Source organism: Zea mays, chromosome 1, assembly GCF_902167145.1.
Source record: "Zea mays cultivar B73 chromosome 1, Zm-B73-REFERENCE-NAM-5.0, whole genome shotgun sequence".
In the NCBI taxonomy this organism is placed as follows: domain Eukaryota; kingdom Viridiplantae; phylum Streptophyta; class Magnoliopsida; order Poales; family Poaceae; genus Zea; species Zea mays.
In genome coordinates this window covers 68,959,531-69,029,697 of record NC_050096.1, presented here as the reverse complement: position 1 = coordinate 69,029,697, position 70,167 = coordinate 68,959,531, and the positions used below count along the sequence as shown (strand labels likewise).

The window sequence follows — 70,167 nt, the reverse complement described above, 5'->3', positions numbered from 1 at the left end:
TTTCCTCATTTCCGAGCGCTAAGTCTCGCCTGTTGATTATCTGAACCGCTTCACCAAGCATGAGTCGCCCTGTGTCAAGGTGACGAGTGAGGTATCCGTATCCCGGAGGCGTAGGAATCCCTCGGCTCGATCGGCCTTGTTGTCTGAGGCTCCTCTAGCTTAGTTAAAGAGACCCCTTGGCCGCTCTTCGACGAGCCGAGGCCAGGGGTAGCGATATCAGCACGAACAGAGGCGGAGTTGGCTCGAAAATGAAAACCTGGTTGGCCGGAGCCTAGCCGGGTTGTCCGTTAGCGGGACCGACGCCGGAGTTGATCAGCCGAGGCCTCGGATTGGGCTGGCGCCCTTGGAAGATGGTTGGCCGAGGCCCCAGGGGTAACCGGCCGAGCCGCCTGCTCGGGCCGGATTCCCGGAGAAGTCCCTGGACCGCGTCACCGTCCGAGGCTGGGTCGGACCTCGCTGAAGACTCGATGCCGAGGGTGCTACAGCCCCCTTCCAGCGTGAAGACTCGAGCCTGCAGGATCAGATTGTCTTGTAGCGTGTGCCTTCTGCGGCCGCCGAGGCCAGAACACACACCCTCGCTGCGTTGTAAAGTTGCGTCTCTTTTCCTCTTGTTTCGAGTATCTGGACTTTTTTGTCGGTAACAGGGATGTTTGTGCGAGCGAGAGTTGCTTCTCGCGGAAGGTGATGAGTGAGGTATCCGTATCCCGGAGGCGTGGGAGTCCCTCGGCTCGGTCGGCCTTGCCGCTTACGCGTACTTTCACCCGTCCATGAGGCCCTGTCACCGACTCAGTCGAGAAGGCTCGAAGGATCGCTTCGGCAGAAGAGCTTCCGAACGTAAAGACTTGTTCGGTCCGCGGAATCACTTTATCCGAACGCGAGTTACTTATCGCAGAAGGTGATGAGTGAGGTATCCGTATCCCGGAGGCGTAGGAGTCCCTCGGCTCGGTCAGCCTTGGCTGCTTACGTGTACTCCGTCGTTTTCAGGATCCACTTTTCGAAGTAGTCAAAAAGCGCGAAAGATATTCTAGTAAAAGAGATATTTTTTCGAGGAAAATTTCGACGCAGAGGGGGTTCCCCCCCTTTTAGCCCCCGAGGGAGGGTCGGGCTTTGCCGAGGCGAGGCCGACCCTTCCTTGATGACTAAACTTTGCGTGGGTGCGAGGTATATGAACAACTTGAAAACATCTTAAGGGTAGAAGCGACGTAGCTGTTGGATGTTCCAAGCGTTGCCGTAGACCTCGCCTTGACTGTTGGCCAGCTTGTACGTTCCGGGCTTCAGAACTTTGGCGATGACGAATGGCCCCTCCCAGGGGGGCGTGAGCTTGTGCCTCCCTCGGGCGTCTTGCCGCAGCCGAAGCACCAGGTCGCCCACCTGGAGGTCTCGGGGCCGGACCCCTCGGGCGTGGTAGCGTCGCAGGGACTGCTGGTACCGCGCCGAGTGTAGTAAGGCCTTGTCCCGAGCCTCTTCCAGTTGGTCCAGCGAGTCTTCTCGACTAACTTGGTTGCTTTGATCGCTGTAGGCCCTCGTCCTCGGGGAGCCGTATTCCAGGTCAGTGGGCAAGACGGCCTCGGCCCCATAGACCAGGAAGAACGGCGTGAAACCCGTGGCTCGGCTTGGCGTTGTCCTCAGGCTCCAGACCACCGAGGGGAGTTCCTTCATCCATCGCCTACCGAACTTGTTGAGGTCGTTGTAAATCCGAGGCTTGAGCCCTTGTAGAATCATGCCGTTGGCACGCTCTACTTGCCCATTCGACATGGGATGAGCCACGGTGGCCCAGTCCACCCGGATGTGGTGATCCTCGCAGAAGTCCAAGAATTTTCTGCCGATGAACTGGGTACCGTTGTCGGTGATGATGGAGTTTAGGATCCCGAAGTGATGGATGATGTTGGTGAAGAACGCCACCGCCTGCTCGGACCTGATGCTGTTCAGAGGTCGGACCTCGATCCACTTGGAGAATTTGTCGATGGCGACCAGCAGGTGCGTGTAGCCCCCGGGCGCCTTCTGCAAGGGACCGACGAGGTCCAGATCCCACACAGCAAAGGGCCAGGTGATGGGTATCGTCTGCAGAGCCTGAGCGGGCAGGTGGGTCTGCTTCGCATAGAATTGGCACCCTTCGCAGGTGCGGACAATTCTAGTGGCGTCAGCCACCGCCGTTGGCCAGTAGAAGCCTTGCCGGAAAGCATTCCCGACTAGGGCTCGAGGCGCTGCGTGATGGCCGCAAGCCCCCGAGTGTATCTCTTGCAGAAGTTCCTGACCTTCGGCGATGGAGATGCATCGCTGGAGGATGCCCGAGGGGCTGCGGTGGTAGAGCTCCTTCTCATCGCCCAGCAAGACGAACGACTTGGCGCGTCGCGCTACCCGCCGAGCCTCGGCTTGGTCGAGGGGTAGCTCTCCTTGGCGGAGATATTGCAGGTACGGGGTCTGCCAATCTCGATCAGGCGTGGCCCCGTTCTGCTCCTCCTCGACGTGCAGTGCCTCGCCCTCGGGGGCCGAGGGTACCTCGGGCTGAACCGAGGGCGCCTCGGGCCGAGCTGAGGGTGCCTCGGGCTGAGCCGAGGGTACCTCGGGCTGGACCGAGGGTGCCTCGGGCTAGACCGAGGGTGCCTCGGGCTCGGGCGTGTCGTCGATCTTGACGGAGGGTTGATGCAGATCCCGGGAGAAGACGTTCGGGGGAACCGTCGTTCGCCCCGAGGCTATTTTTGCCAGCTCGTCCGCAGTCTCGTTGTAGCGCCGAGCGATGTGGTTAAGCTCGAGCCCGTAGAACTTGTCTTCCAGGCGCCGAACCTCAGCGCAGTAGGCCTCCATCTTCGGGTCGCGGCAGTGGGAGTTCTTCATGACTTGGTCGATAACGAGCTGTGAGTCACCGCGGGCGTCGAGGCGTCTGACCCCTAGCTCGATGGCGATCCACAACCCGTTGACCAGAGCCTCGTACTCAGCCACATTGTTGGACGCCGGGAAATGGAGGCGTAGCACGTAGCATAGGTGTTTCTCGAGGGGCGAGATGAAGAGCAGGCCCGCGCCGGCTCCCGTCTTCATCAGCGACCCGTCGAAAAACATGGTCCAGAGCTCCGGTTGGATCGGAGCCGTCGGCAGCTGGGTGTCGACCCATTCGGCTACGAAGTCCGCCAACGCCTGGGACTTGATGGCCTTCCGAGGGGCGAACGAGATTGTCTCGCCCATGATTTCCACCGCCCACTTTGCAATCCTGCCCGAGGCCTCTCGGCACTGGATGATCTCCCCCAGGGGGAAGGATGACACCACAGTTACCGGATGAGACTCGAAGTAGTGTCGCAACTTCCGCCTCGTCAGGATCACTGCATACAGCAGCTTCTGAACTTGTGGGTAGCGAATCTTGGTCTCGGAGAGTACCTCGCTGACGAAGTAGACTGGCCTCTGAACGGGCAATGCATGCCCCTCTTCTTGCCTCTCGACCACAATCGCGGCGCTAACCACCTGGGTGGTCGCGGCGACGTAGACCAAGAGGGCTTCTCCATCAGCTGGGGGCACCAAGATAGGCGCCTTTGTGAGGAGTGCCTTCAGGTTCCCGAGAGCTTCCTCGGCCTCAGGGGTCCAAGCGAAACCCTCGGCCTTCCTCAAGAGGCGGTACAGAGGCAGACCTCTTTCGCTGAGGTGTGAGATGAAGCGGCTCAGGGCCGCGAGACATCCCATGACCCTCTGTACGCCTTTTAAGTCCTTGATGGGCCCCATGCTGGTGATAGCTGCGATCTTCTCCGGGTTGGCTTCGATGCCCCGCTCGGAGACGATGAACCCCAAGAGCATGCCCCGGGGCACCCCGAAGACACACTTCTCGGGATTGAGCTTGACGCCTTTCGCTTTGAGACATCAGAATGTCACTTCAAGGTCGGAGAGGAGGTCGGAAGCCTTCCTTGTCTTGACTACGATGTCATCGACGTAGGCCTCGACTGTGCGACCGATGTGTTCGCCGAACACATGGTTCATGCACCGCTGGTACGTCGCACCAGCATTCCTCAAACCGAACGGCATGGTGACATAGCAGTACATGCCGAAGGGCGTGATGAAAGAAGTCGCGAGCTGGTCAGACTCTTTCATCCTGATTTGGTGATACCCTGAGTAGGCATCGAGGAAGGACAGGGTTTCACACCCAGCAGTGGAATCCACGATTTGATCGATGCGAGGCAGAGAGTAGGGAACCTTCGGACATGCTTTGTTGAGACCAGTGTAGTCTACACACATCCGCCATTTCCCCCCTTTTTTCTCACAAGCACAGGGTTGGCAAGCCATTCGGGATGGAATACCTCTTTGATGAACCCTGCTGCCATTAGCTTGTAGATCTCCTCGCCTATCACCCTGCGCTTCTCCTCGTCGAATCGGCGCAGAGGCTGCCTGACAGGTCGGGCTCCGGCCCGAATATCCAGCGAGTGCTCGGCGACATCCCTCGGTATGCCGGGCATGTCCGAGGGACTCCACGCAAAGACGTCGGCGTTTGCGCGGAGAAAGTCGACGAGCACTGCTTCCTATTTGGGGTCGAGCCCGGAACCGATCCGGATCTGCTTGGAGGTGTCGCCACTGGGGTCGAGGGGGACGGCCTTAACCGTCTCCGCTGGCTCAAAGTTGTCGGCATGACGCTTCACGTCTGGCACCTCTTTAGAGAGGCTTTCCAGGTCGGCGATGAGGGCCTCGGACTCCGCGAGGGCCTCGGCGTACTCCACGCACTCCACGTCGCATTCGAACGCGTGTTTGTACGTGGGGCCGACGGTGATGACCCCGTTGGGGCCCGGCATCTTGAGCTATGGTAGGTGTAGTTGGGGACGGCCATGAACTTCGCGTAGCATGGCCTCCCCAGTACCGCGTGGTAGGTTCCTCGGAACCCGACCACCTCGAACGTCAAAGTCTCCCTTCGGAAGTTGGAGGGCGTTCCGAAGCAAACGGGAAGGTCGAGTCGTCCGAGGGGCTGGACGCGCTTCCCGGGAATGATCCCGTGGAAGGGCGCAGCGCCTGCTCGGACGGAGGACAGATCGACGTGCAGGAGCCTGAGGGTCTCGACGTAGATGATGTTGAGGCAGCTGCCCCCGTCCATCAGGACCTTGGTGAGCCTGACGTCACCGACGATGGGGTCGACGACGAGCGGGTATTTCCCCGGGCTCGGCACGTGGTCGGGGTGGTCAGCTTGGTCGAAGGTGATGGGCTTGTCGGACCAGTCTAGGTAGACTGGCGCCGCCACCTTCACCGAGCAGACCTCCCGGCGCTCTTGCTTGCGATGCCGAGCCGAGGCATTCGCCACATGCCCACCGTAGATCATGAAGCAGTCGCGGACCTCGGGGAACTCTCCTGCTTGGTGATCTTCCTTCTTGTCGTCGTCGCGGGCCCTGCCACCCTCTGCAGGTGGCCCGACCCTGTGGAAGTGGCGCCGAAGCATGACGCACTCCTCGAGGGTGTGCTTGACGGGCCCCTGATGATAGGGGCACGGCTCCTTGAGCATCTTGTCGAAGAGGTTAGCACCTCCGGGGGGCTTCCGAGGGTTCTTGTACTCGGCGGCGGCGACAAGGTCCACGTCGGCGGCGTCGCGTTTCGCTTGCGACTTCTTCTTGCCTTTCTTCTTGGCGCCGCGCGGAGTAGACGCCTCGAGAGCATCTTCCGATGGGCGGCCCTGGGGCTGCTTGTCCTTTCGGAAGATCGCCTCGACCGCCTCCTGGCCAGAGGCGAACTTGGTGGCGATGTCCATCAGCTCGCTCGCCCTGGTGGGGGTCTTGCGACCCAACTTACTCACCAGGTCGCGGCAGGTGGTGCCGGCAAGGAATGCGCCGATGACATCCGAGTCGGTGATGTTGGGCAGCTCGGTGCGCTGCTTCGAGAATCGCCGGATGTAGTCCAGGAGAGACTCTCCCGGCTGCTGCCGGCAGCTTCGGAGGTCCCAGGAATTCCCGGGGCGCACGTACGTGCCCTGGAAATTGCCAGCGAAGGCTTGGACCAAGTCATCCCAGTTGGAGATCTGCCCCGGAGGCAGGTGCTCCAACCAGGCGCGAGCAGTGTCGGAGAGGAATAGGGGGAGGTTGCGGATGATGAGGTTGTTGTCGTCCGTTCCACCCAGTTGGCAGGCCAGGCGGTAGTCCGCGAGCCACAGTTCCGGTCTCGTTTCCCCCGAGTACTTTGTGATAGTAGTCGGGGGTCGGAACCGGGTCGGGAACGGCGCCTGTCGGATGGCCCGACTGAAGGCCTGCGGACCGGGTGGTTCGGGCGAGGGACTCCGATCCTCCCCGCTGTCGTAGCGTCCCCCACGCCTGGGGTGGTAGCCTCGGCGCACCCTTTCGTCGAGGTGGGCCCGACAGTCGCGACGATGGTGCTCGTTGCCGAGGTGGCCCGGGGCCGCAGGCGCAGTGTTGCGCGTGCGCCCGGTGTAGACCGAGGCTTCCCGCATGAATCGGGAAGTCGCGGCATGAGGTTCCGAGGGGTATCCCTGCCTTCGGGAGGCAGAGCTCTCGGCCCGTCGGACCGCAGTGCCTTCCAGGAGATTCTTGAGCTCTCCCTGGATTCGCCGACCCTCGGTGGTTGATGGCTCCGGCATCGCGCGGAGGAGCATCGCTGCGGCTGCCAGGTTCTGACCGACTCCACTGGATGCGGGTGGCAGCCTGACCCTGACGTCATTGGCGACGCGGTGCTGGAAACCCTGGGGCAGGTGACGTATTTCTCCGGCCGGGGGTTGGCCCGCCCATACCTGCCCGACGTCCCGGCGGATCGGCTCAAGCGCTCCTGCTCCCTCGTCGAGCCTGGCCTGCGCCCCGCTGACTTGCTCGAGCTGTGGGTCGTGACCCCCCGCCGGAACGGGGACCACAGGTAGCTCCCGCGGGATGTCAGCGCGAGGCACCGGCCTAGGGAGATCACCGTCCTCCGGCATGCCGAGATGGTCGCCTTTGGAGGGATCCCCTAGCTCGACGTGGAAACATTCGCAGCTTGGGCCGCAGTCCTCGTCGTCGAGGCTGCGGCTACCGTCGGAACAGTCGGAGAGGCAGTAGTCACATGCGGTCATAAAGTCCCGCATGGCACTGGGGTTGCCAAATCCAGAGAAATCCCAACAGATGTTGGGATCGTCATCTTCCTCGGACCCAGAGGGCCCGTAGGTCGAGACGTCCGTCAATCGGTCCCAAGGCGACCGCATACGAAACCCCAGAGGGGTTGCACTCGCCTCAATGAGAGCGCCCGCCAAAGCGAGGTCGCTAGGCGGGTTGAGGCTGAGTCAAAATGACGTAGGATGGGAATCGGTCGGTACCTTTTGGTCGACGAGCAGCGACATAGTCACGTCGGGGACTGATTGCACCGTCGTCTCAGGTACGAGGGCGACGTCCTGTAAGCTCTCCGCGAGCGCGCTGGCGTCGTCCACTTGCTCAGGATTGGCGTGTCGCGGGGGGACGGCGCTCGCCTTCGTCTCAAACGCGAGGTCGACGCCCGGCGCGCCCCCCGTTGGGGCGCTGGGGACGTCGATTCGCTCGACAGCCGACGAAGCGCGGCCTCCCGCTTGGCCTTGGTTGCCCCGCCTCCTCCTCCGTTGGCGGGGGAGAGGACGGGGCGAGCTCGAATGTCGTTCTTCCACCACGCGGGGAAGATGTCGTCGATTCCGCCGCCGGCGGACGGGTTGTCGGCCGCCATTGTCGTTGTCGCGCGGCGGTGGAAGGAGTATCATGTCGTAGCTGCCGTCGAAGGACATGAACTCAAGACTCCCGAAACGGAGCACCGTCCCGGGCCGGAGAGGTTGCGGGAGACTGCCCATCTGGAGCTTGACGGGAAGCTGTTCGTCAACACGCAGCAGGCCCCTACCTAGCGCGCCAACTGTCGGCGTTTCGAGACCGGGGGGTCCCTAAGCCGACGAGTGAATGTGCCGCGTGCCCTAGCCCAGATGGGTCGAGCGCGTGGGCGAGCGCGAAGGGGGGAAGCGAGGTGGCCGGAGACGGGCGTGAGAGAGGTGGAAATCCCGCGGCCTTCGTGTTCGTCCCGCGCCCAGGTCGGGTGCGCTTGCAGTAGGGGGTTACAAGCGTCCACGCGGGTGAGGGAAGCGAGCGGCCCCAAGAGAGCGCCTGTCTCGTCCTCGTCCCCGCGCGGCCAACCTTCTCTAAGAGGGCCTTGGTCCTTCCTTTTATAGGCGTAAGGAGAGGATCCAGGTGTACAATGGGGGTGTAGCGGAGTGCTACGTGTCTAGCGGAGGAGAGCTAGCGCCCTAAGTACATGCCAATGTGGCAGCCGGAGAGATCTTGGCACCCAGCTGGTGTGGTGTCGTGGCTGTCGGAGGAGCGGCGGTGCCTGGCGGAGGGACAGCTGTCGGAGCGGTTGAGTCCTTGCTGACGTCTTCCTGCTTCCGTAAGAGAGCTGAGAGCCGCCGTCGTCACCGAGCTTGCGGGGCGCCATCATTGCCTATCTGGCAGAGCTAGCCAGATGGGACATCAGTCTTGTTCTCTGTGGCCCGAGTCGACTCGGGGTAGAGTGATGATGGCGCTTCCTGCCGACGTGGCTGGCCTGCGCCCTAGGTTGGGTGTCGTGGAGGCTCCTCCGAAGCCGGGGTCGAGTCTGTCTTCCGTGGCCGAGGCCGAGTCCGAGCCCCTGGGTCGGGCGAGGCGGAGGTCGTTCGGCAGAGGCCAGGGCGGAGTCCGAGCCCTGGGGTCGGGTGAAGCGGAGTTCGTCGTCTTCTGGAGCTGAGCCCGAGTCCGAGCCCTGGATAGGGCGGAGCGGAGTTCGCCGTCTTCCGGGACTTAGCCCGAGTCCGAGCCCTGGGTCGGGCGGAGCGGAGTTCGCCGTCTTCCGGGACTTAGCCCGAGTCCGAGCCCTGGGGTCGGGCGGAGCGGAGTTCGCCGTCTTCCGGGGCTTAGCCCGAGTCCGAGCCCTGGGTCGGGCGGAGCGGAGTTCGCCGTCTTCCGAGGCTTAGCCCGAGTCCGAGCCCTGGGTCGGGCGGAGCGGAGTTCGCCGTCTTCCGGGGCTTAGCCCGAGTCCGAGCCCTGGGTCGGGCGGAGCGGAGCTTCCTATGGTGCCTTTGGCAGGGCCTGACTGCCTGTCAGTCTCACTCTGTCAAGTGGCACTGCAGTCGGAGTGGCGTAGGCGGCGCTGTCCTTCTGTCAGACCGGTCAGTGGAGCGGCGAAGTGACAGCGGTCACTTCGGCTCTGCCGGGGGGCGCGCGTCAGGATAAAGGTGTCAGACCACCTTTGCGTTAAATGCTCCTGCGACTCGGTCGGTCGGCGCGGCGATTTAGTCAGGGTTGCTTCCTAGCGAAGGCAAGGCCTCGGGCGAGCCGAAGATGTGTCCGCCGTTGGAGGGGGGCCTCGGGCGAGACGGAAATCCCTCGGGGTCGGCTGCCCTTGTCCGAGGCTAGGCTCGGGCGAGGCGTGATCGAGTCGCTCGTATGGACTGATCCCTGACTTAATCGTACCCATCAGGCCTTTGCAGCTTTATGCTGATGGGGGTTACCAGCTGAGAATTAGGCGTCTTGAGGGTACCCCTAATTATGGTCCCCGACACATATGGATCCAGAATTATAGTCATATATGTTCTGAGGCCGCCGTAATCATTGTTTCCTTACCGAGACATTTCCTGTCTTTTCTACCCACGGTGTCGTGTCACCCTATTTTGGCCCAATGGGTCGTGTATCGAGTTGGGTCTATTAGGGACACATCCTAGGGTTGCAGCACGACCCCAATACCCTTGTGGTCATCCTCCCATGTTTATAAACCCTCTAGCCGCCACCAAAAACAACGGGTTTTTGTTTAGATCAAGTTTAGCTCTCGCTACTTGCTTGTAAGCGTGCGTGCTGGTTCAGTCGCATGTCTTCTTGTCTTCGAAACCCCACCATATTGGAGTTTGATTTTGAAACCTACATTTACATCTAGTAATTCAGTACTTGTTCTACTTGTTCTTGCTAGTTCTTCGATTGCTTGCAGGACGAGTGCCCTAGTGGCCAGGGTGTCACGCTCCACAAGATCGTGACAACCATAAGAGGTGGTGTATCGGTTGCTAAGGCACATCGTCTTTGGAAGGCTGTAGTCAGGCCGTGAACATCGTCTCCTACACCAATCGAGTTGTTCCACACCCTCTCATCGAAAGATCGGACATTCACCCAATGAGTGCACATCATTGAGAGCCGCACCTCCTTCCTAGCACCACGACCTGCACCACCCGGAAACTATCAGCCTCCTCGGCGGGCGCGTTCGGGCGCACGATGCAGTGCTCCACCTCGAGCACGGGCGCGGGCCCCTGGGCCACGCGACGATGTACGACCCCATGGCGACGTACACAAACGCGGCGTGGCGCTGGTGGGAGGTGTACACGGTAGCGGCGTTGGTCTTGCACCCCATGGAACCAAGCGAAGTTGGCGGCAAAGCGCTTCCGGCGACGTCGCGGAGGGGGAGGTGGCGGATCTGGATAGGAGAGAAGTAGGCCACCGTGAGAGAGACAGAGATAAAGTGGAATGGACGCACCTGGATCCATCCTTATCGCGGAGGCGGGCGTACGGCGCGGAGACGTGTGCGACAGTCACAGAGGCGGTTGGCGAGGAAGCGGCCGACCTGGAAGGGAGAGAAGCAACACGGGGAGGGGGCGGAATAGAGATGGCAATGGGGACCCGATCCCCGATTCCCCGCGGGGAATTTCTCTATTAGGGGATGGGGATGTGGAAGTTTCTTCCCCCACGGGGATGTAAACGGGGGAAAAATCTCTCCCGACGGGTAAACAAGGACAGGGATGGAGAAGCATTCCTCATCTCCGTTCCCCACGGGGACCCGTTAAACTTACATGTGACAATGTTTTTATGTAATAGTTAATGATAAAAATAAAAAATATCTTGTCAAAAGATTACCCATTATACAAATACATTGATTTTAATGTGCACATAATGATTTTTACATCTAACATTGTGTATAAGTGACAATGTTTTACATTAATAATAAATGAAGTACGATTTAATTATAATTTAAGCGGAGATGGGGATCTCCGTCGGGGATTTATCCCCGCGGGGAATGGGGATGAGGAAGAAATATCCCCCGCAAATGTTCGTGGGGATTCTCGCAGGGAAATTTTTTCGTCGTGGAGACAGATTTGGGGAGCTAAAACCTGACGGGGAATTCCCGTTGCCATCTCTAAAGCGGAAGAAGCGGGATGGCCGGATGGGAGGCGATCATTGGATGAGGGTCGTGACGCATGAAGGCGGCTGCGTGCACGAAATGGGCGTGTGAAGCGAGCGGAGGAGCATGGCGGCGGGCGATTGGACAAAAAGAGTCTCTGCATTCATGACCGTGCGATCGAGATAAAAGATTAATCTAACAGTAGCGCTGAAAAAACTTCTGCGTTCATGCATCAATTGGTGAGCGTACGATTGAAATCAAACATCTAATCTAACGGTATCCGTGGCTAAAAGGAAACTGGTTCTTTTATAGTATAGATATTTATGATATGTGTTATTTTCAATTTTATGTTTAGGCTATGCAGTTTTTATTTATGTTTTATGAATTATGCAATTTTTATTTACTTAATTATGTAATCAATACATTTTTATTCGCAACTAAAAGTTTGTAAAAAAAGTTGATGAGACGCTGAGGTAATTGTAGGACGAGGATAAAAGTTGTGTACTAAAATGCTAGAGTAGATAAGTGTTAACGAAAACCAATAGTAGAATTATGGGCTGTTCGCTTTGAATTAAGGCCCTGTTTGATTTTATTAGTCCTAAGACGAAAGTTTAGTTAAGGGACTAATCTTTAGTCCCTACCCTGTTCGGTTCTAGAGATTAAACACGAGCTAAACACAGTTAAAGCAATATACAAATACCAAAATGCCCTCACGCTTGCCCCTGCTGCTTATACAAACACCTGTACGTGCTTATACAAACAAACCGAGCACTATACAAACACCTCTGTGTGCTTATACAAACAAACCGAGCACGTGCTTATACAAACACCTGTACGTGCTTATATTTCAAATGAGCAAATGAGTTTCAAATATTCTAAATGAGTATACAAATAAGAAGCAGCCACAAATATATTTCAAATATTCCAAATGCAGCTGGAGGGCATGAGAGAAAATTTTGTTGTTTAGTCCCGTTTAAGAGCTCTTGGAGGGACTAGAGACTAAACTGGTTTAGTCCCTCTATTAGTTCTTGTGTTTGGAGAATTAGGGACTAAACATGCCTAAAGTCGATTGTTTGGACTACTGCAGAATTAATCGACAAAAGCGCGAGGCTTTATTTACAAAAGCGAGCCACGTAGCCTAATCCAGCTTATCGCTAATCCCGAGCTGCGGTGCGCTGAGGCCTCGGCCCCTCCCCCGGGCCCCGGCCCGGGGACGAGTGCGCGGTGACGTGAGCATAAGAGACAACAAAGCTTTGACACGCAAAAGCACACGCGCACACAGCACGGCACTACGGCAGAAGGAAAAAAAGAGGCAGGCGGACGACACAGAGAGAGGCTCGGAACAAGGAAAGAGTCGCCGGCGGCGGAGACCCCAACCGAAGGCCCCCGGTCGCTTCGCCGGGCAAGGCGTGTCCGTGCCCCTCGGACACCGGGTAAAGCTCACTCCTTTCTGCTGTAGTTTTGCCAGCTTAATTTGGTTTTGACACAGTGATTTTGTCGTCGAGGCTGGTTTCGGTGAATTTGGTTGACGGGTTCTCGGTGCTGCCGTCGCATGGATGCGTTCGGCTCCGCGGCCCGGAGGCTTTTGCTGGTGCCGTGGGAGATCTTGGTCGGGGTTTGGAGCTTTCCTGGTTTTGGCTGTGGTTCCTGTTTAGCGTCGCCTAACGCAAGGATTGGTTTCTGTCGTTTGGTAGATATATAAATATTCGGTTAAGAGGATTTGGTTTGAGCTCGTCTGCTATACGAGCTGGAACTGGAATTAGGAGGTGACACGCCTTTCCTGGTTATAGCTTCGATGCTAAGATAAGCTCGAGTGCTTGAGGCCCAGCGGCTGCGATCCATGGATTAGAGGCGACGGTAGAACAGCAACAACTCTGAGCTAGCTGACCCAATCTCAGCATCATCTTGTTTGATCATGACGTTCTTGCTTTGTTTGCTTTGGATTTTATCAAAAGTAGAAAACTGTTGCCTTTTTATGTGTTGTTGGAAAGACCATTTGGCTACACGAACGGAACGGAAAGAGGTTTGGTGGAAGTGTGGAACAGTTGCCGAGCAGTAATTGCTGAGCTGGTTCGTGACTCCGTGTCGGTGAGTGCCCATGGTTCATGCTTATAGCACCGGATCACACTTCTCCTGTGCTGCCCGCTGTCATCTTTACTGCACACAAGAGTGTCTGTGGATGGTTCCATGGTATATGCACATGAAACGGGGTGATTCATAAATTGCTGAAGTTTTTTTAGTTTTCCATACTGTATGAATGGTAGTGATAATAATAAAACTATCTCCGACTACAAGGAGGTGTACGGTATGAGCTCATTCTGCTTAGTTTACCCGTAATAATATATGTGCAGTTTATTTTCTGTAAGGTGACATTTTTTCCTGAACTTCTGTTTATAGGAGTAAAAAACAGTGAACGCTAAGCTTTGGGAATGGAGTTGACAGTTTCTGCTGAATAACAGAAAAAAAATTACTCGCCTTTTCCTGAATCCATGGAACTTCTTGATACTAATGGTCATGGGAAAACAAGAGCACAGAATGCTGAAAATATGGCACCAGTTTCTGTTAAGAGTCCAGATACATCACTGGAAATCAAAGAGAAGTCGCCCCACAATTTGACAGAGCACCAGGAAGAACTGGGGCCCCCTGTAGGCCATGACGGGAGTTTGTCACCGAAAATTCTCTCCCACATACAACCAACTCAGGCATCGGATGATTCGTCAAAAGATGAGGGAGACCATGCTGCTGTAACAAATAAGGATGGAGTTGAAACCATATCCGAAAATGGTTTTACTGGTTCGAATATTAGGCCAACAGTTGAAAAGAAATCTGAAGAAGACAATGTGTATAGTCATGAGACCGTTGCTGCCACCCCCAAAAAGAAAGTAGAACCAGTAAAGGGATCTGAAGGCTCATACACAGGACTTGTTGACACTAGTGCACCATTCGAGTCTGTTAAAGAGGCTGTCACCAAGTTTGGAGGAATTGTTGATTGGAAAGCCTACAGGGCTCAGTCATTAGAGGTATTGTCTCTTTGTTTCACACCAAATATGGATCATTATCAGACACATGATTATCTTGTTTTATGTTCATTTCCATCGCCATACACATAGAGTTATTAATCTTTGAGGAACACGAGTATACCTCGTTGAAACTATTGTCTTATAGTATCTTACAAAGTAAATTTTTGTTTATATGCAGAGACGCAGGGTTGTGCACCTTGAACTTGAAAAGGTTCAGCAGGAGATTCCACAATTCAAAGAAGACTGGGAAACCGCTGAGGTGGCTAAGTCAGACGTCATTGAGGAGCTAGAGAGAACTAATAGACTTGTCGACGAGCTGAAGCATAAGCTGGAGAGGGCACAGCTTGAAGTGGACCAAGCAAAGCAAGATTCTGAGCTTGCCCTGCTTAGGGCACAAGAGATGGAGCAGGGGATTGATGATGACGCTAGTGTAATAGCCCAAACACAGTTGGCAGTTGCCAAAGAAAGACATGAAAAGGCTGTTGAGGAGCTCAAATTGCTGAAAGAGGAGCTAAGATCAACACATGAACAATATGCTGTATTAGCCACTGAAAGGGATGCAGCCATTAAACGGGCCGAGGAAGTTGTTTGTGCTGCCAAGGATACTGAGAAGCAAGTAGAGGAGCTCACTTTAGAACTTATTGCATCCAAAGAGTCTCTCGAGTTAGCCCATGCTTCACACCATGAAGCTGAAGAGCACAGACTTGGGGCAGCTATGGCCAAAGAGCAGGATTTCCTGGCTTGGGAGAAAGAGCTAGAAGAGGCACAAGCAGAGCTAAACCAGCTCAACGAACAAATTGCATCCAAAAGGAATGTGGAGTCCAAAGCTCATGAAAACGAGTGCAAACTACTTGGCCTGAAAAGTGAGCTAGCTGCCTATGTGGAAAACAAATTGAATGAAGAGGCTGGAATGGTTCAGGAGCAAGGTTCCGACGAAGCAAAAGAAATTAGTAGGTCAATCAAGCAGGCTCTAGCTTCAAAGAGGAAGGAGCTTGCTGAATTTAAAGGGAAATTAGAAAACGCAAGAATTGAAGCCAATTTAGTAAGAGTTGTTGTAGAATCACTCAGCTCAGAGCTTGATAGGGAGAAAGCTTCACTTGCTACATTGCAGCAGACTGAGGGTATGGCATGCATCACAGTTGCTTCTCTAGAAGCTGAGCTCGACAGGACAGAGCAAGAGATAGAATTGGTACATAAGAAAGAAGCAGAAACTCGGGAAATGATGGCGGAGCTTCCAAGGATGTTGCAGCAAGCAGCCCAGGAGGCAGACGATGCCAAGATGGCAGCTCATTTGGCACAAGAAGAACTGAGAAAGGCCAAGGAAGAAGCTGAGCGAACTAAGGCTTCTGCGACAACTGCAGATACCAGGTTGCGTGCAGTTCTGAAAGAAATAGAGGCGTCTAAAGCATCCAAGGGGCTAGCCATAGCGGCAGTTCAAGCGATGCAAGAGAGCAATGACGCAGGAAGCGCTGGTGCTTCTCCTCGAGGAGTAACGCTTCCTATAAGCGAGTACCATGCTCTTAGCAAGAGGGTTCACGAAGCCGAGGAACTTGCGAGCGAGAGGGTGGCAGCCGCGTTTGCACAAATAGAGTTGGCAAAAGAGTCCGAATCAAGGAACCTAGAGAGGCTGCAAGAAGCATCCAAGGAGATGGATGAAAAGAAGAGTGATCTCCAAATCGCGCTGGAGAGGGCTGAGAGTGCAAACGAGGGGAAGCTCGGTGCTGAGCAGGAGCTGAGAAGATGGAGAGCTGAACATGTGCAGCGCCGGAAAGCCCACGAGGCTACACAACATCCAGTCAGTCCTGTGAGAACTCCACCGAGGATGCTTGTCGAGCAGAAGGGCTCTTACCGGGAAGAAAATGAACTTCCCACAGATCCGAAGTTGCACAAGTCAAATGGTAGTATGGATCAGTTTGTTTCCAGCGAGAAATCGCGGAAAAAGAAGTCGTTCTTCCCCCAGATGTCCACACTTTTGTCTAGAAAGGCACAGACACAAACATAAGACTATAAGAGTGATTGTTCTGAAGAAAAGAGTTCGTTCATGTATCTTTGTAAAATGTAAATGGTGTAAATTTTAATTTTTGCCCATGCTCTTGTAAATTGTCTATTTGTCTCATACTTGAAGAAGACTGAGTGTATGTCTTTGTATGATGTTCTTGGAGAGGATGCTGTTACCCAGATCTTTCTTTGCTTTACACCCTCGTTCTGCCCTTCTTACATCGAAAAGGAATTTGTTTGTCCATTTATCAAGTTGGGATCATCCTTCGTCGTGTTAGATCTGGCTTCTGGTAGCACATTAGCGGAAGGGAGCCAAGATTCCCTATTTTTCCAAAGAAAAATGAATTAACTTCTCTTAAAAAATAATTTTTTTGGAAAAATGAGGTTTTCAAACTAGCACTAAAGTGGCAGAAAAACTGCTGAAATGCCTGGCATATTCTGTAGGCAGGACCATTCATACAGCAGGTTTTCTGGAAACTGATGCTAAGAATATCACGCCATGTCCATGCATTAACATCAGGGGCGAAGCCAGTCTACAGGTTCGTTGGTGTCAATATCATTTCTAGCTGGTGTCATTAGTACTATAAGAGCTACTTTAAAAACTTAAATCCTCTCCTCTCCAAAATTTATGGATTTATGGGATCGAGTAGAAAATTAGCTCATTCTCTCCTTAATTCTCGGGAATTCCGGTGGGAATTTAAAGTTTCCAATTAGCCATAATTAGTGTTTAAATATTATTTTACACTAGGTTTTTAAAATCCCTTGGTGTCAGCTAACACCAATCCTAAACTGTAGCTCCGCCCCTAATTAACATCTGCGTATTATTATTCTAAACTCCATGCATCTGAGTAAGCGAGTTTGGAATGACTTTAAGTTCTAGCTCCAGTATGGAGATATATTTTATAATATTAATTTAACTATTTTTAAAAAATTATAATTTAATAATAAACAAAAAATGACTTGTTTAAATGTCTTCTGAATACTTATAACTCTAACTCCACGATTTTCTAGAACGATTTTCTAGAGCATCTAATGATCTGCTCTACCAAATTTTATGGAGCTACCGCTAGCAACCCACAGGACCGCTAGCAAATAGCAACCCACACAGGTACTGCCATTCTGCCAATTGGCTTCAACTCATGTGAAAGACTGTATCTATACTGTATGGGCTCTTTCATGAGGATGACAAGAGTAGGAAATTAGGAACGGCTACGCAAATGGATCCCATATTGAGAATCTTGTTGCCTTGGCCAAAAAGTTCCTGTGCATCAATTTTTTTTTTTGAAACGTGTCTTTCATTAAAGAGAGGAAAAAATTATAGAACAAAGATCACGGATCACACTCATCGGGAGCACTCATCCTGCTTAAAGAGACCCACCAAGGAAACTAAAGGCATGTTTGGTTCGTTGCCTCAATTGCCACACTTTGCTTAACTTTTGTGTCTAAGGTTAGTTATTCAATTCGAACAACTAACCTTAGGCAAAGTGTGGCACATTTAGCCACAAACCAAACATGCCTTAAAAGAACATAAGAGGCGCCAAAAACACCATGCTAGCCTGCTAGTGAACAACAACACTCTTGAAAAGCGAAAGACTCTTTTTTCCGTCAGCAAGCTATGCTCGAAAATCCTTCTATTACGCACTTTTCAAATGTGGTTGAGATTCTGCATCAAACTATTGCCTGGCGGTTCAATGAACCCATCCTTGCAGCAGAAAACAATGGCTACCATAACTTAAACTCGATATGCAAGAGTGGGCGATCAATGCCCCTCTGCTGCTTCTGATAAATATTAAATGGAAGGTGGAACTAGGGCTGTTTGGTTCTATACCTATAATGCCAAAAATTGTCACACAATTTTATGCCACATTTGTCTAAGGTTAGATGCTCAAATTCTCCACCACAGTTTGTCACGTCTAAGGAAATCTTGCCACACTTTTATCCGTTATTGATGAGTAAGACCTACGTAGCAGGAGAACAATCTTACCACAATTGTAGCTTCAAACCAAACACATGTCTAATTTGATCAAACTTGTCTAACCTTAGACGTGGCAAACTGTGACAAGTTAAACAGTAAACCAAACAACCTCTAAAAGCTCTGTTGTGTTTATGCTAATGTAATTCATACTGACTATTGATTTTTTTTCACCTGCAGATGGCAGTTAAGCTAGAAATATATACAGCAGATTTGGAAATGTTTACTCTTTGCCAAGACAAGATTTACATGTACCAAATTACATCCATAAAGCTTAGAAATATATTCAAATTCAGCAACACCATTTCAAGTACATAGGAAGCGAAAGTTCCAATAACAAAAAGAATAAAAAAAATGTTAGAAAATTGAGAGTACAATGGTACAACTGCAGAATTATGGTGCAAATACAAAAAAAATAGTCAATGTGATGTAATGATGTGCCTCGTGACTATACACATGGTAAAGAATGAAAAAGAAAGGGAAATCCACGTGGTGAGAGGATTAATAAGGAAGCATCACATGTGACTGAGAGTGGAAAAAACATGGTCTTTATGGCCACCCATCAAGCAGTATGTCATGTGAAGAAAAAAAAGGAATCTACGTTGGGACTTAGGACTAAATGGGGTTCAACCAACGACTGGTATTCACAAGTAGACAAGTCGTGCAGACTTGATAATCAATGAAAGAACTACAGAAAGCAGCACACCTTAAGGCTACCAGTTCATTTGATCCTAGAGGTCAGTTGTGGTCTCTCTGAATATAGACTTGATAAGGCTCAGACTTGAACCTTCTACTACCGAACAACTGTAGTGCATCATATAAATGACACCATAAATCTCTAAAATCTGTACCGATCGCCATTTGATAAGAATGTAGTAGGTGAAAATTCATGACTCTGTCAAACATTGATTGATGAATAAGATGGCATTGACGAGTCTACTTTATTTGCTAATGCTGTTGTTAGTGGTAGTTAGTGTGTATGAACCAATGTATTGAACCCGTCAAGGAAGGCCTACTTAGGTACAGGTTGAACAGCAGATTGGGAATCTGAAAAAAAGAGGGCAACTAAAGATTCAGCACATTTATTGTCCAGTGCAAAAAGAAAAAAAGTTATAGCATCTGGGTAAAGACATCCATACTTCTTGAATGTAGCTTCCCTTCCATGGCCTCCTTTTTCAATTGACAGGAGGAACAGAGAAAAGGACCACCCCAGGGGTCAACTCTCGAATGTTTGGGCATGTTACCATGAACAGAGGTGCCCTCACCAGGTTTCATCTCCAATTGGCAGACAGCACAATCATGCAGCTTGAACATATTTCCTTCTGGGTAATTTATATTCAACCTGTGGACAAGATAAAAGTCATTAGGCCAAATTGCACATGGATATGTATAATTCATGTTCAAATGTTGTTGCGACAAATGCATCGATTCTCCAAATCTCTTAGGCAGATGCATGCTCCCACCACATATTGTTTAATTACGAATTCTAAAATGTATCCATCACAAAGAAAAAGAAATGCTGACCTTCGAGCAAGCATTGCAGAGCCCTCCTCGTATATTTCCTCCACAACATCAGTTTCTAAGCATCCTCTGTCCATCTGATCTTCAGACATTTCATCAGAGGGCCTCCGCCGGAACAGAGCTTTGATGACTCCTTTTCCAGGTCTCTTTAGTGGGGGGCTTAACTTCTCTGGAGGTAGTATATCAACTACTATGCAAGTAGTATCATCTCTTAATCCCTTCGAAGTGACAGCTTCCTACATAACAGGACATATGAGCACAGATGAAACCATGAATCAAGCCTTATCGACAAGAGATACACCAGGGATGAAAATATATAGCAGTACCTTGACAATTCGATTAGCAGCAGCTTCAGCTGGCAGGCCCCTGGTGTAGTTCAGAGCCTCTTGAAAGTGCAGTGCATCCCACACACCATCACTGGCAATGACAAGCCGCCCACCAGCATTGGACAACTGCAATAATGTAGGCATCGAACCTCAGATCAATTCATTTAGATTAGTGGCCTTAAGCTGAGATACCATTTTTGTGATTGGTCTCTACCACTATCTAATAACACAAAGAACCTTTTCCACCATTGCACTTATATAAATAGTTCATATGTTATATGCACCTTTACTTGCTTCACGTGTGGGACAGGAACTATAAATTCCCCGACGTCGATATCACCTATTGACCTTGATAAACACAATCCACCTGGCCAGCATCTGAGTGGACCAATCTGAATAATGACCGCAAAGAAATTGTCGTTAAAATTAGAACCTGTCCACTGACATGAATACAGCATTGTGCACTCGGGTCGGGAGGGTGAAACAAAAGATCAACTTGGTAACTGAAAATATACACAAAAAAGTAACTTACCCCGGCACCCCCAGCGATATTTATTCTCCCAACTTCACCACCACTTGCTGTTACACGCTCCACCCTGCAGTTAAGGAGCTTGGATTAGTCATAAGTCTAAGGATATTGTAGTCATATAACTAACTTGGACTTAAGGACATACTCCTCTTCATTAGCATCCAGGCGATGATCTGCTGATAAAAAATATATTGAACCCTCAGCAGATTCTAGAATGCATCGTGAATCGCCAACTGATGCTACAGTGACAACCCATCCATCTATTATAACAAAAGTCACAGTGGTCCCTGAGCGTGCAGCTGAAAACATTATAACAGTCAGTTTACATCGCAGTGAAAGAGTCTGAAGATCCCATGGCAATATAGGAGGCTAACACCATGCAATCCACAGTAAACAGCAAATGGTGTATGCTCCTGTGAACATTGCAAATCCATTGAGAAATAATTTGCTTTTGGATGGTTAAAAGACAGGCAGACCTGGCATCCCATTTATAATACCTTTTCCTTGGAAGTCTTTATCTGTTTTTACAAAACCAGCAACTAGTGCCCTTGGCAGCGCAGCTTTCCACTCCTCACTTGTGAGATTTGGAGGAATAGCAGCCAACACACTGCTTATTAGATTCTCCCGGGTGTATATGGCAGCTGCAGAGCCATTGTGTCCGTCAAAAATCTGATGCGAGAAACCAGAATGAATAGTGTGAGTGAGATTAGCAATCACTTTAGGGCTTGTTTGTGTAATTTTGGATTGGAGTGGATTGAGGTGGTATAAGGTGTACTGAAGTGTAATTTGAACTAATTTCCCTTTGAATCCCTAAAATACACTTCAATCCACTCCAATCCCTCTTTATCCAAACAAGGCCTTAGTTGGTATAAGGAAAGTTTTAATATAGAAAATACAGTACTCTACATTAATAGTGTATAACTGAACTATCACAAGAGTATTCCAACATGGGTTGACTTTGCCATTACACTGCTCTGCTTTGTGTTGAGAGAGAATGATGGATTGATATACTATGAAAATTTGTAGGACCAAACTTAGTAGAAGCCTGAAAGATCGCAAACAGTTTGAATATTCCCAAACCAGTGGTCTTCTGGCCACCAAAATGATAAAGAGTCAAGACAATCAAGAGCAGTAAAATACTAGCTGACATATGTCCCCATGTGCCTCGATGCCAGCACACCGCAAAACCAGGCCTGCCCATCATGCTACTGCTCTATGCGAAAAACAAACAGTATGAAATCATGACACTGAACACATTCTAAGGAGTAAATGAACCACCATAAAATCCAGACTCAGGAGCAAGCTCTAGTTTTAATGAATTAAGCACAGGCCAAAAGTAAGAAGAGGGCCATTGAATCATTACCGCAAATACGGAAATGGTGTCGTCGTCGCCGGCATTCTCGCCGCCGCCACTGCCGCCCGGGGTGCGGTGGCACCTGGGCACGAGGAGCGTGAAGTCCTCCCCTTTCTTGCTCTTGTTGGCCTCCCCGAACAGGATGTCCGGCCTCTCCACCTTCTGGTTGCACAGCTCCCGCTTGAGGAGCACGGCCAGGGGCACGCTGCACCCGTCGACGTCGGCGTGCATCTCCATCGGAGCTCAGGCCTCCAAACCCCTCTGCCTCCGATCCGCCGCCGATTACTCCGAAAGAATCGGGCGGGGAGACGGATCTGGGGCGACGAAAGAAACGCGTCGAAAAGGCTACCCTAACATACAGCGGAGTTGGGCCAAGTCCGGTGAAAGAATTCTTTTTTTTTTCCCGCCGCAACCGAAATCCCCGCCCAAGAAACGGAGAATCCCTCGGACAACGACGGCGAATCTCGATGCGGCTACTGCTGCTGCTCGCCTAACGCAGCTTGGATCCCAATCTCAGCGGCCTCTCCAAGAAACCGCAGGAGCATTGGCCAGACCGGAGCCGAACGAATTCCCACTCCCCAGCGACCGCAAAACCTGGGGCGAGGAAACCGCCGGCTACTTATTTCTGGAGCACGGAGTGGGGTGCCGCGAACGCGATCGAGCTGGAGGACGAGGTGGGAGATCGGGAACTTGAGCGGATTCAAGAGGGAGGGTGGGAGGTCAGGCTAGCTGGATCGGGGAGAGAGAGAGGAGGAGGAGGAATTAGTTAAAAGCCGTTACGGGAAGCCGAAGAGAAGCGCGCCTGAACGTGCGCGCCAGGAAGGAAGACCGCTCACCTCGTCAGCATCGAGCTGTCAATCTACTCAATTTCTTTGCTTGTGATGATTGATTGATTGTCCGTTACCTAATCTCTGTCAGTTCTAAAGTTTGTCAGGATACAGATATGTGCATTTTGTTGGGCGAGGAGGATAAATAAAGTTGGTGTATAGATGTCGGAATCGTTCTACATTTCGCCGAATTTTCTGCGTGAGAACATGTCATGAAGTATATGGCATTCTTTTTGTTTTTTAGTGCTTTCTATTGGAAAAGGAGAATGGGGCAATATTCTGTATTGATAGTAGTACATCGTGAACAGCAGGCCTTACAATATATAGGCATACACAGGTGGCGCACCAGGGAAGGGTGCGGCAGCCTGGAGCCAATCAGACCAGACCTACCAAAGATAGAAATCCTCCTTTCTATACTAGTACAACATATCTGTCTATCTAAGGAAGAGACCTCTAGTTGCCATAGAAGACTATGTTGCTATACTAGCCTGGATAGGAGAGCCTCACGCAGGAGGCAGCCAGGAATATTACCAAAACTGTCTAACACCCCCCCCCCCCCCCCCCGCAGTCAAAACATCTAGCCACTGCAAATGTTGAGACTGGACTTGAACTCAAGAAACACGGAGGAAGGAAGCCCTTTCGTGAAGATGTCTGCAAACTAAGAGGTGGTAGGAACATGCTGAACACGAACTTCACCAGTAGCAACCCGCTCACGAACAAAATGGAGATCTATCTCAACATGCTTCGTCCGATGATGCTGAACTGGATTAGTGGATAAGTAGACAGCGCTGATGTTGTCACAGTAAACAAGAGTGCTTCTATGAAGAGGACTGCGAAGTTCTTGGAGGAGTTGACGCAGCCAGCAAGCCTCGGCAACACCATTGGCAACAGCACGATACTCAGCTTCAGCACTAGAGCGAGAGACAACCTTTTGTCGCTTGGAGGACCAGGAGACAAGATTATCACCAAGAAACACCGCATAACCAGAAGTGGAGCGACGAGTGTCCGGACACCCAGCCCAATCAGCATCAGTATAGACCACAAGCTCGGAAACAGATGTGGAGCGTGGTAGAAGAAGACCATGATCAGCCGTACCTTGAAGGTAGCGAATAATACGTTTCAGAGCAGTCAGATGGGACTCACGGGGATCATGCATATGGAGACAAATCTGTTGAACTGCATATGTAATATCAGGTCTGGTGAATGTTAGATACTGAAGAGCACCAGCCAGACTCCGGTACTGAGTAGCATCCTGAACAGCAGGTCCACTGTCAGCAGCGAGCTTGGACTGGAGATCAACCGGTGTAGAACAAGGTTTGCAACCAGTCATGCCTGCACGGTCAATGATATCAAGGACATATGTACGCTGATGGAGGAAGAGACCAGCCGGTCGTCGCTCAACTGTAATACCAAGAAAGTGATGTAGAGGTCCGAGATCCTTCATGGGAAAAGTTGTCTGAAGTGCTGCAATGACACGCTGCAAGAGAGCTGAACTGGATGCAGTGAGGATAATATCATCAACATAAAGAAGCAAGTAAGCTGTCTCAGTGCCATTGTGAAAAATGAACAGGGAGGTATCTGCTTTGGCTTCGACAAAACCCAGAATCTTCATGTGAGAAGAAAAGCAACTGTACCAGGCACGCGGTGCTTGCTTCAGGCCATAAAGAGACTTGTTGAGATGACAAACATAAGTGGGATGAGCAGGGTCAACAAAACCTGCAGGTTGGCTGCAATAGACTGTCTCAGAGAGAGTACCATGAAGAAACGCATTCTTTACATCAAGTTGGTGGATAGGCCAATCCCTCGACAGAGCTATCGAGAGAACAGTGCGAACCGTGGCAGGTTTGACCACCGGACTGAAAGTCTCATCATAATCAACCCCAGGACGCTGAGTGAAGCCTCGACATACCCAGCGTGCTTTGTAGCGCTCAAGAGAACCATCTGCAAGAAATTTGTGACGGAAATGCCATTTCCCTATGATAACATGAGCACCTGGAGGAAGAGGAACAAGTGTCCAGGTATTATTGGAGACCAGAGCCTGGAACTCTTCTTCCATGGCACGACGCCATAGGGGATCAGCCAAACCTTGGCGAACTGAAGTTGGCTCGGGGGAGATGGCTGCAGTAGTGAAGGCGGCCGGTACTCGAAAACCAGCCTTGGCCCGGGTGGTCATGCGATGATTGTTGACCACCATAGGCGTAGGAACAACACCGGGAGGAAGTCCAGACAGCGGCGAAGGTGTTGGTGCAGGCTCAATCGGAATTGCAGAAGCACCGGAGGCACCAGCCACTGGAAGATCTGTAGAGGAAGTAGTCTGCTGGTGCCGACGAGTGTACACGCGCAGAGGTAGGGGCGTCGGAGCAGTTTCAGGTGGTGACTGCAGACCGCCAGACCCGAAGGGAACCACCAGGGGCAGCGGGGCAACTCCTGGTGCTGGAACCAGGTCGCGCGGCACAGGGGCAGAAGGCACCAAGTCCTGGTCTGGAGAAGACAGGGACGGCGCAGGGGCAGAAGGCTGAGACGGGTGGGAGTGGCATGGGTCCTGCCAGATCAGCCACTGAGCCACAACCAGAACCGGTCACCAAGGGGGACGCCATGGTACCTGCAGAAGAGGGCAAAGTCCCAGTTGAAGGGGACAAGGGCGCACTCTCAGGATCCAAAAAATTCAAGTTGTTAGTTAGATGGGGCGAGACAGAGAAGGGGAAATATGCCTCATCAAAGGTGACATGTCGGGAAATGATGATACGATTTGTGGAGAGATCAAGACATCAATAGCCTTTGTGGTTGGAAGAATAACCAAGAAAGACACACTTGGTAGAGCGGGGAGCGAGTTTGTGTGGTGCAGTAGCAGTGATATTAGGGTAGCAGGCACAGCCAAAAACCCGAAGATGATCATATGATGGAATGGTGCCAAAGAGAGCAGCATAAGGACAGATGGCTTGTATAGTTTTGGTGGGAAGGCGATTCAAAAGATAGGTGGCTGTGTGCAGACCTTCAACCCAATGTTGAGCAGGAAGGGAAGCCTGAAAGAGTAAGGAACGAATGATATTGTTGGTGGTGCGAATGATGCGCTCGGCTTTACCATTCTGAGGAGAAGTATAGGGGCAAGACATGCGTAGAAGAGTACCACGAGCAAGGAGAAAAGAGCGAGTGGAGGAGTTGTCGAATTCACGCCCATTATCACACTGCAAATGTTTAATGGAGCGACCAAAGTGCGTTGTGACATACGCAAAAAAGGATGAAAGAGCATCAAAAGTATCAGACTTAAGACGCAAGGGAAAAGTCCATAGGTAATGGGTAAAATCATCAAGGATGACAAGATAGTACTTATAACCCGACACACTAGCAATAGGGGATGTCCATAGATCACAATCTATGATATCGAAAGGTTGCTCAGTACAGGTGGACGAACTAGAAAAAGGTAATCTAGTGTGACGGCCTAATTGACAGGCATGACATAAATCAAGGGAACTACGAGAGCACTGAATGACGGAGGAGCTAGTGAGTTGGGACAAAACATCGATGCCGGGGTGACCAAGTCGTCGGTGCCAAGTAGGAGTAGAAATTGCAGCCAGGGCACAAGTTGTCGATGGGGATGAACTAGGCAGGCGCAGGGTGTAGAGTGGGCCAGCACTATTGGACCTGATAATCACGTTCTTGGAGCGAAGATCCTTCATAGAGACACCAAAAGGATCAAATTCCATAGAGCAACAATTATCAGTAGTAAACCGACGAACAGATAGAAGGTTTTGAATAATATGAGGTGTGTGGAGAATATTATTAAGATATAAAGGTCCTGGCAAAACCGTGTCGCCTACTGAGGAGACAGGGAGAGTGGCGCCATTGCCAACAATGATGGAGGAAGGAGTAGTGAGATCAGGTGGTCGAAAGAGGGAGATGTTACCAGCATGAGGTGTGGTATGGTTGGTGGCGCCCGAGTCAGGAATCCAGTCCGTAATTGTGGCCGGCGGTTGAAGAGTCATTGTGCTGAAGGTGTTGGCGAGGGCACGCTGATCCCAAGATCCAGTCCAAGGGGACCAGGGCTGAGGAGCAGGAGGTGCTGTTGGTGCCGGCATGGGCGCAGGAGGGGGTCCAAGCAGTCCAGCCTGCAGACCAGCCTGCAGGGTAGGCAGACCTGGTGCTGCCAGATAGGACTGCGACGGAGCTGGTGGACGGTACTGCTGTCCGGGGCGAGGGGAGGATCCTGCAGACATGGATCCAGGCCACATGTGAATTGTACCTGTCCAGGGATTGTAGACGGAAGGCCAAGGTGAGCCACCACCACGACCTTGGCCGTGACAGCGATTTTTGTTGCGACGACCAGTGCTCGAACCCGGCACACCACCCTGGGCAGGTGGGCGAGTTCCCTGGGCAGGAGGACGGGCTGGTGATGAAGCCGATGGAGCTGCAGTGGAGGTGTACAGGGCGCTGGCCGCAGGGTCGGGAGGCATAGCCCCTGCGACAATCTCTTCCAAGACCAAATCATCCCGGACTTTGTGAAAAGTCGGAAAGGGAACAGAGCGTGTGATGATGGTCCGGAGATTGGCATACTTGGGGTTCAGGCCCCGAAGGACATTGAGCACCAGAATGCGGTCGGAGACGGGGGCGTCGAGGTCGGAGAGAGCATCAGCGGAGCCTTTCATCTTCCGACAATACTCACCAACAGTGAGATCGCCCTGGACAAAGTTGTGGAAGGTGGCGTCGAGGTGAAGAGCACGCGTCTCGCGATTTCCAATAAAATGGTTTTCAAGGGCGAGCCACGCCTGACGAGCCGTACCATGGCGCTCCTGCAGCTCGATGGAGACGGTGCCAAAAATCCAAGACAGAACGATGCTGTCCATGCGATCCCATGCCGGGTCGTTGGGAAAGGAGGAGTCAGCAAGTACATGATCCGTCAAGGCATACCGTTTGAGGGTAAGAAGAAGATGGCCACGCCAGGTTGCAAAGTTGGTGGAGGAGGGCTCGAGGGTCACTGGAACCAAAGAGCGGATGTTCTGAACGCCAGCAGCCTGTAGATGCAGATTTGCGATGACGGTCGCCTCATAGCTGCCAGAGGGCTCGAGCGTTGGAGAAGAGAGAGCGCCAGTGTACGGAGGCGGCGTCATCTGCTTGGCAGCGGTGACAGCTTGCTCCTCCAGAGCAGCGGCAGTGGCCCGTTCCTTTTCAAGAACAGCCGCGGCAGCCTGGACCCGGGCGCGAGCAGCAGCAGCCTGCTGCTCAGCATCCTGAGCAGTCTTGATCATGGCGGCGATTTGCTGAAGAAAAGCGGCTTCGTCGTCGGACGGCGCCATAGAAAATGAGGGGAGGGGGGAGGAAAAAAAGAGGAACTGCCACTGCTGGAGAGGCAGAAGACAGAGGCTAGGAACGTGGAATCTCTGATACCATATTGGAAAAGGAGAATGGGGCAATATTCTGTATTGATAGTAGTACATCCTGAACAGCAGGCCTTACAATATATAGGCATACACAGGTGGCGCACCAGGGAAGGGTGCGGCAGCCTGGAGCCAATCAGATCAGACCTACCAAAGATAGAAATCCTCCTTTCTATACTAGTACAACATATCTGTCTATCTAAGGAAGAGACCTCTAGTTGCCATAGAAGACTATGTTGCTATACTAGCCTGGATAGGAGAGCCTCACGCAGGAGGCAGCCAGGAATATTACCAAAATTGTCTAACACTTTCCACTAGAGAAAAAAGAAGTATGATTTGTATAATCTTTTTCTTAAAAAGATTTGACGGTTTACAAATGATCTGGTTGCAAACTGCAACAAGACCTTCAGCACAAATGCACAATATGCTGTAATGGTGCTGCTTCTAAATTTGTAGCTGCGGACTGTGGTTGCAAACAAACACTGTTGAGTACTGTGGTTGCAAACATCGTCATGTGCATATAAAGCGTCTGTACATATTTACAATATTTAAAGGTAAATTAAAATTGATTATATTAAATCAATATAAATTTAACAAATAAAGTTTAAAACTACAATAAACATCTTCTTTAGAGTATAGTTTGCTATCTTATAACAGTCTATGTATTGAAATTTTAGTATAATTTTAATGTATAAATGGACTAATTTAGATGAAGAAAACTTCGCAGGGCGGGTATGCGGGAAACGAGGATGGGGGATACTTCCTCATCCCCTTGCCCGCGAACTCGACGAGGATAAAGTTTTTTTTTGTTTCGATCCTCGTGGGGCTATATTACTCCATCTCTGTCTCCTAATAGAGTAATTTCCCGCGGGGAATTTAGGATTGGGTCCCCATTACCATTTGTATTGCTATATCTAGTGATGGCAGGACACTTTATTGGATGGTTTGTAGTAGCATGTGGTGGTGAAAGCTTCTAAGTGTGATTTCTAGGGTCCCTTTGCGTGTAAGCGGGTAAGCATCTCCAACAGTTCCTCTAAAGTCTCTTCTAAATCAAGTTTTTTTTTTGAAAAACACAAAAACATATCTCCAACAGTTTCTCTAAAGTGTTCCCAACTTTTCATAGCCCTTAAAATTTCCTCATTTGTAGCTACAAACGAGAAGTATTTTGGACTCCCCAAAAACAATCTGCTGTTTTAAGAGATTGTTGGAGAAAGGATTAAAATCTATCTCTACTATTTTTAGATGCCCCTTAAAACTAATTTTCATGAGTTATTTTCTGGGGAGCTTATGAAGATGCTCTAACATAACTTCTAAACTGTGTAAAACCTTATTTGTTCCATGCCTCCATGGACGAGGAGCGCGAGCGCCTGTGCGTCCAGCTCGGCGAGTCAAGTTTTTTGGCTGGGTTGTAGCGATAGAAAGCCTGATCCGGTGCCCACGTTCGCCATGGAAAGCCTGTGAATGGCCAGTGCCCGCGATGCGTTGAAGCCGGAAATCGAGCCACACCGGCCGACGCTAGGACTTGGGCATCCGCGAATTGATCTCAGCCGGCGCTCGTGTGTCTATGGGCTATGGCGGCGGCTTGTTCTTGGCCACCGACCGTTTGCCGAGGAGTGGCCTTCTATCATGTCGACACGATGATATTTTTCGAACCATATTATAACCCTAGCGAGAGACCGACAAAGAGCGACTAAGTGTTAGGGTTAAGGGGACAGTCGGTGTTGGATCATTGATAGGCCAGCTGTCTATTGGGTGCATCGTGTCGACACGATGATCATGCCTTTATCGTACCATGCCAGACCGGCTCGAGGCTTAGCATTATGCCAAAACACGACACACAACATGGCCGAGTTGGCACGAGCATGATAAAGGTCGATCCATACTATATTTTGGCCGAGTTGAATTATCATGTTTTAGGCCGATCCATCGGACTTGTGCTTTGTGACCATCTATAAGGGAGACCGGGAGAGGGAGGGGGATCATGGTGATTGTACAATGCCATCCAACCATTTCGTGGGAACCATGGTTGGGGACTCAAAATAACTATTGAAAACTTATGGATCTAAAAATAGTATACATATAAATTGATAAATGAGTTTGTACATGTACATAAGGTGGTTTATTATAAATGGTGTAGCTACATTTGAGAGAGTTTTTCATGCTCTTAGAGCTCGTTTGGAAACTTAAATTCCCTCCGCAATTTCCAGGGACCGAGGGAAAAATCAAACTATTTTCCACAATCCACATGAATCCCTAAATGAATTTTAGTTTCCAAACTAGCCTTAGATATATCCACTCCCACATTAAATAAACCACTTTATTATTGGTACATACTTATTTACTAGTTTGAATGTGTTTATATATCCATTTAAAATACTTCAAATCCTTACTAGATGAAAATTCCAACAAACCCACACTTTTAGGGATGGTTTAACTAGCAATAGACTATATACCTTTAGGGTGTGTTTGGTTTAACTTTTGGCTTTGGCTTTTGTCCACTAAAAGCCAAAAGCCAAACAAAGGGCTGGATCAAGTAAGCAACTTTTTTAAAAAGCCGACTTTCTCGCAGTGCAAAATGAAAGCACCACTGGACCTGCTTTTAGTGACTTTTATATGGAACTGTGGAAATGTATATTGAATATCTTTTAACGATTTTTAGTGGTTTCGACCAAACAGTTTTTAGCTTTTTAACAGTTCACAGCCCACAACAGCTTTTCTCACAGCCTACAACAGTTTTTTTCATAGCCACGGTCCAACTAAACAGACCCTTAATTTCCTCCAATCCTCATGCATTCAAAAGTACCCAAACCTTGACATAAGCTAGTTAAACACCATGGTACAAGGTTCGGCCCTATATGACCTCACGCCAATGCTTGACGAGGCTACGCCTTGCTGGGGCTGATGTGGTAGGCTTGAGCGCAACTTGACATAATGTTCATGCGATTATGCGAAGATCTCACTTATTTAACGTTGGTCTATAGGTATATTTTGTTTTTTAGAAGAGCCCGTTTATTAAAAATAGTTAAAAAGCTAAAATGCAAAATTTAACACCGCGCCAGTCTCAGAATGTGGGCAACAGCCGTCATTGTTGGGGGCCCAATCCACCGGCTGGTCAAAAGCCTACATAAAAAAAAGGGTAGGGCAAAGACACCCGCTCGGCCCATTTACGGACCAAAAGCCAGTGACCAGCGCCGGGTGCGTCGACCGCTATAAGCCTATAAAGCCTTAGGTTTTACGCTACTCCTTCCACAGTTCCACGCCGCCACTCCCCCCAACCCGACCACGCTGCGCCTCCGCTTGACCCCCAGCCGAGGGAGGAATGGTACGTTCGCGCCGCCGCTGCCGCCTCCCCGGCAGCCCCCGTCCGCCCGCTCGCTAACATGCAGTTGTTGTGGCTTGCAGGGTAAGGGTACGGGCAGCTTCGGCAAGCGCCGGAACAAGACGCACACGCTCTGCATCCGCTGCGGCCGCCGCAGCTTCCACCTCCAGAAGAGTACCTGCTCCTCCTGCGGTTACCCCGCCGCCCGCATCCGCAAGTGTAAGATCCGCCTCCCCGCTTTCTTCCTCTCCCTCTCTCTTCGTCCGTCTGCCCCGCTGCTAGATCTAGTCAATTTTAGTGTTTACCCTTTGCAGTTTGTAATAAGTTGCTCCGTGGCATGTATCTAGATGGACAAACAGTGTGTTTTGATATGTTTTATCATGAACATAAAACTGGACTAGTTTTTGAACGCTGTCACATATGTAGTAGGTTTCGTGCTTCTAGCTTTGTAATCTGTTTATTATTATGCTATTGGTTTATGTGCTTTCTGCTTATTGTGCTGCTGAATTTGTCCATGCTGGAAACGATGAAGAAAACATCGGTCAGTGTTTCTGATTATACTTGATTGACAAGTGACAACAATGTTTCGCAATGCAATCTTGCATTGCCAGTTGCTGATTTTGTGGTGCTATAGAACAGTCGGTTACTCGATTTGTACGAACCATGTTATATTGTGATGCTGTTCACTCCTTGTATGTTTGGGCATTGCCTCATCTAGAAACTTTGCTGTATACACTTTCCGTAATACGTTCACCAGTGATTTTGTTTACTAACAACTGAATGAAAGCTATGAGGCATTGCCCTCATCTAGAAACTTTGTTTTATGCACTTTTCCGTAATATGTTCAACCCTGATTTTGTTTACTATCTGTTGAATGAAAGCTATGATGAATCGTGGAAATTAAATTCGCATGTCAGACTTCAGAGATGCTTTGGCATTAATGAGAAGATGTTTCATGTTCTGAGCAGTGAGCATCACTCTACTAAGTTCTGTTTTTGATGGGTCACTGGTTTCTTGTATTCTAACACAAATGTTTCTGCTTACCTCCTTTGTTGGAGTCTTATGGACACTTTCTATCATTGACACTTTGCTCATAATGCTGCTACTTATCTCATTGTGTGAGTTTGCACTACGTCTAAACACTTCTGTTGCCTGCTTCAACTGTTGATGATCAAGTGATGAGCAATTAAATGCTCCAATGCTATGATTGGAGTTATTCTCCTATGATTCCCAAGTTTGAAGTCTGATGATCCTGTTTTTATACCCTTGTGTGCCATATTCTGAACAGAATGATACCAAAAAACAATGATTTTCACCGTTCTCTTTGAAAATTTCAAGCATTTTGTAATTGAGCGTCATAGCACTGTTATTATTCTATTTCAGTATTGTTGTATTCCTTACCAAGTTACATAGGTAGTTTTTTCTTGCCTGTTTCCCTGGTCAGATGATGAGTATTTAACTGCAACAATATGATGGGATTATTCTCCTGTGATTCCCTCGTTTTAAGTCTCTGATGACCCACCACATTTTTCCGATTTTCTTTGGCTGTCTGTTTGTCTTTTGACTTCGCCTCCGCCTTCTTGACGCCTTACATGTTTTTACTTTATTTGTTTTTCTGATGGGTTTAGGTTTTCAATTATAGTTTGGTTTCTAAGCAATCGAACTGCACTGCATTGATTGGAAATTCTGTAAATCTGAAACCTAGTTTTAGGATTATATGCCTTGCTTGATTCAACTTCATATTCTAACCTGAATGAACTCAATGTTAACATAGTGGTCCACTGTTTCAGATAACTGGAGTGTGAAGGCCATCAGGCGCAAGACAACCGGTACCGGAAGGATGAGGTACATGCGCCACGTGCCTCGCCGTTTCAAGAGCAACTTCAGAGAAGGTACCTTTCTTTTGTTGTTTACACCACATGTTAACATGTGAATTTTCATATTCCTTTGTTAAACTTGGGAGTGGCTTAATTTGTGTGGTTTTTCTTAACCTCAACCCAGGGACTGAGGCTGCTCCCAAGAAGAGTGCTGCCGCTGCCAACTAAGTCTGGATGTTGCTATCAAGAACCTGATAAGCTAGAACATTGGAACATTTTGCTTGAGTTGTACTTCTGAACTATTTAGCCCAAATACTCTGGATGTACTGGTTTATAGTGCTTTGAATTAAAGTCAGACGCCCTGGTGGTTTGATGTTTCTTCTTTTAATTATTTGGTACCACAGTTTGATGATGCTCATGCTCGCATGGGAAACCTTTGCGCCCTGTACGGTATTAGAGGAGAAAGAGAGCTGCATCTTCCGAGTTACAAAGTTGATTAAGTGGGCAGTGATTTATTTGGTGGCTTCCATCATATTTATTAAGTTGTGGAAGCACACGCAAATTTGCTAAAAACATTATCCGAACCTTTTGTAAATTATTGTACACAGGTCACTTGCGTGATAAGCACTGACAGTAAGTTTCTGTCTGTAACGGCGATGAAAGATACCCCGTTTCAAATTTCTTTTTTTTCACATATTATTAAAAGACATGTAACTTGAAATACTAGAACGTTTTGTAATCTAAAACGTATGAACATCTTGTAACTAGAACAGTGGGAACGTCTTAAGATACACAATTGCATATCAAAAGATAGCAAAGAGTTCTTAACACATCTCACGATTGCATATCAAAAGATAGCAAAGGGATTTTAACACATCTCACTACCTGCCCCTCCACGCACTCCTGTGCGGCAGCGTCACTTCGAGTTATGGGGCTAGGTCTCCGATGTTTTATTAGTTGTCGTTTTAAACAAGTTTTAAGTTAAACTTATAAAATTTTAATTGTAAATAACAATTTTATTATTTAATTTTAAAACCTAATGTTTATATGCACTGATTTATCTTAACAATTACTTTTATAAAAGTATAAATATATCAAGAGTTTATTTGTACTTTATAAAAAAATATTGATGAAAGTTATATTTTGGAGACCGTGTTGTTGTCCTAAATAACAACTAAATGCGTACACAATGGGTGTCTTAAATAGCTAGCTGATGTGGAGCTTAGAGAAGAATAAAAATAATAATATATCTCACCCCTAGTACTTGGTCCCACACGTAATACACTCAGTTTAATACGTGAAATCTCGTATCTATTTGCTGTCTCTAGCTATTCTCGTTTTTCCCATATTTTCTATTCACATAGGAAAGAGAGTGAATCTAGCTAGTGAAATAGCTAGCCATTTGGGACACCCTAAGGCTATCCGCAGCGGTTACCCCTAAATTTCCCCCTAAATCATTTTTTGCTTCACATCATCAACATTTGACTCCTATTTTTTCATCTCTGAGAGCACCTAGAGGGGGGGGGGGGGGGGTGAATAGGTGATCCTGTAAAACTTGAAACTTAGGCCACAAAATTTGGTTAAGTGTTAGCACAATAAGCGCCAAGTGGCTAGAGAGGAGTCTCAACAAAACACAATAACCACAAAGATATCAATCACAGAGATGACACGGTGGTTATCCCGTGGTTCGGCCAAGACCAACACTTGCCTACTCCACGTTGTGGCGTCCCAACGGACGAGGGTTGCAATCAACCCCTCTCAAGCGGTCCAAAGACCCACTTGAATACCACGGTGTTTTGCTTTGCTTTTCTTAATCTCGTCCGCGAGGAATCTCCACAACTTGGAGTCTCTCGCCCTTACAAAGATGTTCACAACGAAGCACGGAGTAAGTGAGGGATTAGCAACTCACACAAGACACAAAGATCACAACAAATACGCACACACAAGACCCAGACTTAAGCTCAAAAGACTAGCACACTAGAACGGAGCTCAAATCACTAGAATGTCGAACAAGTGCGCAAGAATGAAGTGTGAGTGATCAAGAGTGCTCAAGGAATGCTTGGTGTACTCCTCCATGCGCCTAGGGGTCCCTTTTATAGCCCCAAGGCAGCTAGGAGCCGTAGAGTGCATTCCAGGAAGGCAATTCTTGCCTTCTGTCGCCTGGTGCACCGGACAGTCCGGTGCACCACCAGACACTGTCCGGTGCGGATTTCCTTCCTTAATTGGCGAAGCCGACCGTTGGTGCCTTGGAGCCATTGGCGCACCGGACACTGTCCGGTGCACACCGGACACTGTCCGGTGCACACCGGACAGTCCGGTGCCCCCTCCCGACCGTTGGCTCGACCACGTGTCTCGCGCAGATCGCGCAGCCGACCGTTGGCCCCGCCGACCGATGGCTCACCGGACAGTCCGGTGCACACCGGACAGTCCGGTGAATTATAGCCATACGCCGTTAATTCCTTCCCGAGAGCGGCTAGTTCGCCTGAGCCAGCCTGGCGCACCGGACACTGTCCGGTGCACCACCGGACAGTCCGGTGCACCCAGACAGAGCTGACTTTGACTGAACAAAGCCATCTCTTCTCCAATTCGATTTCTCCTGTTTCCAGCACTTAGACACAATACATTAGTCCCTAAAACAATGTACTAAGTCTAGAAACATACCTTTTGACTTGATTTGCACTTTGTCCACCACTTTGCATAGATCAACACTTAGGCACTTGTGTTGGACACTAAATCACCAAAATACTTAGAAATGGCCCAAGGGCACATTTCCCTTTCAATCTCCCCCTTTTTGGTGATTTATGCCAACACAATATAAAGCAAGTAGAACAAGTGCAAAATCAATCCAAATAAGAACTCAAAATTGTTTTGATTCAAATTTGGCATATATGGATCATTCTTTGCCACCACTTGGTTTGTTTTTGCAAATCAAACTCAATTTCCTATCTCTAAGTCAAACACACTTGTTGAAACATAAAGAGAGATATTTCAAGAGAAATTGATCAAAGATTCAAAAACTCCCTCCTTTTCCCATAATTAAGCCTTCTTCCCACAAGAGACCAACTTTGGACAATAAGAGACAAACAAGAGTATTTTGACAAACAAAAACTCTAACTCTACTATTTTCAATATTCTCAAGTGGTAGCTGATCCATTTCTTGCTTTGGCCTTATTTTCTCCCCTTTGGCATCAAACACCAAAATGGGATCAATTTTGGCCCTTTAACCCCATTGTCTCACCAAAATCTTCAACTAAGAGTAAAAAGGCAATAAGAGTACGAAGATGAACTTGGAAAAGTTACTCTATCATCGGAGTGCAGTGGAAGACTTGCATGGTCCAAGTCCACCTTTTCCCTTTCAATCCTCCTTCGATACTAAATCAAGCAAACTCAAGCACATGGTTAGTCTCAAAGGGTCAAGTTGTAACACATCTCCCCCTAAATATGTGCATCACTTTGCAACGGACTTGTGAGGTCCGGGGAGTGCTTGTACAACTTGAGCACCATAAACAAAATGCATAAGGAACATGATCAAAGGCATAAACACATGTATGCTATAAATCAATCCAAGTTCCGCGAATCTAAGACATTTAGCTCACTACGCAACTTGCAAAAGGTCTGCTCATCTAAAGGCTTGGTAAAGATATCGGCTAGCTGGTTCTCGGAGCTAACATGAAACACTTCGATATCTCCCTTTTGCTGGTGGTCTCTCAGAAAGTGATGCCGGATGTCTATGTGCTTTGTGCGGCTGTGTTCAACAGGATTATCCGCCATGCGGATAGCACTCTCATTATCACACAGGAGTGGGACTTTGCTCAAATTGTAGCCAAAGTCCGAAGGGTTTGCCTCATCCAAAGTAGTTGCGCGCAACGCTGTCCTGCGGCAACGTACTCGGCCTCAGCGGTGGATAGGGCAACGAAGGTTTGTTTCTTAGAACTCCATGACACTAGGGACCTTCCTAAGAATTGGCACGTCCCCGATGTACTCTTCCTATCGACCTTACATCCAGCATAGTCGGAGTCTGAATATCCAATCAAGTCAAAGGTAGACCCCTTTGGATACCAGATCCCGAAACAAGGCGTAGCGACTAAATATCTAAGAATTCGCTTCACAACCACTAAGTGACACTCCTTAGGATCGGATTGAAATCTAGCACACATGCATACGCTAAGCATAATATCCGGTCTACTAGCACATAAATAAAGTAAAGACCCTATCATAGACCGGTATGCTTTTTGATCAACGGACTTACCTTCTTTGTTGAGGTCGGTGTGTCCGTCTGTTCCCATCGGAGTCTTTGCGGGCTTGGCGTCCTTCATCCCAAACCTCTTGATCAAATCTTGTGTGTACTTCGTTTGGGAGATGAAGGTTCCATCCTTGAGTTGCCTCACTTGGAACCCAAGGAAGTAGCTTAACTCGCCCATCATCGACATCTCGAATTTCTGAGTCATCACCCTGCTAAACTCTTCACAAGACTTTTGGTTAGTAGAACCAAATATTATGTCATTGACATAAATTTGGCACACAAAAAGATCACCATCACAAGTCTTAGTAAAAAGAGTTGGATCGGCTTTCCCAACCTTGAAAGCATTAGCAATTAAAAAGTCTCTAAGGCATTCATACCATGCTCTTGGGGCTTGCTTAAGTCCATAGAGCGCCTTAGAGAGCTTACACACGTGGTCGGGGTACCGTTCATCCTCGAAGCTAGGGGGTTGCTCCACGTACACCTCCTCCTTAATTGGCCCGTTGAGGAAAGCGCTCTTCACATCCATTTGGAACAACCTGAAAGAATGGTGAGCGGCATATGCTAGCAAGATACGAATGGACTCTAGCCTAGCCACAGGAGCAAAAGTCTCCTCAAAGTCTAAACCTACGACTTGGGCATAACCTTTTGCCACAAGTCGTGCCTTGTTCCTTGTCACCACCCCGTGCTCGTCTTGTTTGTTGCGAAACACCCACTTGGTTCCCACAACATTTTGCTTGGGACGAGGCACCAGTGTCCAAACTTCATTTCTTTTGAAGTTGTTGAGCTCCTCCTGCATGGCCAACACCCAGTCCGGATCTAGCAAGGCTTCTTCTACCCTGAAAGGCTCAATAGAAGAGACAAAGGAGTAATGCTCACAAAAAGTTAACTAATCGAGACCGAGTAGTTACTCCCTTGCTAATGTCACCCAAAATTTGGTCGACGGGATGATCCCTTTGAATCATCGCTCGAACTTGGGTTGGAGGTGCCGGTTGCGTTTCTTCCTCCATTTCATGATCATCTTGTGCTCCCCCTTGATCACACGCCTCCTGTTCATCATCTTGAGTTGGGGGTTGCACCATTGTTGAGGAAGAAGGTTGATCTCGTTCATCTTGTTCCTGTGGCCGCACATCTCCAATCGCCATGGTGCGTATTGCGGTCGTTGGAACTTCTTCATCTACATCATCAAAATCAACAACTTGCTCTCTTGGAGAGCCATTAGTCTCATCAAATACAACGTCGCTAGAGACTTCAACCAAACCCGATGATTTGTTGAAGACTCTATACGCCTTTGTATTTGAGTCATAACATAACAAAAAACCTTCTACGGCTTTGGGAGCAAATTTGGAATTCCTACCCTTCTTCACTAGAATGTAGCATTTACTCCCAAAAACTCGAAAATACAAAACATTGGGTTTGTTACCGGTTAGTAGCTCATACGACGTCTTCTTGAGGAGGCGATGAAGGTAGACCCTGTTGATGGCGTGGCAAGCCGTGTTCACGGCTTCCGACCAAAAGCGCTCGGGGGTCTTGAACTCTCCAAGCATCGTCCTCGCCATATCTATAAGTGTCCTGTTCTTCCTCTCTACCACACCATTTTGCTGTGGTGTGTAGGGAGCGGAGAACTCGTGCTTGATCCCTTCCTCCTCAAGGTACTCCTCCACTTGAAGGTTCTTGAATTCGGACCCATTGTCGCTCCTTATCTTTTTCACCTTGAGCTCAAACTCGTTTTGAGCTCTCCTTAGGAAGCGCTTGAGGGTCCCTTGGGTTTCAGATTTATCCTGCAAAAAGAATACCCAAGTGAAGCGGGAAAAGTCATCAACTATAACAAGACCATACTTACTTCCTCCTATACTTAGATAGGCGACGGGTCCGAAGAGGTCCATGTGAAGCATCTCCAAAGGTCTTGATGTGGTCATCACATTTTTGGTGTGATGAGAGCTTCCCACTTGTTTGCCTGCTTGACAAGCTGCACAAGGTCTATCTTTTTCGAATTGCACATTAGTTAAACCTATCACGTGTTCTCCCTTTAGAAGCTCGTGAAGGTTCTTCATCCCCACATGTGCTAAGCGGCGATGCCACAGCCAGCCCATGCTAGTCTTAGCAATTAAGCATGCATCTAGTCCGGCCTCCTCTTTTGCAAAATCAACTAAGTAAAGTTTGCCGTCTAATACACCCTTAAAGGCTAATGAACCATCACTTCTTCTAAAGACAGACACATCTACATTAGTGAATAAACAGTTATATCCCATATTTCATAATTGACTAACAGATAACAAATTATATCCAAGAGACTCAACTAAAAACACATTAGATATAGAGTGCTCGGATGAAATAGCAATTTTTCCTAACCCTTTTACCTTGCCTTGATTCCCATCACCGAATATTATTGAATCTTGGGAATCCTTGTTTTTGACGTAGGAGGTGAACATCTTCTTCTCCCCCGTCATATGGTTTGTGCATCCGCTGTCGATAATCCAGCTTGAACCCCCGGATGCATAAACCTGCAAGGCAAATTTAGGCTTGAGTCTTAGGTACCCAACTCTTGTTGGGTCCTACAAGGTTAGCACAAATATCCTTATGGACCCAAATGCAAGTTTTGTCTCCCTTGCATTTTGCCCCTATTTTCCTAGCAATTACCTTCCTATCCTTTCTACAAATAGAAAATGAAGCATTTAAAACATGATATATTGTAGAAGGTTCATTAACTTTCCTAGGAACATTAACACCATTTCTCCTAGGCACATTTCTACCATGCATACAGGAAGGACTAGAAGCAAACATAGCATATGAATCATAAACATGTGAATCAAAAGCATCATGACTTCTAGTTGCATTTCTAGCATGTCTCCTATCATGATACATAAAATCATGGTTCTTTTTAGCACTACTAGCCATAGGGGCCTCCCCTTTCTCCTTGGCGGGGATGAGAGCCTTATGGATGGTTAAGTTCTTGGCTTCCCTCTTGAAACCAAGTCCATCCTTAATTGAGGGGTGTCTACCAATCGTGTAGGCATCCCTTGCAAATTTTAACTTATCAAATTCGCTTTTGCTAGTCTTAAGCTGGACATTAAGACTAGCTACTTCATCATTCAATTTAGAAATTGAAACTAGGTGTTCACTACAAGCATCAATATTAAAATCTTTACACCTAGTGCAAAATACAACATGTTCTACACAAGATGTTGATTTATTAGCTATTTCTAACTTAGCAGTCAAGTCATCTTTTATGCTTTTTAAACTAGAAATAGAGTCATGGCATGTAGACAATTCACAAGAAAGCATTTCATTCCTCTTTATTTCTAAAGCAAGGGATTTTTGAGCTTCTACAAACTTGTCATGTTCATCATATAAGAGATCCTCTTGCTTTTCTAGCAATCTATTCTTATCATTCAAAGCATCAATCAATTCATTTATTTTATCCACCTTGGTTCTATCTAGACTCTTGAATAAACATGAATAATCTATTTCATCATCATCACTAGACTCATCCTCACTTGAAGAAGCATAAGTACTAGTGTTACGAGCGCTTACCTTCTTTTCCCTTGCCATGAGGCAAGTGTGATGCTCGTTGGGGAAGAGGGATGACTTGTTGAAGGCAGTGGCAGCGAGTCCTTCGTTGTCGGAGTCGGACGACGAACAATCCGAGTCCCACTCCTTGCCAAGGTGTGCCTCGCCTTTTGCCTTCTTATAATTTTTCTTCTTCTCCCTCTTGTTCCCTTCTTCCTGGTCACTATCATTGTCGGGACAGTTAGCAATAAAATGACCAATCTTACCACATTTGAAGCATGAGCGCTTCCCCTTTATCTTGGTCTTGCTTGGCTGCCCCTTGCGACCCTTTAGCGCCGTCTTGAAGCGCTTGATGATGAGGGCCATCTCTTCATCATTGAGCCCGGCCGCCGCAACTTGCGCCACCTTGCTAGGTAGCGCCTCCTTGCTCCTCGTTGCCTTGAGAGCAATGGGTTGAGGCTCATTGATTGGACCGTTCAACGCGTCGTCGACATATCTTGCCTCCTTGATCATCATTCGCCCGCTTACAAATTTCCCAAGAACTTCTTCGGGCGACATCTTGGTGTACCTAGGATTTTCACGGATATTGTTCACCAAATGTGGATCAAGTACAGTAAAGGACCTTAGCATTAGACGAACGACGTCGTGATCCGTCCATCGTGTGCTTTCGTAGCTCCTTATCTTGTTGATAAGGGTCTTGAGCCGGTTGTATGTTTGGGTTGGCTCCTCTCCCCTGATCATTGTGAATCTTCCAAGCTCGCCCTCCACTAACTCCATTTTGGTGAGTAAGGTGACGTCGTTCCCCTCATGTGAGATCCTGAGGGTGTCCCAGATCTGCTTGGCATTGTCCAAGCCGCTCACCTTATGATACTCGTCCCTGCACAAAGAGGCTAACAACACAGTAGTAGCTTGTGCATTTCTATGAATCTGTTCATTGATAAACATAGGACTATCCGAGCTATCAAATTTCATTCCACTTTCCACAATCTCCCATATGCTCGGATGGAGAGAGAATAGGTGACTACGCATTTTGTGGCTCCAAAATCCATAGTCCTCTCCATCAAAGTGAGGAGGTTTGCCAAGTGGAATGGAGAGCAAATGAGCATTTGTACTTTGCGGAATACGAGAGTAGTCAAAAGAAAAGTTCGAATTAACCGGTTTCCTTCTCTCGTAGTCGTTGTCGTCGTTGTCCTTTTGGGAAGAGGTGGACTCATCGCTGTCGTCGTAGTAGACGATCTCCTTGATGCGTCTTGTCTTCTTTTTCTTCCCATCTTTGCGTTTGTGGCCCGAGCCCGAGTCAGTAGGCTTGTCATCCTTGGGCTCGTTGACGAATGACTCCTTCTCCTTGTCATTGATCACAATCCCCTTCCCTTAGGATCCATCTCTTCGGGCGGTTAGTCCCTTACTTGAAGAGAATGGCTCCGATACCAATTGAGAGCACCTAGAGGGGGGGGGGGGGGTGAATAGGTGATCCTGTAAAACTTGAAACTTAGGCCACAAAACTTGGTTAAGTGTTAGCACAATAAGCACCAAGTGGCTAGAGAGGAGTCTCAACAAAACACAATAACCAAAAAGATATCAATCACAGAGATGGCACGGTGGTTATCCCGTGGTTCGGCCAAGACCAACGCTTGCCTACTCCACGTTGTGGCGTCCCAACGGACGAGGGTTGCAATCAACCCCTCTCAAGCGGTCCAAAGACCCACTTGAATACCACGGTGTTTTGCTTTGCTTTTCTTAATCCCGTCCGCGAGGAATCTCCACAACTTGGAGCCTCTCGTCCTTACAAAGATGTTCACAAAGAAGCACGGAGTAAGGGATGGATTAGCAACTCACACAAGACACAAAGATCACAATAAATACACACACACAAGACCCAGACTTAAGCTCAAAAGACTAGCACACTAGAACGGAGCTCAAATCACTAGAATGTCGAACAAGTGCGCAAGAATGAAGTGTGAGTGATCAAGAGTGCTCAAGGAATGCTTGGTGTACTCCTCCATGCGCCTAGGGGTCCCTTTTATAGCCCCAAGGCAGCTAGGAGCCGTTGAGTGCATTCCAGGAAGGCAATTCTTGCCTTCTGTCGCCTCGTGCACCGGACAGTCCGGTGCACCACCGGACACTGTCCGGTGCAGATTTCCTTCCTTAATTGGCGAAGCCGACCGTTGGTGCCTTGGAGCCGTTGGCGCACCGGACACTGTCCGGTGCACACCGGACAGTCCGGTGCCCCCTCCCGACCGTTGGCTCGGCCACGTGTCTCGCGCAGATCGCGCAGCCGACCGTTGGCCCGGCCGACCGATGGCTCACCGGACAGTCCGGTGCACACCGGACAGTCCGGTGAATTATAGCCGTATGCCGTTAATTCCTTCCCGAGAGCGGCTAGTTCGCCTGAGCTAGCCTGGCGCACCGGACACTGTCCGGTGCACCACCGGACAGTCCGGTGCACCCAGACAGAGCTGACTTTGACTGAACAAAGTCATCTCTTCTCCAATTCGATTTCTCCTGTTTCCAGCACTTAGACACAATACATTAGTCCCTAAAACAATGTACTAAGTCTAGAAAAATACCTTTTGACTTGATTTGCACTTTGTCCACCACTTTGCATAGATCAACACTTAGGCACTTGTGTTGGACACTAAATCACCAAAATACTTAGAAATGGCCCAAGGGCACATTTCCCTTTCAATCTCCCGCAGCGGTTCCCCTAAATACTCCCTCTATACCCCACTACCACCATAAAATATTGTTTTACCTACTTATACATCACCCTTATCAATATATTTTCTACTGAAAACACACTGTTGCGCACGTTGCTCGAGGGCAAGGGGCCGACTCACTCCCCCCAGATCTGGTGAATCCCTGTAGCATGCGCTACCACTGTAGCAGCTTTAGCGGTCACCGTTGCGGGAGCTAGCGTGGTACTATGGACGCTAAATCAAGGGGAGGGGCGTCCGACGGAGAGCGCTGCAGACAGCCTAATAAGATACCCGAGGGAGTAGGTGTGGTGCATATGCAAGAGCACCGGGGTTGCAATGATAGGGGCGTTTGACAGAGCTCCTACAACTCCGCTCCCAACGAGAATCAATCATGCAGAGTCAAACGGTAAAAGTCTGAACTGCTCCATGGTAGGATTGGAGTGAATCTAATCTCTATTTTGTACTAGAGAGGAGGAACAAAAAAAACCTACTTCCCACCGCTCCCAACATACTCTCCACTCTCTGACCCCTCAGAAATCACTTCACAACCAATTTACCAAACATTTTTGTCAAATAAATTCACTTATCTAGAGACTAGAGAATCACTCGAAATCTCTATTAGATAATCAGCTCGTCAAGCTAGAAAATAATGGAGGAGAGCGCTGCCAATATAGCCCATAATTATTGGGACCGGAAAGCGATGATACGGTGATCGATGACGGCGACCGTGCCTTGAGTTGAGTCAGTGGCCGCTGACGTGACGAGCAATAGTCGGTGGCCGGTAACGTAACGCTCGAGATCTTTTATCTTATGGCTGGTTGGTAGGTTCGCATGGAATCCGTGATTACTCCACCACAACGGTCGGCCTCTTCTAACAAAAAAGTAAAGGACCTCCCTTCCATTTTTTTGTATTTTAGAATTTTTTAAAAAATATTCACATTTGGACCATTGATTTATTGAATGACTTAGTCTTATTTTTGAATCATTTTCTCGGCGTCACGGCTTATGACGCTGAGGTAACACGATTTAGCGTCATAGATCTTGGTGCTAAAGTGCGTGCTTCGCTGGCGATGAGAAGATGATATGGCGCCGACGTGGCCGAGCTTACCACCGAGCTTGTGTCTACTTCGCAACGGGCGCCGACGACGATGACGGTGACGACCAGCAGTGGGTAGCTCACCGACTGCACCAGCGTGACCACCCATCGGTTCCGCCCCCATCATGCGAGGTAGAACGTACCTGGACAGCAGGCTCGACGCGACGGACCCCACCAGCAACGCGGCGTAGTTCGCGATCACTCGATCAGGAGCAGCACCCGACAGCGCTAGCCAGCGGTGGCTCCACCCGCGGCAGTCACCATTGTTCGCAGACGACTCGTCGAGGAGGAGGAGGATCGGTTGGCAGGGATTTTGCACGATGCTGAGAGGAGATATAGATAGACTGTCCATCGAGGTAGAGGTAAGGTATTGGGGTATGGGTATATGTAGATGCCTCCTTGTGTGCACTTTTCCGCCTGACTTGGCAATATTTGATTTTCAGTTACTTTCTTTTTTTTTTCCAAAACTTTCTTTCTTTTCTTTTGCGTATAAGGGAAAATAAAGGAAATGACGCACTAGCTGTTGGACACGTTTATTTTTTTTCTTCCATGTAGTATTTTTAATGTAATTATCATGAAATTATATTAAGACTCGCCTCACCAGACAATCCGATATGTACTGAACATGTCTGGTGCCCGACCTAGTCAGCGGGCCAACTAGCTGTTCTCAGGAAATCGTCGAGACTCGCTGGCTAAAGTTCACCGGAGAGTCCGGTGTGCCAGGCGACCAACAACTCTCTGCTCGCGCCAACAGTCGGCCACACGATCAACGCCTACCACATCATCAGGCAACGGTCGAGAATGGTCATCAGACATGTCTGGTGCGCCACCGGACAGTCTGATGCCCACATGAGAAGGAAGGTGGCCAATCAGATGATCCGTAGTCGTTGCACAGGAGCTGTCCGGTGCACCACCGGACAGTCCGGTGCATCCGTAGGCAGAAGGCAACCAGGGCCATCCAAATGGGACTTCAACGGCTCCTGGGCCTCTTGGGGCTATAAAAAGGACTCCTAGGCACATGGAGTAGCACACCAAGCATACTTTGAGCACATTACAACTTTGAGACTCCGCAACCACACCTCTGAATTGTTCTAGAGAGATTTGAGTGCAATTCTTAAGTCGTTAGTCTATCGTTTTGTTGTTGTGCTCTCTTCTTTGCATTTATCATGAGAGAGATCCACATATGTATCATGCGAGCGATCCACATATGCGTGGATATGTCCTCTATAGTGCTCATTTGTAAGATTATATCTTATTCAAGTTAATCTTGTGGAAATAATGTTGTCATCTAGAGTAAAAATCCCAAGTTTTCTTGCTTTGAATCACTTCAATGTTTTTGCTTCTGGAACCCCTGTTTGCTATTTTGGTGGTTTCTTTGAATATGAGCTTTTGAGTTTGTTTGCTCTGGATGGATATATGTTAGGGCCTCTAAGGAACGTATCTACAAGCCGATTTGGGTAGATTCCTTACAAACACTTAGATCCAAGCCTTGGAGGGAAACAAATGAGAAACCTTAGTTTGAGAGCTTTTTTGGATCACATTCAAGCTTTGAGTTTTTGGAGCTTAGATTTTTGGACATTTGTAAACTTCCTAAAGAAGGTATATACAAAATTTTAGCTCAATTGGATCTTGTTTGGTCGAGTTTTGTTTGACATTTTATCTTTGGTTTTGGGCTGCTAAAATATATTAGGACACAACCTCTGAACTCTAGGCACTCCATTAATTTCCCATTTCTTCTAAGAGCCTTTTGAGGTGTCAAAGAAGGCTTGGACATCATCCTTTGTCAGTGCTCAAAATAGTCGACATATGCCTAGATACATATAGAGAGATGGTTGGTTGGTGTAGCCCTTCCTTCTTATTTATATTTATAAATGGTATTTTTTACATTCTCAACATACCACTAGATACATTGAGCTTATCCACTAAGCTAGGGGAAATGGATCAACTCTCATTCTGATGATCTGACAACCATGCTCCCTTCACGAATTGCTTCTCTTTGACGCAACCTCTTCGATGGCTTCACCTCGTCATCATGTGTCGCCTATGATTCCCTTGGGAACTGCACCACCTAGTTTCTAAGGCCAAACCCAAAAACTATCGCTAGATGGTTTTGAGGCTTAACCACCAAACCTCTGTAGCTAGCGTACTCCATACACGTCCCTCGCATCTTGGACATCTGTCTTGCCGGTTCTCAATCGTATCAGTAACATTGTTGGGGGCCTTTATCTTCCGAAGGTCCTCAAAAACATGATTTAACAATGTCTTCCAAGTGTGACATATGAACAGGTACCTTCGGACTCGGGTTAAAAGTATATACAATGTGAAGAGCATGGTCATGACGAAGGCTGGTGTTGCTCCAAAGCTACGCGTAAGGGAGCTTCAGCTAAATGGCAGAAAAAGGAACCGACTTAAAGGGGAAAAGACTATTTAGTCCTCATATAGTTGTCCATAAGTCAATAGTAAATATGAAGGGCATGAATGTAATTTCTCACAGGCTGCGTCATGTGCCTATAAATAGATGAACAGTGCCCCCGTACTGTTCACGCTGATTTGTACTCGCTCGTGCATCACGCTTGTACTATCTTCTTCTGTCAAGCCGAAGGTACAAATGTAATTGTGCCTTATTCCTGTTTATTCATGATAATATAATATAAGATGAGTTAATAATGTTACATAATCATTCATTTTATTTCTTATGTTCCACATACTTTTTCTTTCATTAATGTATACTGCAATGATGACGGTATGCCCTTCATGACCTTCGTCTGAAGATCACTATATCTTAAGGGAAATAGTGCTTCAAAGGACGAAGGGCCTTAACCTTTAGCATCTTGTGTTGCCTTGTTCTTAATTCATAGCATTTGAGAACAAGTCCCCAACATTGGCGCCCACCTCCGGTGAACTCATTCGACCACCTTCGGCAAGCATTGACCTTCGTCATGCCGCCGAAGAAAATAACCATGCCAGGGGCTGCTGCACTGCAGCCACTGGACCCAAATCAGGAGACTCTTTCTCTCCGAGAGGCTCGAAGCCAGAAGAGGAAAGCCACCAGTCCAACATTCTAGGAGGAAGAGTTGGACCAAGAGATCAGGGACATGGAAATCATCCATCAACAAGTGCAAAGGAAGAAAGAGAAGATGGTTCGGCTCGCTGATCTTCAAAGGAAGATTGACGAAGCTACTGAAGAAGTGCGTCATCTTGCTCAAGATGAACAAGATCGAAGGCCCCAGCACAGGGAGCTTCGTCAGGAAGACCTATTCAACGAAGATGGATGGTATGATGATTTTAATCATGATACCTTTACTTTTGATGATGCTTCTCCCTTGGCAGCAGAAATGCAGGCTATCCTATGGCCACAATCTTACAAGCCACCTCAGCTACCAATGTATGATGGGCACTCAGACCAAAACAATTTCTGATGAGTTATGAGGCAACAATATCCTCATACGGAGGCAATGCAGCTGTCATGGCTAAATCCTTCGTCATGGCAGTCTGGAACGTGGCCCAGACATAGTATTCTTCCCTTCGGCCAAGGACAATTACGTCGTGGCAGAAGCTCAAGGACATGCCGATGACCAGTTTCCAAGGATTTCAGACGAAGCCAGTTACAGCTCAGGCCCTGTTCCAATGCACGCAAGACCATGAGGAATACCTCCAGGCGTATGTCCGAAGGTTCTTGCGATTGAGGGCACAAGCGCCCACAGTGCCCAATAAAATTGTCATTGAGGCCATGATTAAGGGCCTTCGGCCAGGACCTATGGCTCAGTACTTTGCGAGGAAGCCCCCACAAACTCTGGAGAAGCTGCTTCAGAAGATGGATGAGTACATCCGGGCTGACAACGATTTCCGCCAAAGAAGGGAGGAAGCTTACAGATTCTCGGAAATGACCAGGGGCTTCGGAGGAAGAATCCACCCGAGGCATGTCAGGTCAATTCATAACTCCACTCAGAATGACGACAAAGGAAATCAGCTTCAGAGGCCACAGTACACCTCGCAATCTTCGGGGCAACAACAAAGCTCTTTTAGGCCGCCAGCCCCAAGGGGCAGAGGTGCCAGGGGCTTCGGAGGAAGATACGGGGATCAGCCCAGGAAGATTTATTGCTTATTCTGCGGTGAGGACAAAGGCCATACTACAAGAATGTGCCAAATCACCATTCAAAAGCAGAAGGAGATCGCGGAAGCCGAAGCTTGGCAGAATCAGCCGAAGCAAGTCTTGCACACTGCTTCGTGCCACTCTCCCTACATACCAGAAAATGTGGGCAATCATCCTGCAGCTTTTGTTGCTTCGGCTAGCCAGTCACATGCTTCCTAGCCACAACTTCCACCCCCACCACCACTGCAACCAACCTATTCCCGAAGCCAGCAGCCAGAAGGGCGCCAACACACCCAACAGCAACGGGAGTTCAGGGAGGAATCCGAAGCTCGCACAGTCAACAGTACTATGCCAGAATCAAAGCACATTTATTGAGCGATATCCTACCCCCGAAATACTTCTATGTTCTATGTCATTTTGTTTCTCAATAAGGAACAATCAATGTAAATCTAGTTTTAATTCCTTGTAACAGTTTCGCTTCTATCAGAATGAAATATATCTTCTTCACAGACTTACGAAGCTAAAAAATTGCCGAAGCTCAAAAGTCGTTCCTAAGGGAACGCAGAGCTAAAAATCGCTGAAGCTACAAAAAGTCGTTCCTAAGGGAGCTCAGTGTAAGTTTTGCCGAAGCTACAAAAAGTCATTTCTAAGGGAGCACAGTGTAAGTTTTTTGCTCAAAAGTCGTTCCAAAGGGAATGCAGAGCCAAATACCACCGAAATATAAGACGAAGAAGTTCAAAAGACGTTCCTAAGGGGATGGAGAACTTACACAAAAAAATAAGCGGTGAAGCCGAAAAATAAACGACAAAGAGGTTTTGATCGTTCCTAAGGGGACGCAGAGATTGTGTGTTTCAGTGTGGGCGTGTGGGTGTGTGTCTTCGCCATTAGCATCATTCTTCAAATCATATCATCACATCATCCCGCATAGCATCACATCATACATCATATCGCATCAATGACACGAATTGAATACGAAGTCGATCTTCGGAGATTGCTTTATAAAAATGAAAATGTGCTAAGGCACAAAGTAAGCTGAGAAATACAATTTCATCAGCTCTATTGCAAAAGAAGGGATCCCTTGTTTACGAAGCATGGATGTTTCTACGAAGCTTGGATGTTCTTACGAAGTATGGATATTTTCACGAACCATGGATCTTTTTCTTTACGAAGCATGAAAAGAAGGGAAGGTGTTTTTTCGCCGAAGGCTCAAAAACTGTATGTATATAAGAGTTTCATGCATCGCAAAGAAGTGAATTACAAATAATTTATATATTAAATTCAAAACTATACACATCAAATATTACAGTCTTATTACAGCAAAGTTACATTGATCGTCTAAAAATGTTTTTACAATAACTACTAGTCTTCCTTCAGGACCTTCTCCGCAACTTCATTTAGCAATTTGTTAACGACTTTGTCAACAACAGATTCGGCTATATTAATAATCTCCAGTGCTTCCTTCGTCTCTAGATCGGCCAGGGGATCAAACGGTTCCGGTGGCGGAGATAGTTCAGCTACAGTAGAAAAAGTTAATTAGTTCGAAGCCATAAAAACAAATGCCGAAGCTAAAGGCCACGAAACAATACCTAAACGTCTTTCACGTTCTGCAGCTTCCTCAACTTGTTTCGCTTCCACTCGAGCGTCATGAATATCTTTTTCACTTTTCTTCATAATTTCATGAGCCATTTCTCGGCCACCATTTATCCAGATGTCATTGTAAAATTTTCCTCCCATTAAACTTGCTTCAGCTGAGGGATCCTTTGTATCATCTACGGAGAAGGCAGCTTCGGCCTGGGCCAGGGTCTTGACATGGTTACACCCTGCCTTCTCCAGGATGGCTGAAATTCCTCTTGCACCGGAAAACGCGCAGACATCCTCACGATCACTTAAAATTTCTTCGAAAGCTTCAGCTTCTCCACTTATCCATTCGATAACACCTTCAGGGTCGCCTCGTATGAAGTTATCTTCGTTAGAATAGGCGCCCACGTTGGCGAAGCTAGCCTTTATCTTCTCCACGCAGCCCAAGGATTTTTCAAAACATCTTTCTTTGGATGCGCGAAGTTCTTCAACTATTTTTTCTAAATAGTTTTTTCAATATTCACTGATATCTCGATTAGCTTCCGCGAGACCGCATTTTTCTTTGGCTTCGGCCAACTGTTTCCGAAGATCTTCGATTTCGTTCTTTTGGATTTCGGCTTGAGCCTGAAACTAGCTTCATCTTCATTCACTTTGTTTACCAATGAAATCAAGATTTTGTCTTTTTCAAGACCTTCATTTCTTAATTCGATTACCTCTGAACGAAGGTTGTTCGGAGCCATTTTATATCCTTCATCTTCAATGTTTTCTGTGCTCTAAGGGCATTGCTAAGAATTAGGCTCTGCAAGAGGAGGGCAAAATTAAGTATAAACAAATAAAATATGTTGTTTTCAAAATACAAAATTAGCTTTCATACCTTTATGCTATTATACGCCAAACTGTGAGCAAGCTCATCCTTCGATAATAATGAAAGGCCATCCTCTAGCTTCGGGAATCCGATGCTTCTACCTATCTCCCGGCAGACGGATATCTCTTTATTATCCGGGAGACAGTACAAAAAATCTTCTTCCCCGCTACCATTAAACACTAATGCCCCCTTCGAGTATTTTAATTTTTGGGCATAGTGTAGCGCTTCTAGCTTCTCTTCTTGAGAAAGTCTCTTCCCCGAAGCATGACGAATGACGTAATCAATGCTTTCTTTTAAAGCTTCGGTAGCATCAGCTTCAACCTTTTCAGACGCAATTTGCTCTGCCGCTTCTTCTTCAACTACGGCGAGCTCTGTCTCAGTGGGCTCTGAAGGCTCAGCTTCGGTTTCAGCTTGAATTTTTGCAGCTTCGACTTATGCTTGCTTCGTTTCAGCCTCGGGTAGAGCTTTGGAAGCTTCGGCAATTTTTCCTGAAGGAGCAGGACTCAAGGATTTTGCTGTTTCTAGCACAACATCTAACACATTTGTCATTCTTCTCCTCTTAGGAGTTGCGGCAGAACCCTTTTGTGCTTTCGGCACTGTTATCTCTGTTGACGAGCTCAAAATCTCTGGCATTGTTGTTATTTTTCAACTTTCAACCCTTCAGCCTTATCCTTATCAACTTTCGTCTCAACCAACTTAACTGAAGGTAACTTCGGCATTACAACCGGCTCTTCAGTGCTCTGCGCAATTGGAGCAGTCACTCTTGTTTCAGCAGCTGAAGAGGCCTCCCCGCTAAACTCAGGCACCATGGCCGGTTCAATGTAACGTGGCCGATGAGTAAGAACCTTCATCTTTTTGCCCGCAGCCTTCGGCATAGGTTCAGCTGGGGTGGCTAAAGCAGCTGCTTTTCTCTTCTTCCCCTGTCCCCACAGCGGGTAGCCATAATCGGGGTAGACGAAGCCGATGGCATCAAAAACTCTGCCCATTCTCTTTTTCCCCCGACCTCCGAAGGCTGCAGATAGCGCATTATCTTCTGCCTTAGAATAAGCTCCAAGCAGTTCATCACTTGTAGCTGAAAGGGAAATGTGCCCTTGGGCCATTTCTAAGTATTTTGGTGATTGAGTGCCAACACAATTGGTCATGTGTTAATCTATGCCAAATGATGGACAAAGTGAAAATCAACATAAAGGTATGTTTCTAAGACTTAGTACTTTGTTTTAAGGACTAATGTATTGTGTCTAAGTACTGGAAACAGGAGAAATCAAATAGGAAAAGAGATGGCTTTGTTCAGCCAAAGACAGTTCAGTCTGGAAGCACCGGACTGTCCGGTGGTGCACCAAACAGTGTCTGGTGGTGCACCGAACAGTGTCCGGTGCGCCAGGCTGGCTCTGGTGAACTGGCTGCTCTCGGGTTTCGTCGGTGGCGTACGACTATAAATCATCGGACTGTCCGGTGGTGCACCAGACTGTCCGGTGAGCCAACGGTCGGCCAAGCCAACGGTCGGACGCGCAATCCTCACGAGACGCGTGGCCGGGCCAACGGTCTGAAGGGGGCACCAGACTGTCCGGTGTGCACCGGACAGTGTCCGGTGCGCCAACGGCTCCAAACCTTCAACGGTCGGCTGCGCCAAAATAGGAAAGAAATCAAAATGTTGTAGGAAAGAAATCAACGGTCGGTGTGCAGTCGACAGAAGGCAAGAATTGCTTTCCTGGAATGCTCTCAACGGCTCCTAGCTGCCTTGGGGCTATAAAAGGGACCCCTAGGCGCATGGAGGAGTACACCAAGCATCCTTTGAGCATTGTTGATCATTCACACTCCATTCTTGTGCACTTGTTCAACATTCTTAGTGATTTGAGCTCCGTTCTAGTGAGAACCTCGTGATATTCTTTTGAGCTCAAGTCTTGGCCTTGTGTGTGCGTATTTGCTGTGAATTTGAGTGTGTTGCTTCCCTCCCTTACTCTAGTGCTTCATTTTGATTCTTATTGTAAGGGCGAGAGACTCCAAGTTGTGGAGATTCCTCGCAAACGGGAAAGAGTAAAGTAAAGAAGAACACCGTGGTATTCAAGTTGATCATTGGATCACTTGAGAGGAGTTGAGTGCAACTCTCGTCCGTTGGGACGCCACAACGTGGAGTAGGCAAGTTTTGTACTTGGCCAAACCACGAGATAAATCCTCGTGTCTCTTGTGCTTGTTCTTACTGTGTCTATTGTGCTTCACTAGAGCTCTCCTCTCTAATCACTTGATTTCATTGTTCTAACTTCTAATCAAGTTTGTGGTGTTAAGTATTAAGTTTTTACAGGATCACCTATTCACCCCCCCTCTAGGTGCTCTCAGTAGCTTCGATACATTTCAGCCAGTCGTTGTTTGGTTCATCGAACTTATCCCCAAACCTAAATGTGTACTTCAGCCGGATCAAATCACCTTCACTAGACTTGGTGATGGTCTCCTTCGGCATTTCCCAGCTTTCTGCAAGCGGCCATACTCTGAATGTTATATGATCTTGAATTAAATCTCTTGTACCAATGAAGGAGCAGACTGTACTGAAGGCCTACTGACACACTTCGGCGGCATCATCAATTTCGACCTTCGGCTTTCGGAGGCCGAAGCGGGACCAGATGGGACGCATAATGACTTCCTTAATATCTTCCCTTGCTTTCAGATCATTTTTCACATAAAACCATTCTTCCATCCAAGCTCCGGGCCATCTCTTCCGAAATGTTGGTACTGGGTGGCTTGCGTTGGAACGTGCGATAAATCCATAACAACCGAAGTTGTTGTGGTACTGTTCTTTACCCATGGCCTTCGTCTCATATAGCAATTCATGCATATTGCAGAAGCACTTTGCGCTTGGTTCTAACCCCTGACTCCTTACTGCCCAGACAAAAATCCCCATCCTTATTATGGCTTCGGGGGTGATCTGATGAAGAAAGATTTGGAACGTCTTCAGCACTTCAACTACAAACTTACTCAAAGGGAACCGAAGCCCAGCCTTGAAGAAGTTTCGAAAAATCACAACTTCGTTCTCCTCAGGGGCAGGAACGTTGTTGTCTCCGCCAGCCCTCACAATAGACATATCTCGAAAGTACGTTCCCCTCATGTTTTCGAGGTGACTCTGTTTAATGGTCGATTTTCCGAAGATTGAATGACTTGGCCTCCAGGGCCGATCCTCAGAATTTTCGTCCCCCACTTTCCACATCATAGCTATCGCTGTCTCCAGTATCTTCAGACAAGCCCTCCATTATCTCTTTGGTAATCTTCTCTGTATTTGTTTTTGCCATCGACTCGACAAATCCAGCAATATAAAGATCTGCAGTTTTCTTCTCCTCAAATAGCTTCGTATCAAATAGCTTCTCCTCAAAGGGAAGGTGTTTTTTTGGACCTTCGGCTTAAGGCCTTCGTCCATGTCGTAGTCTGAGTTCGTTATCCTAACAAATTAATACTATGAGGGGCTAATGTTGGGGGCCTTTGTCTTCCGAATGTCCTCAAAAACATGATTTAACAATGTCTTCCAAGTATGACATATGAACAGGTACCTTCGGACTCGGGTTAAAAGTATATACAATGTGAAGAGCATGGTCATGACGAAGGCTGGTGTTGCTCCGAAGCTACGCGTAAGGGAGCTTCGGCTAAATGACGGAAAAAGGAACCGACTTAAAGGGGAAAAGACTATTTAGTCCTTATATAGTTGTCCATAAGTCAATAGTTAATATGAAGGACATGAATGTAATTTCTCACAGGCTGCGTCCTGTGCCTATAAATAGATGAACAGTACCCCTGTACTGTTCACGCTGATTTGTACTCGCTCGTGCGTCACGCTTGTACTATCTCTTTCTGTCAAGCCGAAGGTACAAATGTAATTGTGCCTTATTCCTGTTTATTCATGATAATATAATAGAAGATGAGTTAATAATGTTACATAATAATTCATGTTGTTTCTTATGTTCCACAAACTTCTTCTTTCATTAATGTATACTGCGATGATGAAGGTATGTCCTTCATGACCTTCGTCTGAAGATCACTATATCCTAAAGGAAATAGTGCTTCGAAGGACGAAGGGCCTTAACCTTTAACATCTTGTGTTGCCTTATTCTTAATTCATAGCATTTGAGAACAAGTCCCCAACAAACATGATCCACACCTCATGTCCTTGCGCCTACTGATGTCCCTAGGTATCAGCTACCATAGTTGGTCACCCAGTTTCTCTAGTCCCTCAGTCAAGATCTAACGCTCGTCTTTCACCATATCCGGTCCATCAACACAAAGCCCACATGACCTTTATCTTCACCGTCGACCACCACCTCCGAGCTCTACACCTGTGCAACACAAGACATGTGACATGTTGTATAACACAAGACATGTGACATGTTGTATAAATCCACGCTCCAATTAGTCAACACGACTCAACCTAAGATGCTACTCTATTGACAATCACTTATTATAAACCTGAACCATAAGAACAAATCAATATTGTGTTTGTAGGTTCACATATGTTAACATTGCAACTTTTTGTTTAAACGAGAAACTTCGTACTTATGTACTTGAACTGGTAAAATACATTGGGTCAATTGACCTAAACATGCATGTAGCTTCGTGTGTGTGCCATCACGGTTACAATATGCACGCACTCACCTAAAATACATAGATGTGCAGTTTATTTTTATACTTCCTTCGTCCCAATTTATAATTTATTTGACCTTTTTATCAGAATTAATCGGCTTGTTTTATTCTATTTTTTTGGAAAAAAAATACAAATTTCAAAGCCTTACTAAAAATATATTATATGCTAAACGATATCACAATACAAATTATTAATAATTATACTTTTTTTAACAAGACGAGTCGATCAAATTTAGGGTAAAAAATCAAATGAATTATAAATTCGAATGGAGGGAGTACAAAATTATAGCGAGATTAAGCCAATATATGTGGAAAATAACAAAGTCGCCGTATATTTATACGTGGCTATCGATGGGTATGTTGCAAAAAGCTAGCAATAAGCCAAAATATAATGGTGCCAACAATACCAGTTTTCATTTGGTGAGTCAACCCCACTGAACTTAATTTCTATACAAGCTAAGTTTCCTTTTCTTTTTAGAAAAAAATAAAAAATATACATTGGACTTCGAGCCATTGAAGGAAAAAAAAAACAAAAAGGATAGAAATTTAGATGCTCACGTATATACACATACTCATTCGTCCTAAGAACACACACGTACATTATGAGCATCTTAAAAAGACCGAGCCAATAAATCTTAAAATTGATGAAGTCATCATTTATAGATGATCTCGCTGTCAACGGATTTGTTCTGACACCTTTTTTATGACCTTTACATTGTTCTTTTAACCTGTGCGGCTGTGCCCTCTCATGTTAGTATGGAAGAAAGATATATATGATCAGGCTTTTGCTTTCAACGAAATAAAAATGAATCGATCGAGTGCCACCCACTCTTCTTCAGAATTACGCAAGGTCATGGAGAAAAGGAGTTGTAGAATCATGACAAATGATCACTACTGGAGACGTTTTCTTTGTCCTGTGGCCGTTTTCTTTGTCCTGTGGCCGTTTTCTTTGTCCAAAGCCACAAGTACTCAACAAATCCATAAATGCGCTCGGTAAAGACTTTATCGAGTGACACACTCGACAAAAACGGCTCGGTGAACTAAATATCGGCAAATAACCTATTTGTCGAGTACTTTCTATCAGATAATCGGCAAACATACTCGGTAAAGTAAAGTCGTCGTGACGGTGGGAAGTGACAGTGACAGAGACTTTATCGAGTGTCTGGCTAGGCACTCAGCAAAGCGTCCTTCTTTGCCGAGTGTCAACACTCGGCAAAGTGCAGTACATTTGTCGAGAGCTAGGCTAGGCACTAGGTAAAGGTACTTTCTTTGCCGAGTGCTGGTTTAGAGGCACTCGACAAAAGTATTTTTTGTCGAGTGTCAAAAAACAAGTACACTTTGCCGAGTGTCAAAAAAACATTCTACAAAATAATTATTTGCCGAGTATCTGAATATGATACATGACAAAGATATATCTTTACCGAGTGTCTTCCGTGGACACTAGACATAGTTAACGGCCGTCTGCTGCTGCTGGTGCTTTGTCGCGTGTCATATGTTGCTGAGAGTTGAACAGTCAACAAAGAATTCTTTACAGAGAGTGCCTTTTTATGCCAAGTGTAAAGAGGGTGTTGGCCGGGTGCTGTTGTTTATCGAGCCGATACACGGCAAATCAGATCTTTACCGAGTGTCCGTGGTTTGACACTTGGCAAACCATTGAGCACTCAACAACGAGCGCGTCTTCGGTAGTAGATACCGGACAAATATATAGCCGGCTATATTATTAGTAGTTTTCAATGGCGAAGAAACAACCCGCGATGACTTATGTGGCATCTTTCTGTGGCCGAACAATGCAGAGCATCAAATTCTCTTAGCTAGGATTTTTTTCTCTATATATCTCTGCTACTTATTAAAACTGCAAGGTTAGCCTACCTCCTGGTTATGCCTTCGATGAATCTGCAGCATCTGTTCGCTTCCGTGAATCCGCACTGGACGCAGATTTGCCATGCTCTCCAAGATTTGAAGAAAGAGACGTCTCCGTGTGTGGTACCCTTGATAAAAGTAGGGCGAAGGTTAGATGCACAGGTCACGATAGTCGTGGATCAGTTGGTTGTGAGCGTTTTCACGATCCTGGCTGTAAAATATGACTATGGCGAGGTAGGGATCGCTGGATTCAATTGATGGAGTGGGCATTCCATATTTGGGGTAGCCTCAGTGCCTCACACATGAATGCGACTATGGCCCAGCTGTTTGAGATTTTCACTTTGACCTGGTTTCGTCTGGTCCATACGCATGCCCATGTCAGCACGTGCATGGTCGGGCCCGAATCAATGGGTGCAATGGCAATGGCTAGTTAGGGCTTCTTTGCTTGGAGACGCGCATTGCATGGCAGCCGGCAGGCACGCAGCTAGCTAGCCTCCAAGTGGCCGACACCCATATCTCGAACAAAAATAAACGACGCGCAATCACGATAGATGCGCTGTGCTTCCAAGCAAGAATACAACATGTGGTAATCGAAACAGTACCGAGAGAAGTAATATAAAGGCTAGTTTGGAAACTATATTTTCTCATGGTATTTTTATTTTTCCAAGAGAAATTAGTTCATTTTCCTTTGGGAAAATGAAAATCCTTAGAAAAAATGTTGTTTCCAAACTAGCCCTTAAATATAATAATAATCCCATTCTATTTACATGGAGAATAAAAGCGGTATTAATAGAGAACATTTCAGAGGAAACCATTAAAATATATAGAGAATGATATCTTCTAAATATACGATACAACACCCTTTAGAGCAAGTTTAATCGTATAGCCAAGTAACACGACCAGAAAACACTCAACAAACTCTTTGTCGATGTACTTTTTTGCTGAGCATTATTTTGTAAGAGGTCTTAATGAACTGTCCATCAACGCCGACTTCTTTACCGAGTACTTTTTGTCGGACACTCGGCAAAGAAAAGTCACCGTCACAACACCAAGTGACGGTGACAGAGCCTTTGCCGAATGCCTTCTGTACTAGTGCTCGGCAAAGAAGGCTCCAGTGGGGCCCTTTGCTAGTCCCTTTGCCGAGTGCTCCGGGAGGCACTCGGCAAAGGCTCCCTCTTTGCTGAGTGTCTGCTGGACTAGCGCTCGGCAAAGAAGACTCTAGTGGGCCCCTTTTTCAGTCACTTTGTCGAGTGCCGGGGCCGCAACACTCGACAAAGATGGATTATCCAGTGGACCCCTTTGCTAGTCCCTTTGCCAAGTGCTTCATGTCTCAGGGTCTTGGTGGCCGAACCACTTGCGCTTCTGAGTTGCCCTCGAAAAATGCTGAGGTTCGATTCATTTTCGTTATCATTGTAACAAGGGGGTGGATTATGCACGCTCAACAGTTCTTCACCATAATAAGTTGTTGTGAAGTTTGACACCTCCTCCAATATGTATGCCTCTGCAATGGAAGCCTCGATTTTGCATTTATTTCTACATTTCTTTCGAATAGTCTTTATACATCTCGCAATTGGATAACACCAACGTCCCTGCACGGACCTCCCATTCGTGTCTTATATGGGAGATGAAGAATCAAATGTTGCATCGGATTGAAGAAGCCGGGTGGAAAGATCTTGTCCAACTTACACAATAGCACGGGTGCTATTCTTTCTAAGTCTACAATTATGGTCTGAGATAACTCTTTTGCACAAAGCTAGCGGAAGAAATAACTCAACTCAACAAGCGCTAGCCAGACATGCTCAGGGACATAGCCTCAAACCATCGATATTTTTCTTTGAGTCCATATGTGGAAGTCATGACTCTTCATCCCAAAGACTCACAGAGTAAATAAGTTCACCTCTACTTAGGTTAGCGACATACCCATTAGGAAACATTAACATCTTGTTCCACTGTAGTACTTCCTTCCTCGGGGCCCTGCTCATGACGTAATCGGCCTTAGGCCTTCTCCATGTATTTCCACCACTAGGCAGCTTCATCTCTTGGTTTGGTCTATCACATAATGCTTCTAGATCTACTCTTGCCTTTACGTTATCCTTTGACTTATCAAGAATGTCCATAATTGTTGCCCAAAGTGCCTCGGCAACATTCTTTTCAATGTGCATCACGTCAATGTTGTGTGGAAGGAGATAATCATCATAATAGGGGAGCCGAGTCAAGCCCAACTTATAGGTCCACATATGCTGCTCACCATATCCCACAAAACCATCTTCTGGATTGACCACGAGACTATCTATTTGTTGACGAACTTCGACACCAGTCATCATTGCAGGTGGGCGATCTGTCACTATGACACCTTTCATAAAGTTCTTGATGTCTAGTTGGAATGCATGGTCACGAGGGAGAAATTGTCGATGTTTATCGAACAATGAATACTTGCCACCCTTCTTCAACCAAATGAACCTAAGAGCTTCCTTGCAAACTGGGCATGAGAACTTTCTGTGAACACACTAGGCGCAGAATAGCCCATATGTCGGTAAGTAATGCATAGAGTACTGATACCAAACATGCATTTTTGAAAATTTTCTTCATAGCTCGATCGTACGTCCATACTCCTTCCTCCCAAGCACGAACCAATCCATCAATCAAAGGCTCTATATACACTCCCATTTTATTCCCCGGGTGTCGAGGAATTATCAACGACATGAATATGTTCTGTCTTTGAAAGCATACGCTAGAGGAAGATTGATGGGGATAACAAACACAGACTGTCGGCGTTTCGAGACCGGGGGGTCCCTGGGCCGACGAGTGAAATGTCGCCGCGTGCCCCAGCCCAGATGGGTCGGCGCGAGACGGAGCACGAAGGGGGGAACCAAAGGAGGGAGACCGGCAAAAAGGGGAAACCCGCGGCCTTCGTGTTGTCCAGCGCCCAGGTCGGGTGCGCTTGCAGTAGGGGGTTACAAGCGTCCGCGTGGGAGAGAGCGAGGGACTCTACGCGTCGCCCCATCCTCCCGTGCAGCCAACCCTCTGTAAGATGGCCCTGGTCCTTCCTTTTATAGGCGTAAGGAGAGGATCCAGGTGTACAATGGGGGGTGTAGCGGAGTGCTACGTGTCTAGCGGAGGAGAGCTAGCGCCCTAAGTACACGCCATCGTGGCGGCCGGAGAGGTTTTGGCACCCGGTTCGTGTGGTGTCGTGGCCGTCGGAGGAGCGCTGGAGCCTGGCGGAAGGACAGCTGTCGGAGCTGTCGAGTCCTTGCTGACGTCCTCTTACTTCCGTAAGGGGGCTGAGAGCCGCCGTCGTCACAGAGCGTGCGGGGCGCCATCATTGCCTATCTGGCGGAGCGAGCCAGATGGGACGCCGGTCTTGTCCCACGTAGCCTGAGTCAGCTTGGGGTAGGGTAATGATGGCGCCTCCCGTTGACGTGGTCGGTCCGCGCCCTAGGTTGGGCGATGTGGAGGCTCCTCCGAGGTCGAGGTCGAGTCTGTCTTCCGTGGCCGAGGTCGAGTCCGAGCCCCTGGGTCGGGCGAGGCGGAGACCGTCGGCTGAGGCCAGGGCTGAGTCCGAGCCCTGGGGTCGGGCGAAGCGGAGTTCGTCGTCTTCCGGGGCTAAGCCCGAGTCCGAGCCCTGGGGTCGGGCGGATCGGAGTTTGTCGTCTTCAGGGGCTGAGCCCGAGTCCGAGCCCTGGGTCGGGCGGAGCGGAGTTCGCCGTCTTCCGGGGCTGAGCCCGAGTCCGAGCCCTGGGTCGGGCGGAGCGGAGTTCGCCGTCTTCCGGGGCTGAGCCCGAGTCCGAGCCCTGGGTCGGGCGGAGCGGTGTTCGCCATCTTCCGGGGCTGAGCCCGAGTCCGGGCCCTGGGTCGGGCGAAGCGGAGTTTCCTATGGTGCCTGAGGCCGGGCCTGACTGCCTGTCAGCCTCGCTCTGTCAAGTGGCGCAGCAGTCGGAGCGGCGCAGGCGGCGCTGTCCTTCTGTCGGGCCGGGCAATGGAGCGGCGAAGTGACTGCGGTCACTTCGGCTCTGTTGACTGGAGGACGTGTGTCAGGATAAAGGTGTCAGGCCACCTTTGCATTAAATGCCCCTGCGATTTGGTCGGTTGGCGTGGCGACTTGGCCAGGGTTGCTTCTTGGCGAAGACTGGGCCTCGGGCGAGCCGGAAGTATGTTCGTCGCTGGAGGGGGGCCTCGGGCAAGACGGAGATCCTCCGGGGTTGGCTGCCCTTGCCCGAGGCTGGGCTCGGGCGAGGCGTGATCGAGTCCCTCGAATGGACCGATCCCTGACTTAGTCGCACCCATCAGGCCTTTGCAGCTTTGTGCTGATGGGGGTTACCAGCTGAGAATTAGGAGCCTTGAGGGTACCCCTAATTATGGTCCCCGACAGTAGCCCCCGAGCCTCGAAGGGAGTGTTAATACTCGCTTGGAGGCTTTTGTCGCACTTTTTTGCAAGGGGACCAGCCTTTCTCGGTTGCATTATGTTCCGGTGGGTGCGCGCGAGTGCACCCGCCGGGTGTAGCCCCCGAGGCCTCGGAGGAGTGGTTTGACTCCTCCGAGGTCTTAATGCCTCGCGCAATGCTTTGGCTGGTCTGGTCGTTCCCTCATGCGAGCTGGCCGTAGCCCGGGTGCACGGTCGGGTCCCAAGTTCTCGGGCTGGTATGTTGACGCCGTCAACGGTTTGGCCGGAGCCGGGTTTGCGAGAGCAGCCCCCGAGCCTCTGCACAGGGCGAGAGGACGGTCAGGGACATACTCGACTTTTTTACATACGCCTCTGCGTCGCCTTTCCGCAAGGAGGAGGGGGGAAAGCGCCATGTTGCCCTCGGAGGGCGCCGAACATGGTGTCTCCGGTGAGCTGCTGGCGGGTAATCCAAGCGGACGTCCGTGCCCCATTTGCTAGGGGTCGGCTAGAGGCCCAGAGGCGCGCCCAAAAGTACCTGCGGGTGATCTGCCGGACCCGGTCCCCTGTCGACGGGGTCCGAGGGCTCGATGCCTCCCTCTGATGCGATTCCGTTACAAGATCGTTCCCGCTGGTCTCGGAAATGTCCTAGGGTACCTCGGGAGCGCAGCCTGAGCCTTGGTTATGTTCAAACATACTCATGGTCATCCCTCGCTCTGTGTCTGAGGTGGCTGTGAACCCTTCGAGGGCCAGCCTACGAACCCCTGATCAGTAGTGGGCGCGGAGCCCGAGTAGCCTGAGGCGGTCGTTGAACCCTTCCGAGGGGCCGGCCTTCGAACCTCTGACCAGTAGTGGGTGTGGAGCCCACGCGCTCTGAGGCGGCTGTTAAACCCTTCCGAGGGGCCAGCCTTCGAACCTCTGATCAGTAGGGAGGCTCGGAGCCTGTTTCCTTCACGGAGAAGGATCCTTTTCGGGGTATCCCCCTTTCCCGGTCCCTGTTGTAAGAGAGAGAAAGAGGAAAAGGAAAAGGATACGAAATCGAACGACGCGGCGTACCTTTTTTGACGCGGTCATTATGGCGAAGGCGAAGCGTCGCTTGCTTCTCCTGCCAGAGGTGCCGCCTGTCCCGCCGCGGAGTTAATGCGACGGGGCGAGTGGTTCGCGGGGCAGCCGTTGCGCGTGCGCGAGCTATTCGAGGAACGGAACACGGGCACGTCGTCTTCACGCCGTGAGAGAGGGTTCTCTCGCTGCCCCTAGATGGGACGTAAGCTTGGCTGACGACGTGACCGCTGCTCCTGCCCGCCTGCCACCGCCATTACTGCCGGCCCATTTTTGGCCGTATTGACCGTCGCGCCAGGCTGGCGCTGCTTGGTCGTGTGTAGGGTTGCCTTGAGTCGCGGTACTGGTTCCGCAGTCGAGGAGGCGTGGCAGTGGCGCGAGTGGCGGTGCAGTTGCTCGCACGTAGCATCCGGCGCGTCGGTAGCATGACGCGTGGGCCTGGGCCTCCATGATGGGCGTGTTGGAAGTCGGAGAAGTGCGCCCACTTGGCGCGGTTGCATGCCGCCTGCATGGCTGCCCGCCCTTTCACCCACTGGTGTGGGCGAAAGTGGTGGGACGCTTGTAACCGTTGGACGGTTGCTTGCACCGCGCGCGGCGGTTTGGCTTCTTCTGCCCTGGGCCAGCTTGCATGATGCGTGGGACCCAGCCCCCGCGCCGTAGGGGGAGGACCTTGGAGCGTGTTGGAGAAGACTCAGCCCACGACGGCTGGGGACGCAAGTAGGGAGAGTCGCCTTTAAAAGGAGGGTGACCCCCTTGAAAGGCGACCATGTCTTCGCGCTCCCTTATGCATCGTGTCTTTCCACCTTCCGAGCCCCCGGATGGGGGATGCCCGCAGTCCTTCCGCCTTGTCGTTGGAGGGACGCAACTCCGTGGGAGTCGGTACCTTTCAGCCATCGTTCGGCTTCAAGGATTTTCATCAGTCAGCCCGGCTGCATCCCCTCGCCGGTGGTCACCCGAGACGGTGACCACCAGGCCCTGGGTGGGGAGAAGCAAGCCGGGCTGCGATCTTGGTCCCACCCTCAGCTTCAAGGATGTTCATCATCCTCGCTGGGGTGGAGGCCGGGCTGAGCCGGAGCTCTACCTCCCGCGCGGTTTCGTGGGTCAGCCTCTCCTTCAGCGTTCGAGGGAGAGGGCGCTCACTGGCCCTGCGAGAGGGGCGGACTTCGACAACGCGGGGCTGGTCGACGGCGGGCGTCGTCAGCCTCAGCGTGTTGGGCTCGCCGGCTTGGCTCCTGGTGCCCCCTCCTGCCGCGAAGGCGGTTGTCGCGCCGTGCGCACGGGAGGACCGCCCAAGATGTCACGCGCTGCCAGGGCGGCGTTCGTGTTCTAGGGCGGTCCTGCCTTTGCACCGGTACGGCGCCTCCACGCGGAGGTCGGTGCCCCACTCGTCTGGGAGGATCTGAGTGGGGATCTGCCGGAGGGCTGACGGCCCCTGTCGTCGGTGCCGAGGTGGAGGCGGCTCGAGAAGTCCCCGTTGCCGACGGGATCACCGCCACCATCCGCGCTTTGGGCCTCCGGCTCTTTGTACTTGTCCTCGCCCCTCGAGCGTCGGCGTGGGCGAGGGCAAGGTTGCAGCAGCGTCCGCCCTGAGGCCATCGCTGCTGTAGTTCGGCCACCCGGAGCGGGGGTCGTTGTCGTTGCTGCCGGAGCGGGCGACGGCGAGCCGCCCATCGGTCTTCTGTTGCTCCGCAGGCCCCCCCATCGAGTGGGGTTGTTCGTACCTGCGGAGGTGGAACCAGAGTTCCGTTTGTAATGGCACCTTGAATGCCGGTCTTTCGTTCATTGTGGCTGTCGGGGCCTGAACATGTATGTATTTTTGGCGCGGAGCCGTGTTTTTTTCCTCATTTTCGAGCACTAAGACTCGCCTGTTGGTTGTCTGAACCGCTTCACCAAACGTGAGTCGCCCCGTGCAAAGGTGACGAGTGAGGTATCCGTATCCCGGAGGCGTAGGAGTCCCTCGGCTCGGTCGGCCTTGCTGTCCGAGGCTTCTCTTGCTTAGTTAGAGGAACCCCTCGGCCGCTCTTCGATGAGCCGAAGCCAGGGGTAGCGGTGTCAGCACGGACAGAGGCAGAGTTGGCTCGAAAAGAAGACTTGGTCGGCCGGAGCCTGGTCGGGTCGTCCGTTAGCGGGACCGACGCCGGAGTTGATCTGCCGAGGCCTCGGGCCGGGCTGATGTCTTCGAGGGACAGCTGGCCGAGGCCTCGGGGTGATCAGCCGAGGCGCCTGCTCGAGCCGGATTCTCGGAGAAGTCCCTGGCGGCGATGGCCCGGACGTGGTGATGACGTCGTCCTTCAGAGTGGAGATCCTCGTACCGCGTCGCCGTCCGAGGCTAGGTCGGACCTCGCCGAAGGTGTAGTCGATGCCGAGGGTGCTGCTGCTCTCTTCAACTGTCAAGATCCGGGCCTGTAGGATCGGATCATTTTGTAGCGTGTGTTTTCTGCGGCCGCCGAGGCCCAAACACACCCTCGCCGTGTTGTAAAGCTGCGCTTCTTTTCCTCTTGTTTTGAGTATCTGGACTTTTCCGTCGGTGACAGAATTGTCTGTGCGAGCGAGAGTTGCTTTTCGCGGAAGGTGATGAGTGAGGTATCCATATCCCAGAGGCGTAGGAATCCCTCGGCTCGGTCGGCCTTGCCGCTTACGCACACTCTTGCCTGTCCATGGGGTTCTGTCACCGACGCAGTCGAGAAGGCCCGAAGAATCGCTTCGGCAGAGGAGCTTTCGAGCGTGAAGACTTATTCGGTCCGCGGAATCGCTTATCCGAACGCGAGTTACTTATCGCAGAAGGTGATGAGTGAGGTATCCGTATCCCGGAGGCGTAGGAGTCCCTCGGCTCGGTCAGCCTTGACTGCTTACGTGTACTCCGTCGTTTTCAGGATCCACTTTCGAAGTAGTCGAAAAGCACGAAAGACATTCTGGCAGGAAGGATTTTTTTCGAGAGGAAAAAATTCGACGCAGAGGGGGTTACCCCCTTTTAGCCCCCGAGGGAGGGTCGGGCTTTGCCGAGGCAAGGCTAACCCTTCCTTGATGACTAAACTTTGTGTAGGAACGAGGTATGCGAACAACTTGAAAGCATCTTAAGGGTAGAAGCGACGTAGCTGTTGGATGTTCCAAGCGTTGCTATAGACTTCGCCTTGGCTGTTGGCCAGCTTGTATGTTCCGGGCTTCAGAACTTTGGCGATGACGAACGACCCTTCCCAGGGAGGCGTGAGCTTGTGCCGCCCTCGGGCGTCTTGTCGCATCCGAAGCACCAGGTCGCCCACCTGGAGGTCACGGGACCGGACCCCTCGGGCGTGGTAGCGTCGCAGGGACTGCTTGTACCGCGCCGAGTGTAGCAAGGCCATGTCCCGAGCCTCTTCCAGCTGGTCCAGCGAGTCTTCTCGATTAGCTTGGTTGCTTTGGTCAACATAGGCCCTCGTCCTCGGGGAACCGTATTCTAAGTCTGTGGGCAAGATGGCCTTGGCCCCATAGACTAGAAAGAACAGCGTGAAGCCCGTGGCTCGGCTCGGTGTTGTCCTCATACTCCAGACCACCGAGGGGAGTTCCTTCATCCATCGCTTGTCGAACTTGTTGAGGTCGTTGTAGATCCGAGGCTTGAGTCCTTGTAGAATCAAGCCGTTGGCACGCTCTACTTGCCCATTCGTCATGGGGTGAGCCACGGCGGCCCAGTCCACCTGGATGTGGTGATCCTCGCAGAAGTCCAGGAACTTTCTGCCGGTGAACTGGGTGCCGTTGTCGGTGATGATGGAGTTCGTGACCCCAAAACGGTGGATGATGTTGGTGAAGAACGCCACCGCATGTTCGGACCTGATGCTGTTTAGGGGTCGGACCTTGATCCACTTGGAGAATTTGTCGATGGCGACCAACAGGTGCGTGTAGCCCCCGGGTGCCTTCTGCAAGGGGCCGACGAGGTCCAGACCCCACACAACAAAAGGCCAGGTGATGGTTATCGTCTGCAGAGCCTGAGCAGGCAGGTGGGTCTACCTTGCGTAGAATTGACACCCTTCGCAGGTGCGGACAATTCTAGTGGCGTCGGCCACCGCCGTCGGCCAGTAGAAACCTTGTCGGAAGGCGTTTCCAACGAGGGCTCGAGGTGCTGCGTGATGGCCGCAAGCCCCCGAGTGTATCTCTTGTAGGAGCTCCTGGCCTTCGGCGATGGAGATGCATCGCTGGAGGATGCCTGAGGGGATGCGGTGGTAGAGCTCCTTCCCATCACCCAGCAAGACGAACGACTTGGCACGCCGCGCCAACCGCCGAGCTTTGGCTCGGTCGAGGGGCAGCTCTCCTCGGTGGAGATATTGCAGGTACGGGGTCTGCCAGTTTTGATTAGGCGTGACCCCGCTTCGCTCCTCCTCGACGCGCAGTGCCTCACACTCGGGGTCCGAGGGTACCTCGGGCTGAACCGAGGATGCCTCGGGCCGAGCTGAGGGTGCCTCGGGCCGAGCCGAGGGTGCCTCGGACTGAGCCGAGGGTACCTCGGGCTCGGGCATGTCGTCGATCTTGACGGAGGGTTGATGCGGGTCTCAGGAGAAGACGTCCGGGGGAACCGTTGTTCGCCCCGAGGCTATTTTAGCCAGCTCGTCCGCAGTCTCGTTGTAGCGCCGGGCGATGTGGTTGAGCTCAAGCCCGTAGAACTTGTCTTCCAGGCGCCGAACCTCATCGTAGTAGGCCTCCATCTTCAGGTCGCGGTAGTGGGAGCTCTTCATGACTTGGTCGATGACGAGCTGCGAGTCACCGCGAGCGTCGAGGCGTCGGACCCCTAGCTCGATGGCGATCCGCAACCCATTGACCAGAGCCTCGTACTCAGCCACATTGTTGGACGCCGGGAAATGGAGGCGTAGCACGTAGCGTAGGTGCTTCCCGAGGGGCGAGATGAAGAGTAGGCCTGCACCGGCTCCTGTCTTCATCAGCGACCCGTCGAAGAACATGGTCCAGAGTTCCGGCTGGATCGGAACTGTTGGGAGCTGGGTGTTGACCCACTCAGCCACGAAGTCTGCCAAGACTTGGGACTTGATGGCCTTCCGAGGGGCGAACGAGATTGTTTCGCCCATGATTTCCACCGCCCACTTTGCGATTCTACCCGAGGCCTCTCGGCACTGGATGATCTCCCCCAGGGGGAAGGATGACACCACAGTTACCGGATGAGACTCGAAGTAGCGTCGCAACTTCCGCTGCGTCAGGATCACCGCGTACAACAGCTTCTGAACTTGTGGGTAGCGGATTTTGGTCTCGGACAGTACCTCGCTGATGAAGTATACTGGCCTCTGGACGGGCAATGCATGCCCCTCTTCTCGTCTCTCAACCACAATCGCGGCGCTAACCACCTGGGTGGTCGCGGCGACGTAGATCAAGAGGGCTTCTCCGGCAGCAGGGGGCACTGAAAGGGAATTAGGCTCACACCTAGTCCCTAATTGATTTTGGTGGTTGAATTGCCCAACACAAATAATTGGACTAACTAGTTTGCTCTAGTGTATAAGTTATACAGGTGCTAAAGGTTCACACTTAGCCAATAAAAAGACCAAAAGTTGGGTTCAACAAAAGAGCAAAGGGCCAACCGAAGGCACCTCTGGTCTGGCGCACCGGACTGTGTCCGGTGCACCACCGGACATGTCCGGTGCACCAGAGGACTCCAATGCAAACTCGCCACCTTCGGGAATTTCCAGAGGCAACTCCGCTATAATTCACCGGACTGTCCGGTGTACACCGGACAGTGTCCGGTGTGCCAAGGAAGAGCGGCCTCAGGAACTCGTCAGCTTCGGGAATCTCCAACGGCTAGTCCGCTATAATTCACCGGACATGTCCGGTGTGCACCGGACTGTCCGGTGCAACTCCAGAGCAACGACTATTCGGTGCCAACGGCTACCTACGACGCAATTAATGCGCGCGCAGCGCGCGCAGAAGTCAGGCGCGCCCATACTGGCGCACCGGACAAGGAACAGTGCATGTCCGGTGTGCACCGGACATCCAGGCGGGCCCACAAGTCAGAAGCTCCAACGGTCAGAATCCAACGGCAGTGATGATGTGGCGGGGGCACCGGACATGTCCGGTGTGCACCGGACTGTCCGGTGCGCCATCGAACAGACAGCCTCCCAACGGCCACTTTTGGTGGTTGGGGCTATAAATACTTACAAGAGCTAGGCATTCAATTCTAGACACACCAAAGAGATCAAATCCTCTCCAATTCCACAAAAGGCTTTAGTGATTAGCGAGAGAGATTTGCCGTGTTCTTTTGAGCTCTTGCGCTTGGATTGCTTCTTTTCTTTCTCACTTGCTCTTGTGATCAACACTCAATTGTAATCAAGGCAAGAGGCACCAATTGTGTGGTGGCCCTTGTGGGGAAGTTTTGTTCCCGGTTTTGATTTGAGAAGAGAAGCTCACTCGGTCCGAGGGACCGTTTGAGAGAGGGAAGGGTTGAAAGAGACCCGGCCTTTGTGGCCTCCTCAACGGGGAGTAGGTTTGCGAGAACCGAACCTCGGTAAAACAAATCCGCGTGTCACACTCTTCATTTGCTTGCGATTTGTTTTGCGCCCTCTCTCGCGGACTCGTTTATATTTCTAACGCTAACCCGGCTTGTAGTTGTGTTTATATTTGTAAATTTCAGTTTCGCCCTATTCACCCCCCCCTCTAGGCGACTATCAATTGGTATCAGAGCCCGGTGCTTCATTAGAGCCTAACCGCTCGAAGTGATGTCGGGAGATCACGCCAAGAAGGAGATGGAGACCGGCGAAAAGCCCACTACAAGCCACGGGAGCACTTCATCGGAAGAGTCCCGCACCAAGAGGAGGGAGAAGAAGAAGTGCTCCTCCAACAAAGGGAAGGAGAAGAAATCTTCTTCTCACCACAAAGAGAAGAAGGAAAAATCTTCTTCCCACAAGCCGCATCGGAGTGGGGACAAGCAAAAGAGGATGAGGAAAGTGGTCTACTACGAGACTGACACTTCATCAACATCGACCTCCGGCTCCGATGCGCCCTCCGTAACTTCTAAACGCCAAGAGCGTAAGAAGTTTAGTAAGATCCCCCTACACTACCCTCGCATTTCTAAACATG

At 49.4% G+C, this 70,167-nt stretch overlaps 3 protein-coding genes and 3 non-coding genes across 7 annotated transcripts; 5 read left to right on the top strand and 1 right to left on the bottom strand.

Annotated features, from left to right (window-relative positions):
- Positions 1-12,376: 12,376 nt before the first annotated feature.
- LOC100194103 (uncharacterized) lies at positions 12,377-16,282 on the top strand. Its single transcript, NM_001359395.1, has 3 exons — positions 12,377-12,509; positions 13,474-14,096; positions 14,275-16,282. Exons 2-3 carry the CDS (start codon positions 13,566-13,568, stop codon positions 16,096-16,098), a joined length of 2,355 nt encoding a protein of 784 aa, NP_001346324.1. The 5' UTR covers positions 12,377-12,509; positions 13,474-13,565; the 3' UTR covers positions 16,099-16,282.
- LOC100384560 (putative protein phosphatase 2C family protein) lies at positions 16,096-22,781 on the bottom strand. Of its 2 annotated transcripts, none has more exons than XM_008648269.4 (9): positions 21,806-22,781; positions 20,940-21,111; positions 20,588-20,741; positions 20,446-20,509; positions 20,198-20,305; positions 19,914-20,039; positions 19,591-19,823; positions 19,206-19,408; positions 16,096-16,416 (listed from the first exon to the last, which is right to left on the bottom strand). In XM_008648269.4, the coding sequence occupies exons 1-9, from the start codon at positions 22,031-22,033 to the stop codon at positions 16,343-16,345; spliced, it is 1,362 nt and encodes a 453-aa protein (XP_008646491.1). In that variant the 5' UTR covers positions 22,034-22,781; the 3' UTR covers positions 16,096-16,342. The 2 variants fall into 2 exon arrangements, with proteins under 2 accessions (XP_008646491.1, NP_001346323.1); NM_001359394.1 differs by lacking the exon at positions 16,096-16,416 and adding an exon at positions 18,282-19,113 and having other exon boundaries at positions 21,806-22,522.
- Positions 22,782-31,243: 8,462 nt separating this feature from the next.
- Positions 31,244-33,519, top strand: LOC100284994 (60S ribosomal protein L37-like). The gene is made up of 4 exons (NM_001291560.2): positions 31,244-31,317; positions 31,398-31,533; positions 33,105-33,206; positions 33,316-33,519. Exons 1-4 carry the CDS (start codon positions 31,315-31,317, stop codon positions 33,357-33,359), a joined length of 285 nt encoding a protein of 94 aa, NP_001278489.1. The 5' UTR covers positions 31,244-31,314; the 3' UTR covers positions 33,360-33,519.
- LOC111590708 (small nucleolar RNA R64/Z200 family) lies at positions 32,190-32,285 on the top strand. Its single transcript, XR_004855748.1, has one exon. It is a non-coding gene; the product is annotated as a small nucleolar RNA R64/Z200 family (small nucleolar RNA).
- On the top strand, positions 32,484-32,566 carry LOC111590697 (small nucleolar RNA Z199). Its single transcript, XR_004855738.1, has one exon. It is a non-coding gene; the product is annotated as a small nucleolar RNA Z199 (small nucleolar RNA).
- On the top strand, positions 32,753-32,833 carry LOC111590695 (small nucleolar RNA Z199). The gene has a single exon (XR_004855736.1). It is a non-coding gene; the product is annotated as a small nucleolar RNA Z199 (small nucleolar RNA).
- Positions 33,520-70,167: the final 36,648 nt, after the last annotated feature.

Coding starts and splice junctions, on each gene's coding strand:
- LOC100194103 (NM_001359395.1), top strand. CDS start 13,566: ATGGAACTTCTTGATACTAATGGTCATGGGAAAACAAGAGCACAGAAT. Junction 14,097..14,274: donor ACAGGGCTCAGTCATTAGAG/GTATTGTCTCTT, acceptor GTTTATATGCAG/AGACGCAGGGTTGTGCACCT.
- LOC100384560 (XM_008648269.4), bottom strand. CDS start 22,033: ATGGAGATGCACGCCGACGTCGACGGGTGCAGCGTGCCCCTGGCCGTG. Junction 20,742..20,939: donor TAAAGACTTCCAAGGAAAAG/GTATTATAAATG, acceptor TAATGTTTTCAG/CTGCACGCTCAGGGACCACT. Junction 16,417..19,205: donor AGGGAAGCTACATTCAAGAA/GTATGGATGTCT, acceptor TTGGAAAAATAG/GGAATCTTGGCTCCCTTCCG.
- LOC100284994 (NM_001291560.2), top strand. Junction 31,534..33,104: donor CGCCGCCCGCATCCGCAAGT/GTAAGATCCGCC, acceptor CCACTGTTTCAG/ATAACTGGAGTGTGAAGGCC. Junction 33,207..33,315: donor CAAGAGCAACTTCAGAGAAG/GTACCTTTCTTT, acceptor ACCTCAACCCAG/GGACTGAGGCTGCTCCCAAG.